At 56.7% G+C, this 60,948-nt stretch overlaps 5 protein-coding genes and 1 long non-coding RNA gene across 16 annotated transcripts; 2 read left to right on the top strand and 4 right to left on the bottom strand.

Annotated features, from left to right (window-relative positions):
• Positions 1 to 1,836: 1,836 nt before the first annotated feature.
• Positions 1,837 to 4,534, bottom strand: LOC132528105 (uncharacterized). Its single transcript, XR_009543126.1, has 4 exons — positions 4,398 to 4,534; positions 3,812 to 3,961; positions 3,014 to 3,102; positions 1,837 to 2,833 (listed from the first exon to the last, which is right to left on the bottom strand). It is a non-coding gene; the product is annotated as an uncharacterized LOC132528105 (long non-coding RNA).
• An 872-nt stretch (positions 4,535 to 5,406) lies between these two features.
• RING1 (ring finger protein 1) lies at positions 5,407 to 9,494 on the bottom strand. The gene is made up of 7 exons (XM_060162561.1): positions 9,333 to 9,494; positions 9,077 to 9,211; positions 8,009 to 8,169; positions 7,692 to 7,907; positions 6,562 to 6,951; positions 6,106 to 6,379; positions 5,407 to 5,825 (listed from the first exon to the last, which is right to left on the bottom strand). Exons 2-7 carry the CDS (start codon positions 9,152 to 9,154, stop codon positions 5,724 to 5,726), a joined length of 1,221 nt encoding a protein of 406 aa, XP_060018544.1. The 5' UTR covers positions 9,155 to 9,211; positions 9,333 to 9,494; the 3' UTR covers positions 5,407 to 5,723.
• A 1,714-nt stretch (positions 9,495 to 11,208) lies between these two features.
• On the bottom strand, positions 11,209 to 13,322 carry HSD17B8 (hydroxysteroid 17-beta dehydrogenase 8). Of its 5 annotated transcripts, XM_060164129.1 has the most exons (9): positions 13,265 to 13,322; positions 12,864 to 13,081; positions 12,645 to 12,761; positions 12,440 to 12,532; positions 12,252 to 12,337; positions 12,080 to 12,164; positions 11,838 to 11,880; positions 11,595 to 11,669; positions 11,209 to 11,411 (listed from the first exon to the last, which is right to left on the bottom strand). In XM_060164129.1, exons 1-9 carry the CDS (start codon positions 13,308 to 13,310, stop codon positions 11,395 to 11,397), a joined length of 780 nt encoding a protein of 259 aa, XP_060020112.1. In that variant the 5' UTR covers positions 13,311 to 13,322; the 3' UTR covers positions 11,209 to 11,394. The 5 variants fall into 5 exon arrangements, with proteins under 5 accessions (XP_060020112.1, XP_060020110.1, XP_060020111.1 ...); XM_060164127.1 differs by having other exon boundaries at positions 12,080 to 12,337; XM_060164128.1 differs by lacking the exon at positions 12,645 to 12,761 and having other exon boundaries at positions 12,080 to 12,337; positions 12,786 to 13,081.
• A 219-nt stretch (positions 13,323 to 13,541) lies between these two features.
• Positions 13,542 to 17,794, bottom strand: SLC39A7 (solute carrier family 39 member 7). The gene is made up of 8 exons (XM_060162559.1): positions 17,695 to 17,794; positions 16,975 to 17,383; positions 16,717 to 16,885; positions 16,502 to 16,555; positions 16,223 to 16,366; positions 15,934 to 16,074; positions 15,544 to 15,740; positions 13,542 to 14,427 (listed from the first exon to the last, which is right to left on the bottom strand). Exons 2-8 carry the CDS (start codon positions 17,377 to 17,379, stop codon positions 14,155 to 14,157), a joined length of 1,383 nt encoding a protein of 460 aa, XP_060018542.1. The 5' UTR covers positions 17,380 to 17,383; positions 17,695 to 17,794; the 3' UTR covers positions 13,542 to 14,154.
• An 83-nt stretch (positions 17,795 to 17,877) lies between these two features.
• Positions 17,878 to 24,683, top strand: RXRB (retinoid X receptor beta). Of its 7 annotated transcripts, none has more exons than XM_060162556.1 (10): positions 17,897 to 18,394; positions 19,065 to 19,312; positions 19,807 to 19,963; positions 20,328 to 20,507; positions 21,645 to 21,817; positions 22,210 to 22,339; positions 22,543 to 22,675; positions 22,779 to 22,882; positions 23,201 to 23,306; positions 23,418 to 24,683. In XM_060162556.1, the coding sequence occupies exons 1-10, from the start codon at positions 18,157 to 18,159 to the stop codon at positions 23,563 to 23,565; spliced, it is 1,617 nt and encodes a 538-aa protein (XP_060018539.1). In that variant the 5' UTR covers positions 17,897 to 18,156; the 3' UTR covers positions 23,566 to 24,683. The 7 variants fall into 7 exon arrangements, 3 of the variants coding, with proteins under 3 accessions (XP_060018541.1, XP_060018539.1, XP_060018540.1); XM_060162557.1 differs by having other exon boundaries at positions 17,898 to 18,394; positions 22,791 to 22,882; XR_009542911.1 differs by having other exon boundaries at positions 17,879 to 18,394; positions 22,779 to 23,306; positions 23,418 to 23,461.
• Positions 24,684 to 26,024: 1,341 nt separating this feature from the next.
• On the top strand, positions 26,025 to 54,120 carry COL11A2 (collagen type XI alpha 2 chain). The gene is made up of 66 exons (XM_060162560.1): positions 26,025 to 26,149; positions 28,823 to 28,972; positions 29,107 to 29,317; positions 29,794 to 29,956; positions 31,430 to 31,621; positions 32,405 to 32,482; positions 33,103 to 33,165; positions 33,847 to 34,026; positions 36,172 to 36,231; positions 36,332 to 36,373; positions 36,605 to 36,667; positions 36,952 to 37,026; positions 37,495 to 37,581; positions 37,843 to 37,899; positions 38,067 to 38,120; positions 38,205 to 38,258; positions 38,366 to 38,419; positions 38,577 to 38,630; positions 38,816 to 38,869; positions 38,962 to 39,006; positions 39,130 to 39,183; positions 39,606 to 39,650; positions 39,837 to 39,890; positions 40,083 to 40,127; positions 40,230 to 40,283; positions 40,526 to 40,570; positions 40,803 to 40,856; positions 40,986 to 41,030; positions 41,153 to 41,206; positions 41,568 to 41,675; positions 42,701 to 42,754; positions 43,030 to 43,083; positions 43,185 to 43,229; positions 43,314 to 43,367; positions 43,490 to 43,534; positions 43,673 to 43,726; positions 43,826 to 43,879; positions 44,106 to 44,159; positions 44,552 to 44,659; positions 44,804 to 44,893; positions 45,063 to 45,116; positions 45,321 to 45,428; positions 45,560 to 45,667; positions 45,810 to 45,863; positions 45,964 to 46,017; positions 46,199 to 46,306; positions 46,531 to 46,584; positions 46,836 to 46,889; positions 47,115 to 47,168; positions 47,310 to 47,363; positions 47,707 to 47,814; positions 48,200 to 48,253; positions 48,415 to 48,468; positions 48,585 to 48,638; positions 49,197 to 49,250; positions 49,522 to 49,629; positions 49,724 to 49,777; positions 49,917 to 49,970; positions 50,201 to 50,308; positions 50,462 to 50,515; positions 50,823 to 50,858; positions 51,060 to 51,113; positions 51,226 to 51,493; positions 52,056 to 52,168; positions 52,531 to 52,737; positions 53,447 to 54,120. The coding sequence occupies exons 1-66, from the start codon at positions 26,068 to 26,070 to the stop codon at positions 53,585 to 53,587; spliced, it is 5,211 nt and encodes a 1,736-aa protein (XP_060018543.1). The 5' UTR covers positions 26,025 to 26,067; the 3' UTR covers positions 53,588 to 54,120.
• Positions 54,121 to 60,948: the final 6,828 nt, after the last annotated feature.

Raw genomic sequence — 60,948 nt, 5'->3', positions numbered from 1 at the left:
CTGGTTCTGAATCCTCCGCTGTTGCCATATTATTCCATGCTGCCTTCTGAAGCCAAAGGGGCAAAACCAGGAAGGGGCATTAGGAAGTCAAAGGGAGAAGGGGTCTCATGGACAAGGTGGAGGAGTCTGGGACGGAGGCTCAACCGTGGACGGACAATGCCAGGAAGCATGGAGGAAGGAATGGTGTTAAGGAAATGACATATGGGACTCCTGGGCTGCAGCTTTTGGAGGGAGAATCACGGCCTCAATCCATCCTGAGATCCTGAAATATGCGTCCCCTGCCCCAGATCCAGGCATGCATGCATCCTTTCAACCAATATTTCAACTCCATAGAGTGTCCAGTTCCAGGTCCAGGGAATGACAAGAGTGAGCATCTGCAGTCCTGGCTCCTGCCCTCAGGGAGCTTACGTTCCATGGGGAGCCAGACACCAATCGAGTAATCCCCAAAAAACACAGATCTGCGACCACACACAGTACCTCGGAGAAAGAGTGCGCCTTGGTGTGGGAGCTCAGAGGAGGGGAATTTGACCCGAAAGGAAGGTCTGAGTACCTTCCCTGAGGATGTGGTAAAGGAGCTGAGATCTGAAGAATGCACAGGAGCTAACTTAAAAGAGAAATGGAAGAAGCCTTTCGGGTGGAGGGCCCAGCCTGCGGGAGGAAGCACGCCACGGTGGAGTAGAGCGCTAGGGAGTGACAGGGGTGAGTAGTGGGAGGTGAGGCTGGAGAGGCCGGTGGGGCCACACCCCAAGGGGCCTTACAGGCCAGGTTAAGGACTTGGGTCTTTAACTTAAGGTCGGTGGGAAACCATTGACTGTGTTTCAGCAGGGTGCCTGAAACCATCAGATTTGCATTTCAGAAAGGTCTCTCTTACTCAGGCATGCCTCTTGTTTCAGAGAAGGTCTTTCCGGCCTCTCCAGTGATCTCAGTGATTCAGAGAAGAGCCAGACAGTCCAAGTGGTCGCTGGCCCAGGGAGGTGGAGGGATGGAGAAGAGTGGACAGACTTGAGAGATATTATAGTGGATACACTCGTTAGGACTAGATTCAATATTGAGATGCTCACCAGGAACACCTGAGATCACATGCTTCAAAGGCGGGGCCACATCACACACCTGTTTGTGGTACCCAGGTCCTAGAACAGTCCTGACACATGGTGGACTCAATACATAGTTTCTGAAAGGGTGAAACTGACCAGCGGTCTCCCAAGTGATCCTTTTACCTTAGAGGTTCTTTCATCCCTTCCTGCATGTGGCAATAATCAGCCTCTCTGATACATCATCGGGAGAAATCTGCCAAGTTCTAAAGAGTTTTCTTTGGGGGAAGTTAATACAAGAACTAAGGTCTACCTTATCCTTGAACATGAACAATAACAATAAATTTACTGAAGGTGCCGCCCAAGGCGGAAACTCCCCTAGCAGAACCTCCTACAAGAGTGAATGATGACGTGCCATCCTCGGGGCCACGCTGGGCCCCAGGGTGCCAATCTGGAGGGGATGCTCCGTGGGACTCCCTGCTGACTCTTGTTCAAAACCAGTTTCCCAGCACATGAAGAAGACAGTAAGTGAGGAATCCTGCGGAAGAAGTGCAAATGCAAGGAAGTGCTTGTACTGGCCAGGTGTTTCTTGTCTTCTCCCACACAGCCCTGTTCTACTTTTTCCACACCCAGAACCTCCCACTTTCTCCCCCAACCTCCCTTGGCTTCTTCCACTGGTCTCCATCTCCTCCATTTCCCTTCCTTCTCCTTGGATACATGCCTCTGCCTATTTTCACCTTTTAATAAGAGGCCCATGGTGCTGCTGGAAAAAGCAGCCTCCGTCTGGGCTTTATTCTTAGTGTGAAATGCAGTGAAGGTCACAGAAAGCCCTGAAACAGGGCCCGTGGGTCCAGGAGTGGGCACAGGGAGATGGCCTCATCCGATGGGGTGCTGGGTGTAGCTTTAGCACCGGAGGCAATAAGCAGCCAGCGGCCTCTGGGGGAAGTGATGGGGTTGGGTGGGATTTGTGGGCAACTAGAATTTGATGGTGGGGGTTGTCATGGAGATCTCTGGGGATTCAGTTATCTCTTTAAAAAATCCCTTCAAGAAAATCCCGGGAAATCTGATCCGTCCGTGATGGCAGTAGGTCTCAGGCAGCCTGGTTAAACTTCTCAGATGGAGGACAGGAGATTGGAAGTACAGATTCTTTTCTAAGAAACAGGAAAAGCTCTTTCCCTGGGGGATTAGATTGTGGACTAGAAGTGAGGTGGACCTGGCCATTCCAGCCCTGAGTAGGTTCCGGTGAGACACTCTGATCACCTAATGTGGTGGCTCTGGCGGGGATGGGGTGGGTCAGGGAGCCGTGCCCCATTATGCCTCCCACAGAAGAGGCAAGTCACTCCGACTGTGGAAGGAGTCTGTCCCCAGGGCTGCCCTCCTGGAGTGCTGCGGGGTTGGCGGCCCGCTCTGTTCATCCCTGTCCTTCCCACTGGGTGTGGACGGTTGTCAAAGCAGAAGGGGGCTCTGAGTGAAGCCACAGCCATGGAGGCCAGAGCCATAGGGCCTGTCACCTGTGTGGGAGTGCAGGGGCAGGGTCAGGTGGCCCCGTGGCTGCAGCACTTCCCACACTGGGGGCAGGGAAAGGGCCTCTCACTCAAATGGACCAGGCGGTGCTGGGAGGGGTGGGAGCATGACAAAAGGAGGCTCCACAGTCCAGGCCAGAAAAGGGCTTTGGGGTGGGGGCAGGGGCTGCTGGGAGGGACGTGGGACAGGGTCAGCTGTGACAGCAGAGGGGTCAAGGGGTAGATGGGGAGCTGGTGGTCTGTCCTGCCTTCTCCTTCTCCTCTGCCTTGGCTCCCAGCCTGTAGGGGAGGGGGATGAAGGTGAGAGCAGCCAGGAGGAGGGGGAGGCAGAGAGACCAAGGTGGCGCAGGCAGGCTGAGCCCCGCCCTGAGGAACCCAGGGCACAACTTTCCCGTTAGCAGTTTGCCAGGGTTTTGAGGGCAGCTGGGTGACAACCAAGCCCTCAGGGTTAGGCCTCACCTGGGCAGGGGTCTCCTTTGGTCCTGGGCTCTGGGGCTCAGCTTCTGCACTTAGACACATAATCTACTACGGTTTGGGGACCAAGAAGCCTGAAAGAGATAAAATGAGGGGGAGACTAACAGAGAGAGAGGCTCCCCTCCCCCACAGGCCCCCCACCTACTTCCTTCTTCCCTCCCGTCCATCCAGCCTGGTGGCACCTCCTCTGAGAAGCTCTTCCTGACCACCCTGCGGCTTCCAGTGATGCCCCTGCCCTGAGGCCTGGCATCCCTCCAAGGGGACACTTGTCATTCACTGTAAGGACCAGAGCATCTACTGCAGGGGTTCTGGGCCCCGAGCACATCAGATTCACATGGAGGGCTTGTTAATACACAACTGCGGGCCCCACCCCGCAAGTCCCTTTCCTATGCGAGGTCGTGTGGTTTCTAAGTGGCGAGGTGGAGATTTGGACCCCGATCAGTCTGAATCGAATGTCTTTCTTTCTCCACCTTGCTCCTCTGGGTAGTTGCTCTCCTTTTATCCTCTGTATCTTGTCTCTCAACAAAATAATCAGGTTCCCTTTTGTATACTTTGTGTCTCTCACTTTGCCTCACCCATAGGTGCAGGCTTCACTGACAGAGGCTGAAAGACTTGGGGAGCTATCTCAGGGAGTGGGGGTGGAACAGAATTGGAGCAACCCCCGCCCCCTTCTGCCAGCACTGGGGAAGGGGAACGCCTGGTCAGGTCAGGTCAGGCAGTCATTTTTTCTTTGTTGTGGGCAGAGGAGATGGACCTGGAGCAACAGTTCTGTATGTCACTCACATGGTGCCATCTAAAGAAACAGGCAGCCTGCGAAGTTCAGCGTCTCGGGGGCAGAGGAGGGTGACAGAGCACTGGCAGCAGAGAGGGGTCCGAGGAGGAGCGTGAGAAGCGGAACGGCGGAGAGGGTGGGCCGTGGTGTGGACTGGGGCCCTAGGAGAGGAGAGACGGGGGACCAAGGCTCGCAGGCGGCTCCAGAGTGAAGCCAGAGGGCGGGGGAAGAGGCAGAAGGGCCACCGGGTCTGGTAGGGCTGGCGAGAACGAGGAGAGTGAGGAAGTGTCGCTCCGGGCAGCCGCTGGAACCAGAAGAGAAGCCGGGTTCATTCCAGACTCTTCGGCTTCCACCTCGGTACCTCCCGCGACTCCTCGCCATCGTTTTCTCTCCCTTGAAACTCCGGGAGCGACACCCACCTTCCTCCCGCCCTCACATCCCGGGAGCGTCGCCCCCCTGGATGCCTGGGGTGGGAGAAAAGGGGAGCCAGGATCGGGGATCCAGGGAGGCGGGGGTAGAAAGGGGCTTATACGAGGGTGAAGTGGGTGTTGTCTATTTCTACAGGGCGAGAGGTCTCGGGGGTGGGCGCCCGGTCACCTGGGCTGGAGGGTACCCCCTGCGTCCGTCGTACTGAGGGTGAAAGGGACGACGGGCAGCAAACGAGAAACGCCAAGCGTGGAGTGAGGTGCCCTCGGGCCGGCGAGTCTGACGCCGAGGCTGACTCCTTAGCCGGGAGGGCCGAGACTAGACTGAGCGAGCCACGGGAATTTGGGGCGGAGTGGGGTGGGGGCGCGAAGGGCAACGGAAACAGGAAGTGAGGGGCAGAGAGGCCAAAGCGGGTGGCGGGAGGCAGCGTCAGTCCCTCCTGGGGAGGCGATCCTCTCCACCTCGCCGGGGCGTGGCGCGCTACGTGGGCCCCGGACCCCGCCCGCGGAACTCGAGGCGTGGGGGATGCGGAGCAGCGAGCGCTTTACTGGATGCCCCCACCTGGGCTCTCCGCTGCCGCCGGGACCGGCACAGAACTACAACTCCCGGGCAGCCCTCCCTCCGCTCAGCCCCGCGGCTCGGCGGGCACCGACCGGCTCGCTCGCTCCTGGGAACTGTAGTCCCTGGCCCTGCCCGTCTTCTTCGGGAGGCTACCCGGGGGCGGGATATGTGCAGGGAGGTTCTCGCAGCCCTCCCCCCATCCGCGCCTTTTCTCTCCAGCTTTAGAAACCAGCTTCTCGCAGGGACGAGGAATTGTACCCCTTCCAAACATCTCGGGCCTGCCGCGTCACCCTCTTGAGCCACTTTCCTTCTTTCCCTGTGGTATTGAAACCCGGAATCTCAGCCTGGGCATTCAGGTCATAGGGGGAAAGCTTGGGATCTGACTTCACACCTCTCGGCTCTCCACCCTGTCTCTTACAGCTTCACAGGTCCTTCCAATTTTCGTTCACATTTGCTGATCTGAAGGTTCAGGAAAATGGGATCTACACACCATGAATACCCTTTGACATTTCCTCCCCATTTCCAAGGCTGATTCTACATGATTTCTAGGGTTCCCTCCCCGATCTTTGTTTTCCTCTCCTTCTACTAACCCCCTGATAAAGAGACACAAAACCACAGGTTTCAAAGCGGAATAAAAGCAAATTTGTTGTTGTTGGTAGAAGGGCATGATGGGAAGGGCTCTTCACCCTTCCCAACATCTTGCATGGATGGGAGGTTGGGGGCAATAGAAAAGGCAGTAGATGGGGGCGCAGGCCCCACTCTGTACAATATAGAAGAATCTGATATAGATACTTTGTATAAAAGCCACTTGTCCTCATTTGTGTCCTCTTGCTGGCTGGCCGGGCTGGGGGGCTCTGGGGGACAAAGAAGCTGGGTGGTGGGCCAGGACTCAGGGACACCCCATGGTCCCCATCCCCTGGCTGTCCCCTTGAAGGGTCACTTTGGATCCTTGGTGGGGGCATAGCAGAGCTCCAGTGGTCGGGACACTTTCCAGAACTTCTCATTCACCAGCTCCAGGGTTAGCGAGCCATTCAGTGTCTACAGAGGGGGTGGATGGGGGAGGAGAGGGAAGAGGAAGGTAAGTTGGGAAAGATAGTAAAGGAAATGAATGAGAGGAGAAAAAAAAAGGAAGAAGGAATAATAAATGGGGCAAATCACGGACACGGATGATGGGGAAGAAGGATGGACAGAGAAGGGAGAGATGGGAGATGCAGAGGGAGAAGAGGGCTGGTCAGTTAGGAGGTCAGGATCTCGGTTCTGCGTCCCCAGGCCACTCTCCCTCCTCTACTCTCACACCGCTGCCCTCAGAGGCTCTCACCGTGAAAGCTCCGCCCCCGGGGGCGATGTAGATGGTATACTGCTTTTCGCTGACACCCTCCAGACTGGGCAAGGCAGGCTCTTCAGGGCCGTCACCTCCTCCGGCGCCCCCACCCTCCCCACCTCCCCCATCAGGTCCTCCGGCGTCAGAGGCGCCCCCTCCAGGCCCTCCTGGCTCCCCCGCCTCTTGCTGCTGCCTCCGTTCGAGGGCAATGCGCAGGGCCAAGTACTTGGAGAGATGGTCCACTGTGGCATTCCCAGTTGTCTTCACATACCTGGAGTGGGAGAGAGGGCAGGTTGAGGGCACAGGAAGCCTCAAATGGAGAAGGAAAGTTGGGGATTTCCCAAAGGGCCTCTGGGTTAGGGATTCTTTCTGGGTTTGGGCGAAGCCCAATTCTGATGGAAGATCACGAGACCTTTGGTTTCTCAGTGGTCTGGGGAAGGACGAAGCTCTCACCTAGTCTGGCAGTATTCTCCCTTCTCCACGAGCAGGGGGTGGGGCCGGAACACGAGCTCAATTTCTCCACCTGGCTCTGGGGGACTGGGAGCCCCGGGAGGGCTTGGGGGGCCCAGGGTTCCCCCTCCCAGGGTCCCTCCCCGGTCACCAGAGTCTTCAGAACCGGCACCCCCACCCACCCCACCAGCGCCACCTCCCCCTGTCCCTACGCTGCTCCCCCCTGCGCCCCCTCCACGGGGTCGCTTGGGAGCAGGGCCTGGGGCAGAGTCAGGGGCGGAGTCTGAGCTCACATCCTCTCCATCCCCCTCTCCCTCCCCAGGCTCTCCTTCCCCCCCACTCATCGTTGTGGTCTGATCTGACCCAGGCATCGGCCGCCTCACACGCTGGGCCCTGTGGAAACAAGTGGTTGAGATTAGAAAGCACCAAGGATAAGGGGTTTAGATTTTAAACTTCAGAGAATTAAGAGATCAGGGAAATCTTAATGATGATACCTAATATTTATTACATACTGACTACATGCTAAACACATTGTTAAGTATTTTGCACTGACTGCCTCAAATTATACAAATCCTATGGACACAGGTAATTATATCATCTCTATTTTATGGTTGAGGAAACTGAGGCTTAGAGAGATTAAATAACTAGTTTGAGACCATAGTCTCTTTGCCTCTCAAAGCGTGGTCCAAGAACCAGTAGCACAGCCTTGTAGAGATGCAGAATCTCAGGCCCAACTTGTGACCTACTGAATCAGAATCTGCATTTTTAACAAGACTCTCAGGTAATTTAGATGCACATTAACTGAGTGATGCTGGACTAGGAGGTGCTAGACTGAGTGATGCTAGACTGAGTGATGCTGGACTAGGAGGTGATTTAATTCCCAGCAGTGTGAACTCAGAGCTCATGCTCAAAAAGCACTCTACTGTTCTAACTTCCAGAAAGTTAGAAGATGAGCTATTTCCTTAAGAACAGTAGTACAAGCTACAGTTTACATCCATGATCTCCAGGCGTGACAGTTAAGACTGTGATCAGCACTCAGGATGCTGAGGCTTAGAAGCAAAGACAGCCCCAGGAGTCTGACCCACGGATCTGTCCCATCAGCACCGCTGCCACCTTCTTCGTGGCCCCCGAACCTGTGCATGGCCTGCATTCGCAGCCCCTCCTCAATGCTGGAGCTCAGCGCCTGCTGGTTGTGCAGGCGGCTGAGGCGGATGAGCACCCTGTCTTGGTGGGCCTCATATTCCTCCCGGCTGGGGTAGATCTTAGAGATCAGAGCATCGAAGTTGGGGTCTGGCCGCAGAGACCGCTTGGATACCAGCTTCTTTCGGCAGGTAGGGCACTCCTTGTTCCTGGTGTGGGAGAAAGGAGGCCCTGAGGAGTCAGTCACCAGGGCATGGAGGGTCCAACTCTTGTCCCCCTCCCCCCATCTCAAACCTGTCCCTCCTGTTACCCGCTGCGCAGGGCCGTGACAATGCAATCAGAGCAGAATCGGTGGAGGCACTCCTTGGTTGTCATCGTATTCTTCAGCATGTCCAGGCAGATGGGGCACATGAGCTCTGAATGCAGTGACCGAGGGGAAACTGCAATTTCTGTGCCATCCATGATGGCTTCCTGGAGGCGTCGATGAGTGGAAAGGTGGTGGGTGGGTTGGGGGGAAAGGGGTTTTAGAAACAAGTGGTCCATGAAATTGGAGTCTTGAGAAATACAGTGAGATGTCAGAATCTGGGTACCTCACGTTGGCCACATGAGGAAATTGGGAATTCTAAGAGTAGGAGCTTTGGAATAGGAGGATCTGAGGTTTGGTGATAGGCCTGCGGATGGGCGTGGCACAGATTTTCCATCTGTGGAAGACTTACTTGGTCAACAGAATTTCTTACAGTGCAGTCCTGGTACTACCTATATCAGAATCCCCTAGGATGCAGGTTAAAAATGCAGATTCTGGGGCTTCCCTGGTGGCGCAGTGGTTGAGAGTCAGCCTGCGGATGCAGGGGACACGGGTTCGTGCCCCGGTCCGGGAGGATCCCACATGCCGCGGAGTGGCTGGGCCCATGAGCCATGGCCGCTGGACCTGCGCGTCCGGAGCCTGTGCTCCGCAGTGGGAGAGGCCACAACAGTGGGAGGCCCGCGTACCGCAAAAAAAAAAAAAAAAGCAGATTCTGGGGTTCCATCCCTTTACTGTATCACAATGTTACAGGTAGGGCCAGCGGGAATTCCATTTTTAATAAACTCCCAAGGTGAGTCTTAAATGCACTGACCTATGATGCGGACCTGAGGAACGGGGAAGGTAATTTCAGCCTGTTTACTATCTTTCAAATGAAGATAGTAATACTTGCTCTACCTCTCTGGCACGTCTGTTTTTAGGATTAAATGAGATAAATGTGAAAACGCTTTGAAAGATTAAGGTAATTCAAAGGGCCGGGGAGTGTGAAATCGGGCAGAATGGGGCAAAAAATGGAAGAGGCTGTGAGATGGGGGTCTGGGGAAAAGGAGTAAGTTGTAAAGGGAGAATCCCTGTCACCTGAGGGGTCCGGTGGAGCTCATACAGACTCAGTTCCCACGTTTTGCTGGCATTCTGGGCATTCGCCGGCGTCGTCATGGTGACCGGGCACAGACCCCCACGAGGGCTCCACCGCCGGGGAGGAGGAGAGGTAGGCTGGGGAGTGGGGGAAGGGGGAAGGGGAGGAAGGGTGTTAGGGGGGCCGCCCCTCGCGGAGACCCCGCCCTCCCTAGGCTCCCTCCTCCGCCCCCCACTCCGCGCCGGCGCGGCCCCTCACCAGCTTCCAGCTGTCCGCGCTCCCGCCGCCACAGCGCCTCTTCCGGGGCCCGGGCTCCCCGGCCGAGTTCGCTCGGTCCGCAGCCGCTGCTCAGACAGCAGCTCCCGCTGCCGCCGCCGCCGCCGCCATGGCCCGGGCGCTGGGGCCCTACGTCACTTCCGCCTGCCCCTCCACTCCACTCCACCCCCCGCCGGCAGAGACGTCACCCGCCAGTCGCGGCGCGGGTGGGACGCGACGTGGACGCCCAGGTTCCCCACGGCCCCCGCGAGCAGCCGGCGTCCCCGGAGTCCCGCGCTACGTGGGGATCGCAGTCTCCGTCCCCTGGCCAGCACCGTCGCGCGGCCGACCTCAGCCACTGTCCCCTTCCAAGGCCCCCACTCGGGGCCTCCGCTCTGGAGGGCGGGGCCTGGGATCTCTCGGACCCCGGGAGGGGACAGAGGGAATTGGAAAAGGGGCCACCTCCCCCATTCCGCGTCCCCTGGCGGCTCTGGGGAAGGGCGCCCCTCCTCCCCACACGCAACTTCTCCATAACCCCAGCCCGGGATTCCGGGGAAAAAAGAGTTGCAGAGGAGCCTCTGCCGCTACAGTCCTTCAGTCCTGTGAACGCAACTAAGTTCCGACGTGCCCGGGATTCCCTTACCACCTTGGTGACCTGCTCCACCCTCCGCTTTGGCTCTCCCTAGACCCTCCGACCCGCTCTCCCTTCGAGGTTTGGGGGCGACGGCTCGGGACGTCCAGACTCAACTCTCGGCCAGAGCTAGAGACTCGAGAATTGCGTTTGGACAATCAAGAGCCGCGGCCCGGGGCGGGGGAGGGAGGCACACGGGAGGTATGGGGGAATGGAGACACCACGCGGAAGCAGGGACACACACACACACACACACACACACACACACACACACACACACACACACACACACACACACACACACACACACACACACACACACACACACACACGATGGGGCCCCTATCGGGGAGGGGTTGTGCGCGTGTAGGTGGGGGGCACAAGGGGCCGAATGTCTGGAGTGGGAAGCGGGCAGAAGTCTCCTTCAGGACTTCCCAGTAAAGGAAGGGGACCGGGAGGGAAGAGAAGAGGAAGGGGCAGAGCGATCCCCATTGAGGGCAGGGGATGAGAGGGATACGGGGGAAAAGAGACCGTGATGGGCGTCTGTCTCCTCCAGCTTGAACTGGGGCTCCCGGACTTGGGCTGCAACTGCCAGGGGGTGGCCTCTTTCTGGGACAAGGCAGCAGTGGGTCCCCTCGCCCCCTCCCCCAGTTCCCCCCTACTTCCCTGTCCTCGCCTTCAGTCCGTGGCCAGTCCTTATGTGGGCTCCAGAGTCGATTAGCGCGGACCCCCTCCCCTTCCTCCTCCTCCTCCCAGCCCCCTCCCTCCCTTCTGCTCTCCTCCAGCCCCTTTCATCGGCTGGCCCATTCCCCTAATCCTGGCCCCCTCCCCTAATCCCCCCCATCCGACCCCCGGCCGGCTGCAGCTATTGTAAGGTGGAGAGAAAGGGGAGGGGGGGACTCAGAGAAAGGAGAGGGGTGGGGGAGGGCCACCTGTTCCAAGACCCCCTCCCAAGGATAGACTGGATACTACGATGGGGCCATGAACAAATCACCCTTGGGGACCATAAGGACCCAGGGAATTGGGGGAGGGGACTGGGGCTGCAGGATCAGTGGAAGGGGGTGGGGCAGAGAGCCCCTCCCTCCAAAAGACCCAGAGTGTCACGCACACACAGTGACACACACTCTCTCCTCTCATACCCGGCGGCGGGGGTTGCCCTGGGAGACCAGGCAGTGAAAGGGAACAATCCTTCGCGAAAGGGAAAGGAGGGGGAGGTGGCGAAGGGTCTGAGGACTTGGACACAAGAAGAACCGGAGGTGGCAGGGAAGAGGATTTGGAATTTATTAGGGTCACAAGCACCCCTGCCTCCCATATTCAGCATTCCTGAGCCATACACTGCCACCCCTTTTGTAGCCTGGGAACTCTGAGTCCTCATCAGCAGGAGGCCCGGCAGAGTGGTGGGATAGTGAGCAGAGTCCGGGGTCCTTGAGGCAGTTACATGAAAAGACCTCCTGGGAGGGGCAGAAACATTTGGACAGATGTATAGGTGGAGACAAATGGGCTGGGGGGGAGGCATCCACTACTGTCCTTGGCCTATGGGAACTTCTGCCCTTCCCTCAGTGGCTCCAGACTCCCCTCATTTGCTTTCTGGGTTCCACTTCTCTGCCCTCTTCCTCCCCCTGATGGCCTCATACCAGTGACTTCCACTGACGCCCCTGTGATGTATCCACTGTCTTCAGATGCCAAGAACGCGACCACATCTGCCACATCTATGGGAATGGTGGGGAGAGGGCAGAATCCTACTCACTCTCACAGACCCAAAGTAGCCACCTACCCGAATCATCCCTCCCCCAACCACCAATCCTGGTGAGACTCTCTCAGATACCACAGACCTCGGGATCTCTTCATTCAGGCCCCCCTCTGCACTCAGTGCTCACCCTCAGGGTCCCCCATATGTCCCAGTGGGATCATTCCAGTCACCTGTAAGGAAACACTCGTGTGAGTGAAGGTTTTTTTCATGGTTTTTTTTTTTTTTTGTAGACCGAGTCTGTGACTTTTTTTGGTCTTCATTCCTTATACGCTTGCTGAATATGCCCCTCACTGGGCCCAGCATCCTCTCTCTGAAGCCCAGAGAGTTTGGCTCTCTGAATGATTCTGCCCTCCACCCACAGTCTCCTACCTTGTCCAGTACCTTCTGTGGCACTTTCTGTGTCATGGGTGTTTTAATGAACCCTGGGAGGACAGAGTTACAGCGGATCCCATGTCTGTGGAAAGGAGAGTGGCTGCTGACTCCAGAGAGGACTGAACACTGACCCTCCCTCAGACCTTCCACATGGCCCCAGGTGTCTGACCGTCCAAGCTCCCGGGCTGCAGTCTGGGTCAGCCCAACCACTCCAGCCTTGGATGCTGCGTAGTTTGTCTGTCCCACGTTCCCCACCTTTGGGTGAGCCAGAGATTGGGGTTAAGTTGGGAGTCCTAAGGAGGGGCTCTCCTCTCTGTGCCCACTTGGCTGGCTGACCTCGTCCCAACTCAACCTGACCTTCCCTACGATGCTACTGATGTTGATGATGGAGCCAGGACAGCCACTGGACACCAGGGCTTGGGCTGCAGCCTGAGTGACTAGAAAGATGCCCTGGGGGTGGGGAGAGAAAGTAACAAGGCAGAAAGGATCAGCAGGGGTGACACTCCTCCAACTCCCTCCCCAGGCTAGAGGGCCCAGAAGTCATGGGTTCAGAGATCACCACCTTGAGGTTGACAGCTATGACTTTGTCCCAGTCATCCTCAGACATGTGGAGCAGAAACTCATCCCTGGTGATGCCCGCACAGGACACAACGACAGATGGCGGGCGAGAAAAGCAGGCCTATGTAAGGGGTAGGTTACACACCAAAAAACCTTGTAGAGCCGAGGGCACTGGAGGCAACGTTAGGGCTTTAAAGGGGGCGACGTCGTCTCGCTTTTTCACCTGCACTTGATCCAGCAGGCGCCTGACGGCCCCGGCCTCGGACACGTCAGCCTGGAAGGCTGCGTGGGCCCCGCGGGGTGCCCCCTCGTGGCTTCCCGGCCCTCCCAGCAGCCGCACCGTCTCCCGTGCCGCTGCCCCGTCCAGGTCGCAAGCAGCCACAGTGGCCCCCTCAGCGGCCAGGCGCACACCCACTGCTCGGCCGATGCCACTACCAGCACCTGAGATGGGAGAGAACACGCGGGAAGGGGGGGAAGGAGAAGTGGGCAGGGGTCAGAGGTCAACAGGGCGCAAAGTTAGTAAAATTCGGACCACAGGCCACAGCGGTTGTAGAGTCCGAGGGCGCGCCCCGACGTCACTCTAGCACACCAATCCCCCCGGGGAGAGGACACCCGCCCCCCAACCTGTGACCAGAGCCAGCGCGAAGGGAAGCCGGAGCTGAGACGCCATGGCGGGTGGCGAGTGGGCGGGCCCCCAGCACTGAGCCAATCCGAGCGCAGAGGGGGCGCGGCGAGAGCAAAGCCGGACCAATCGAAGACCCGCCAGCGTTAGGCCACTGGCGGCCACCCGCGCAGGCAGACCTCCAACCGCGGGGGCGTGGCCAGACACCAAGGCTTGGGGGACAGTGGAGCCGGGAGAAGAGGGGCCCCCATTCCCCCCAAAAAGGACAAAGACTGCGCGTGGAGCGGAAGATCCAAGGATTTTATTTCCGGTCACCACCCCTCCTTCCCCATTCAAACAGTGATATAAAAGAATACAAACAAAAGAAAAATCAGGCCATGAGAGTAGCAACTAGCCCCCCTCCCCCCGCAGTAACTCCCAAATCAGGACACACGATTGATGTTTATCCCCGACTTCTGCTACCCACTTCAGGGCTCTGGTCTTCCCTGGAGTTTCCACCAACCGGTGGGAGAGAGGGAGGTGGACCCTGGCGAAGCCAGTGTGTGGCAGCTTGGTCCTCTGTGAATAGGTGGGGTGGGGGATATGGGGTAGGTTGCCGTGACTCCTCTCTCTTCCAGCCTTCTTCATGGCCCCACTTAGTCCCCAAACCCAACAACATGGTCAGCACATGCCCAACACTATGGTCCCCCGGGCTGTCATTCTCACCTCTGCAGCCCCTGTAAGACTGCCAAATCTTGATAGCTTTCAAGACAAAGTTGCCACCTCCCTAGGACACAACTCCCTCCTTTGGCAGATGTCCCAGGCCAGGGTCCCCAACTTCCACAGACCCCTGACCTGGAGGGTTTAGAGGCTAGAGGTTTGGGGCTGGGGTGGGGCTGGTTTACCCCACCTCTCACTCAAGGTGGGCAATCAGCACCATCATGAAAACTCCCCCCAGCAACCCCAGCACCTCCAGAAGTGATTGCAATGGTGATGCCTCCCTCAACAGCTCAGGCAACACTGACACCGTTGCTACATAGATAAAGCCACCTGCAGTGAATGGCAGAACCCAGCCAGGACCTGTGCCACCTGCAACTTCACTGCCCACTGCCCCTCCTTCAGTTAGGAGGGCACAGGCTGTGCCTGCCAGTGCCCCTATTGCCGTCAGTAGTTGCAGACGCATCGCCTGGTGGGCAGAAAAGAGAGAGAGAGGCACTCACCAACATCTAAAGGTTATCAGTGGTTTAGATGTGGCTGGAGGGGTATAAGTGTACATGGATAAGATGCATGTCTTTAGAAACTAAATAGTAAGGCAAAAAGAAGGGGATCTAGAATAGACACTTTCTGAAAAATCTTAGATCAAAGAGGTCCTTTCCACAGACCTTCTGACTCAATAGGTCAGGGTCAGGGGCATGGTGTGAAAGACCCCCATAAAACATTCAGATGGCTATGGACCACAGTTCAAGAACTACTGAGCTACAAGACAAAGAAACAGAACTTCTTCCCCCTCGTTTCTAGAGAATCTGTTGTTAACAATACAGGCATACCTCGGAGATATTGTGAGTTCAGTCCCAGGGCATCACAATAAAGCAAGTCACATGAATTTTTTTGGTTTCCCAATGCATATATTTACACTATCCTGTAAGTGTGCAGTAGCATTATGCCTACAATGTACGTAGCTTAGTTAAAAAATGTCTACCGAGGGCTTCCCTGGTGGCGCAGTGGTTGAGAGTCCGCCTGCTGATGCAGGGGACGCAGGTTCATGCCCCAGTCTGGGAAGATCCCACATGCCTCGGAGCGGCTGGGCCCGTGGGCCATGTCCGCTGGGCCTGCGCGTCTGGAGCCTGTGCTCCACAACGGGAGGGGCCGCGGCGGTGAGAGGCCCGCGTACCACACACAAAAAAAATACTCTACTGATAAAAAATGCTAACCATCACATAAGCCTTCAACAAGTTGCAATCTTTTTGCTATAGTAACATCAGAGATCACTGATCACAGATCAACGTAACAAGTATGATAATAACGAAGTTTGAAATGTTTCAAGAATTACTCAAACTGTGACACAGACATGAAGTAAACTAGTGTTGTTGGAAAAATTGTATCCATAGACTTGCTGAAGCAGGGTTGCTATAAATTTGTAAAAAATGCAGTATCTGCTAAGTGTAATAAAGGAGTGCAATAAAACGAGGTATACCTGTAGTACAACTTGTTCGGAACTAACGGGTGGCAGTCTGGGTTTGGGGTGGGTTAGCGGGGGATAAAAGGCTTGAGGCAACCATGTTTGGTGCACACCTTCACCAACCTGCTTTTTGCTGCAGCCAGACTGGACCAAGATGGCAAAGTCCCCGACTTCATGGGGCACTTCATGTAGCAGAACAGTCATTGTGGTCAGGATCCCCAGTCCCCGACCCCCTCGAAACGAAGCACCAATGGCCAGACCATCCGTGAAGTTGTGTGCCAGGTCAGCAGCCAGATTCAGGTACCCCGATACACGTAGGTCTTTTACAGGAGAAAAGGAAGATTAAACGATTAGAGGTATTCATCACCCCTAGTCTCAGCCCTGATCAGCCTCCTAGAGACCACTTCACATCCAGCCTCAGTATTTTCCAGACACCTGTGATCACCCATAGTGCTGTTCCATGTGATTCATGATGATGCCCCTTGCCCAAGCGTATGCAACGCTGGCCCTCACCTGAACCTGCTTTTTCCTCTTCAGAGTTCTGAGGTTTCACTGGCCTGTCTTTGGGCCTTGTGCTCCCTCCTCTGCTTTTCCTCGACCCCCCTGCTTCCTTTTCTTCTTCCTCTGAGCTCTGTTTCTCCTTTGAAGGACGCCCTGAGGGAAGAAAGGAGTTGGTAAGAGTGGAGAACAGAGATTTGCCAATATGTCCTCATAAGGGTAGTCTTCTCCCACCTAAGAACCATAAAATGAGGAGATTCAGAGATGGCAAGGTGGCTTTCAGGAAAGTTGTTCCTGGGCTCACCCTGTCTTCCATGTGTGTGACCGTGAGCGTGTCCATGTCCGTGTCCATGTCCTCCTTTCACATGTCTCACAAATTTCTCCACCACGAGAAAGGCGACAATTCCACTGAGGACCCACAGTCCCACAGACAGAATGGGGCCCTGTCCTAAGAATGGATACATTGAGACATTAAGGGAGATTTTGATTTCAGACTCTTCCTCCCCAAGCACAAGAGAAGAATAGGGAGGCACAGACCTTCCCCTGCACCCCAACCCCACGTCTTCACCTGCCCCTTCCTCACCACTGTGGGAATGTCCATGTCCAGGCTGCTCCAGAGGGTGGTGAGAATGAGGTTCTGGAGGAAGGGAGAGACAAAGCCAGATGAGGAAATACCCCAACCAAGGGGTATGTATTTGGGAGAATATTGGAAGGTCAGGGATCACAAAGGGGAAAGAACCCTCTTGTCCAAAGCATGAAATACATTAAGATTTAAGGTAGAAGCTAGAGATCACTTACCCAGAGCATGAGGGATGAGGTGCAGGAAGGCATCTCCCAAGAGCCCACCCGAAGCAAAACTCAGCAAGATCTGGAGCAGAGAGCGGTGCCGAGGGGAGTTTGACTCCACGGGGATAAGGAAGAGGACGAAAAATGGAGCTGCAGAGATGAGCACTGTGGCCCCCAGTGCCTGGCGAGGGAGAGTCAGGGGTCAAGTGGTGTGGGGTTTCCCAACAATCCCGAACCAGTCCCCCTCTGCCCCATCCCCGGGGGACTCACATAGGCCCAGAGAGTGACAGTGTCCAGGTTCTGTTTGATGCCTGGAGCCCCAGACTCCTCATAGATTGCATGGCTGTGCTCATGATCATGTCCATGTCCTCGGTGGTAGACGCTCTCATGAGAGTGGCCATGACTATGGCCATGGTGCAAATCCTCATGCGAATGTCCATGGTCGTGACCGTGGGTATGCCCATGCCAGATGCTCTCATGAGTGTGGCCAGGGGCATGGCTGTGTCCATGGTGGAAATCCTCATGTGAGTGCCTGTGGCTGTGGCCCTGGAAGTCCTCGTGCAGGTCTTCGTACAGGTCGCCATGACCCCCGTGTCCGGCCACTAGCAGCCCCAAGGCCGCCCAGGTCAGCAGTCCCACGGCCACCCAGTGGGGGGCCCCCAGGCCTCTGGCCATCACGCTGACCAGAGGGACAGAGATAGTGACTCCACTTGACCCTCAACTCTATACCTATGCGGGGTCCGCTCTACTCCGTTCGCGCCCTCCGTCCACTTCTATGGGCTGCTTCCCCATTCCATCCTGTCCCCACCCACATTGTTCCCAAGACTCGTTTTCTTTATCCGGAACCCCATCCCTGATGCAGGGCCCCCAGGACACCGCTCTAGGCTTTGATCCTCCACTATATGGACTCTCTGCGCCCTCGTCTCTATGACCCACTAAATGAAGAAAAAGGCCTGAAAAGGACGGTAGGGAAAAACAGGGAATTCTCACCGGCTCCGGGATCCTCTCCTTTCCCGGTTTGCTCGGACGTGGCAGTCCCGCCTCTAGCTCCCGCGAGAACAGGGAGTTCCGTTCTACCTTGGTCCCAGTACCTTTACCAATATGGCGGCACTCCGGTAGTGGTGAAGCCGTCTAGCCCTGGCGCGCATGCGCGGGTGTGGAGGTTATTCGAGGGGACGCTGGGCTAGGCGGGTTAACAGGCGGGAGGAGACCGCCTCCTCCGTTTCCAACCAGACGAGGAGGCGGGAACTAGCGCGGAGACTTCCCGTCTATACCAAGATGGCTGCCACATCGGCGCTGTCATTTTGCTACAGAGCAGAGCGAAGCGCTTAATTCGACCCGGTTAAGGCCAGAGACTTTTTCTCTGGGGCTTCCTCGTGCTCAGCTAGTCCAACGATCAATCCTTGGGAATCCCTGGTACCTCTTCGGTATTCCTACACTCAGCCAGGAATCATGTCTTGGGCTGCTCGCCCGCCCTTCCTCCCCCAGCGGCATGCCGCAGGGCAGTGTGGGCCGGTGGGGGTGCGAAAAGAAATGCATTGTGGGGTCGCGTCCCGGTGGCGGCGGCGACGGCCCTGGCTGGATCCCGCAGCAGCAGCGGCGGCGGCGGCGGTGGCAGCCGGAGAACAACAAACCCCGGAGCCGGAGCCGGGGGAGGCTGGACGGGACGGGATGGGCGACAGCGGGCGGGGTGAGTGACCTAGCGGACAGACCGGCAAGCCAGTGACCGCGTTATCAGCAACCCCTTCCCCCCCCTCCCCTGGTGTTCTTTCCCAGGCGCTCCCGCCCCCTTGTTTGTAAACACGCGTCCCCTCCCTCCCGAGGGCCTTAGTGCCCTCCCCCCGGGGCGGGGCGGGGAGGGGGAGCTTCCGCTCTCCTTGCGGTGGCCGCTCGAGGCCCTGCACTACGGAGGTCCAAGGCGTGGGGCACTAGTCCTCGAGATTGAGGACTCTGGACGTTTGAAGGCAAATTCTGTGTCCTAGGAGGGGTCTCTTCTGCCTATCTCTTTTCCCTGCACGTTCTGGCTACGAGCTGGGAGTGGAGGGGCTGACTGGTCCACCCCACGTGCTGCCCCACCCACACGAGATGCGTCTGGCTTGGGGTGACCAAATGCATTGTTTGGAATTTGCCTCACCCGAACGATCCTCCTCTGTCAGCCCCCTTCTCTCACCACGATTAGGAGTTAAGCCGTTGTTTGACAGTAGGGTGCCTCTGGACTTGGGAAGGGGTGGGGTGAGGTGGGGGCGCGGTGGGGGGATCAGAGAGAGAATTAAAGGCTCCGGTTGGATGATCGAAGACTCATTTTCTCTTTTTGTCTCTTCTGTCTGTGTGTGTCTGTGCCTGTGTGTACCCCTCACCAGACTCCCGAAGCCCAGACAGTTCCTCTCCAAATCCCCTTCCCCAGGGGGCCGCTCCCCCTTCTCCTCCGGGGCCCCCCTTACCCCCTTCAGCAGCTGCATCCCTTGGAGGCTCTGGGGCTCCACCCCCACCCCCGATGCCACCCCCGCCACTGGGCTCCCCCTTCCCGGTCATCAGCTCTTCCATGGGGTCCCCTGGTCTGCCCCCTCCAGCTCCCCCAGGATTCTCCGGGCCTGTCAGCAGTCCCCAGGTGAGAGGTTGTGACCCACTTACTGCCTCTCCATTTTCATTTCCTTGTTTTCCTGGTGACCTAGATCCTTGTGTGAACTTCCCCATGGCCCACTGACCTTCCAGGCCTGTGGTCCTTGTGTGACCCCTGGCATTTCTTGAGGTGACTGAGCTTTCAGTGCACGCCTCCTCCCCAACCCTGTAAAAGAACCCAGCTATTCTTGATGTCCCTTTCATATATCAGTGATTTTTTGCCCTTTTGGTTCCATCTACTCTTCTGAAATACAAGCCCTTCAGGGCCACTGTGTTGCACAATTTCAGGGGGACCTTTATGTCTCATCTCTTCGGGGTTGTACTCCAGGGGTGGCCCTTCCCGGGCACTGCAGTGTAAATAATGTCCTTTGTAACGTGCAATGCAGGGCCCTGCCTAGGTGGTAGGGAATGATGTCCCTCCCCTCTGAGAGATTATCCTTCCCAATGAGTCTCCCTGTGACTTCCCTATTTCCCCCAACCCAGATTAACTCAACAGTGTCGCTCCCTGGGGGTGGGTCTGGCCCCCCTGAAGATGTGAAGCCACCAGTCTTAGGGGTCCGGGGCCTGCACTGTCCACCCCCTCCAGGTGGCCCTGGGGCTGGCAAACGGCTATGTGCAATCTGCGGGGACCGAAGCTCAGGTATGGGGCTCAGAGGACCAGCAGAGAGGAAGAGAGCGTGTACCATTTACCATCACCTGTGGGATTCCCAGGGGCTCTTGAGGTTTGGTTAGAGCAAGTGAGCTGGGGGAGGTCTGATGAGAGTTAAGGACCCTGCAGCTCAGATTTGGTGTGGGGGGGTGGTCAGAGGGAAGAGGGGGCTGGCATAGGGTTTTCGAACTGTGAGAAGAGTGGGATTGGATCATGCCTCATGTCCTGGTTCCCCATCTCTCTCTTTGGCAAACACAGAGCAGACTTCAACTAAATTTGCTGGGGGGAGGTGGGCAAGAGTCCTAGTGGCACAGGGTCTACGTGCAGTCTTACTGCTCTTCCTGTCCCCTCGCAGGCAAACACTACGGGGTTTACAGCTGTGAGGGCTGCAAAGGCTTCTTCAAGCGCACCATCCGTAAGGACCTGACCTACTCGTGCCGGGACAACAAGGACTGCACGGTGGACAAGCGCCAGCGGAACCGCTGTCAGTACTGCCGCTATCAGAAGTGCCTGGCCACCGGCATGAAGAGGGAGGGTAAGAGCCTGCCCTACCCAGGCCTCCCAGTCTACCCTGTTGGGAGGAGAGGGAGGAGGGGGAGGGAAGACTGCAGGGACTATACCTCTTAGGAAGGCTGGACTCCTCTCTCTCCTCCAGAGGGCGATATTTGATTCCCTCTCCCCTGCTCATCAGCCCTCCTCTCTGGTACCTTGACCTGGTGCCTTGAGTTTCCTTCTTAATGGTTCTGCTTCTGTGGCCTCTGCCCCTCTGACCCCTCCCTGGTCTGGTGCTAGGGTAGGATAAGTTTTCCTTCCCCATGATGGGTTTCTCTAGCTCCCCTTCTCTAACCTGAGTAATTCTTCCTCATTTTGACCAAGTGCTTCCACTCTGGTCTCCATCTCCCTATTATCTGTGTTCTCTCTTCCAAACTCTGGGACTCTACCCTCTTAAGCTGCAGCCTTTACTGAAGACCTCAGGGCTTCTTCTTCTTCTTTTTTTTTTTTTAATCTCTATCTTTTCTTCTTAAGCTTGATTCTGGAATTCTGAGAGAGATACTTTAGGGAGTATATGTTGGTCACATCCCTCATTTTAGAGAAGATGAGCCTGAAGCCTGGCTTTCCCAAGGTCATGCAACAAAAGAGTGGCAGGTCTTGGATCAGAAGCCACACCTCTGAAGACCCAGGCCAGTGCTCCTTTTCCTGCTTTTTTGTTGAGTCAGAAGAGCACCAGATTTGCCATCAGGCACGCTTAGATTTGGACATACGACTTGCTATGTATTGTGTGAACTTGGGCAAGCTGTTTAATGAACTGCCCCCAAATCGTTATTTTTAAAAATGGGGTCAAGAGCTCACAGGGTCGTTATGATACTTGAGTGAACGTGAAAGTGTGCTTGGCACGTTTCCTAGTATATAGTAGGCTCTCAGTTTAAATGCTAGCTTTCTCTGTAATTGCTTTACCCACCCTTTTACTTCTTCTGGGTTTATTTATCTGTTCTTTTATAAGTCCTGCTTCTGGACTGCCACAAATCTGCCATGGTTTCCAGTGACTTCCCCAATTTCTATAAATATCTCCTAAGGGCCATGAGACCCTGATAAGACCCTAAGGACATTTTGGAATCTCCTCATGGCTGGCTGCTGACTTTCTACTTTTTTCTCCTTCCTCCTTCTCCCTCAGCGGTTCAGGAGGAGCGTCAGCGGGGGAAGGACAAGGATGGGGATGGGGAGGGGGCTGGGGGAGCCCCCGAGGAGATGCCCGTGGACAGGATCCTGGAGGCAGAGCTTGCTGTGGAGCAGAAGAGTGACCAGGGCGTTGAGGGTCCTGGGGGAACGGCGGGTAGCGGCAGCAGCGTGAGTGCTGGGGTCAATCTACGCTTCTTCCTGATGGGGGTGGGGAGGCGGGAGTCTAGGTCTGTTCTACCTCCCCCTCCCCTCCCTTCCCCTCACAACCCATCTAACACTGCCGGGGACCGGAAGTGCCGCCAAACAAGGTCTCTTAGACATCTGAGGTAGGCGTGATAGCATCCTCCGTCCCCACTCCCAAAACAATCCACTCACAGAACCACAGGCAAGTCCCAAATTAATAACTTTTCCTGAATGCTAGAAGAGGAGGAATTGGTTCAGATGGGGCTTGAAGAGAGACTACAAATAAGGAGGGGGTGTCAAAAGCCTCTTATGGGGTTGGGGGGGGCTCCCAGTGTACTTCCAAACCTTCTATAACTCTCACCCCTCCTCCCCTGCAGCCAAACGATCCTGTGACTAACATCTGCCAGGCAGCTGACAAACAGCTCTTCACACTTGTTGAGTGGGCAAAGAGGATCCCACACTTTTCCTCCTTGCCTCTGGATGACCAGGTCATACTGCTACGGGCAGGTCAGTGACCTTGGACTCCTTGAATCTCTTGTCATTTGACCCCTCTTGGACCTCCTGACCTTCAGGGACCCCAGCGGCCTTACCTTGCATACTCAGAGAGCCAGTCTCATTGACCTCGCCACCCCTTCTTCTCTTCCCCTGATGTGCTTTCAATCCCATGGCCTGATCCCTGGCTCGTCACCCTTGCCGCCCCCCACCCCCAGGCTGGAATGAGCTCCTCATTGCCTCCTTCTCTCACCGATCCATCGATGTCCGAGACGGCATCCTCCTCGCCACAGGTCTTCACGTGCACCGCAACTCAGCCCATTCCGCAGGCGTGGGAGCCATCTTTGATCGGTCAGTGGCCCTTGGCTGGGCTGGCCTGTCGGTCGAGGGGGTGGGGCTATAGGCTGGTCCGTGTCCAAGGCTGGCTGAGCTGTGACCTTTGAGTGACCTGCAGGTCCCTCTCCAGGGTGCTGACAGAGCTAGTGTCCAAAATGCGTGACATGAGGATGGACAAGACAGAACTTGGCTGCCTGAGGGCAATCATTCTGTTCAATCCAGGTAAGAGGAGGATTACCCCCGTCTCTCAAGACCAAGGCAGCCTTGGAGCCTCCTCTTCTTCGGAGACTCCTAAGTTACCCAGCTATCCCCCTCAACCTAGAAATCTCACAGCTGACAAAGAAGAACCCACATCTGCTGATAACATTCCCTTTGCAACCCCATCTCTCAAACCCATTGTGCCCTGCTTCCCTTGCCAGGCATCTGGTGAAGGGCGTGTAGGTGGGGCCCAAAAGGGACATCGTGTGGGCCACACCTCCACATTTGTCCTGATTTGATTTGCCCTCCTTCCTCTTCCTCCTCTCTTCCCTGCCATCCCAGATGCCAAGGGCCTCTCCAACCCCAGTGAGGTAGAGGTCCTGCGGGAGAAAGTGTACGCATCCCTGGAGACCTATTGCAAACAGAAGTACCCTGAGCAGCAGGGCCGGTGAGAAGGCGCTGTGGGGCTGAGGGGCTGTGGGAACCGAGGCTCCTGCTGGGGTTGGGGTAGTGCCATGTGGCTCTAGCTCTCACTCCATGTCTCCCATTCCCTCCTCAGGTTTGCCAAGCTGCTCTTGCGTCTTCCTGCTCTCAGGTCCATAGGCCTTAAGTGTCTAGAGCATCTGTTTTTCTTCAAGCTCATTGGCGACACCCCCATCGACACCTTCCTCATGGAGATGCTTGAGGCTCCCCACCAGCTGGCCTGAGCCCACACCAGACGTGGTGTTCCTCACGCTTGAGGAGGGCACATGGGCAAGGGACTCTGAGCCTTGGGGCAGGGTGGGGAGGGACCATGTTCCTAGAATCTTGGTGGGGTGAGGAGCATAGGGCAGAACCGAGACCTCCAACGGGGGGTCCCTAAACCCTGCAAGGGTTTGCTTGGCATCCCAAGTCAGAGGGGACCCCAGACCACTTTGAGGGCTGGACCTCTCCCTTCAGTGGCCTTGAGTCTCTGAATTTGTCTGGCTCCGCCATGATCTGGGGGTGCTTTCTTACCCCTGGCCTGGAACGGCCTCTCCTTCCCCCAGCACAGAGCACTGGCCTTGCTCCCAGGACCTGGCTTCCTTCTCGTCTTGCTTCACTTAGCCCCCCATCTGAAGAATGGAAATGGGAACTCCCGCAGAGATGGATATTGGGGGGCAGGCCCCCCAAACGGATGGACATGGGAGTAAGGCTCTGACAGGCCTTCCTCCAACCAAGCCTGGCAGATGGGGGCTTCTCTGGAATAAGGAGGGGCCCTGTCGCTGTCCCATGTCCAGAGCCCCCTCTCACGCTTCACCTTCTGACGTCAGACTGAAAAAGAAAAAGGTGGTGGTGGCTAAGGGGCGGGTGGAGATGTAGGAACCCATGTGCTATTTTTAATTTTCTCTGAGGATAGAGACTTGCAGTTAGACTCAAAGAAGTACTGTACTTTCCCAGATTGACTAAGAAATGCCAGTGGTGGAGGTGGTGTTCGGGAAAGGCAGGGCCCTGAGGTGGTCTGCGGGGCTGGCTCTTCAGCACTGGCCTTCCCAGCCCCCTCCTCCACTCTTTCCGTCTGGCTTGGGGAAGGGGCCTGGGCTGTGAGGGCGGGGTGGGGGGAAGTGGCTTGGTGAGTAGTCCTCAGACCCTTCCCCTCCCAGCTCTCCCCCCAGCCCGGGGCACACACCTTGTAGGCTAGGGACACAGGCTCCTGGCCTCAGAACTGAGGGGAGATGGCCCGCCTGCAGAGATGGGGTGATGGGGCTGCATGATTTTTGCCCTGCTGCTCTTCTCTCCGGGGTTCCCTTACCCTCTCTTTCACTCACATAAAATCGCTTTCAAATTAAAATCGCTGTTTTCTGGACTGAGGTGACTGTATGAAGGGTGGGAGCAGCGCCGCACCGGGCCGCGTGTGGGAGGGTATCCGGTCGGGAGCTCCGGACCGGCTCCCTGGACGCCGCCGCCGCCGCCTAAGTTCCCTGGGGCCTCGGAGGCGGGCGCAGGGTGGGGGACACAAGGCGCGCTTTGTCGCGGAGGTGGGGGGAGAGGGTGTGCCAGCCTGGGGGCGGGGCCGGCCGGAGGGATGGGGGCGGCTGACTCTCAAAGGCGCCTTGTTCGCGGGCGCCCTCCCCAGCGCCAGCGGGCGGCGGCGCCTCGGCTCGCTCCGGGCTTCCCTCCGGCCGCGCCGCGGGCTCCGGGCAGACCCGGCGCCGTGCCCGCTCGTGGGGGCGCACTGGGCGCCGAGCGCCGCGGCTTACTCCTGTGTTGCCCGCCTGGAGGCGGCCTCGTCCCCGAGTGACCCCGTTTCCCGTACTCTGCCAACCAGTGTCGGCGGCCCCCCGCGCCCCCGCCTCTCCACTGGGTGCCTTTCCACCTGGGCTCCCGGGCGCCGTTACGTCGTCCCCCTACTTCCATCCCTTGGGACCTGATTAGCGTGTGTGTGGGTCTGTCCAGTCTCTGGCCTCCCCCCTAACGGCCCTCCCGCCTCGCCCCCCACCCCCGCTCCCCGCGGCCGTCGGTTGCAGGTCCCCAGTCGCTATCTATAGCCGTGTCTATAAATACCGTGCCCCGGGCCAGGCTCTGTAATTACAGCGGGCGGGCCGGGCCGAGGGGAAATAATTATGGAGACCCGACGGGGTGAGGGGAGGTAGCGACCCCCAGGCCCGCCTCTCCCCTCCCACTGTGCTGTAAATCCCGCCCCAGACTCTGCTGAAAGGGGGCTCTGGGCCCCCAAGGGGGAGTAACGAGAAGGGGTGTTGTGACTGGACATCTGGGCCCCCCCAAAGAAAGAGACTGGGGAAGAGATATTGGGGTTCCCGAAAAGAGAATCCTAAGGTACAGGCCACTGAGTCTCTGCGAGAAGCAGAGGAGAGCAGTCCGAGGGTCAGCGAGGGAGGGTTCCCACTCGCACCCCCACACCAGGTGGAGATCGGGGGTGGGGTTTCCCTCGGTGGCTGTGGGCGGGCGGCTGGAGGCAGGGGCTGGGCCGGGGGCGGGAGCGGGGTGGGGGCTCTGGGCTGCCGGGGTGGCCGGGGACACACAGGAGCGGCGGCCACCGAGGAGGGAGCAGCGCCGGAGCCCCGACGGCGCCTCGCTGCATGGAGTTGGGTCACTGAGAGCTGTCGCCACCCGGCAGCCTCCGACTTCCCCAGGACCCCGGCGTGCGAGCCTGCTCGCTGTCTCCTGCAAGCGTCGGGGTGTCCGGCGCCTCCGGCGGTCCCTGGGACCTGGCGTTCCGGGCGCCAGCTATGGAGCGGTGCAGCCGCTGCCATCGCCTCCTCCTGCTGGTACCGCTGTTGCTGGGCCTGAGCGCGGCCCCCGCCTGGGCAGGTAAGGGGAGTCCCAGCGCCTGGGTCATCGGAATCTCCGCACACCTCGGGACAGGGGACAGCTTATGCCTGGGGAGCAGGGGGGAGCTTCTGGGTCCAAGAATGGGATTTGGGGGGGTCAGGGGTCCAGACTGGAGGGCAGGACACCTAGGATCCTTGGAGCCGGGGTGGGGATCTCTTTCCCTCCTTGAAGTGACTGGTGGAGGGCGGGTAAGGTTGAATGGCGGAGCATCACCTGAGGGCGGTGAGTGGGGCTGGATGGTGGGGTCCTCCAGCAGGGCCACTGTGGTCCAGCTGGTGCTGGAGTCAGGGCTAGATGCCAGTGTTGATGAGTGAGAGGCGCATGTCTTCTTCTGTCTGTCTGTCTGTATCTCTGGGGTGAGGGGGGGAGCATCCTTGGTCAGAGCAGAGCCTCGAAAGTAGAGAAAGAAGGGATACCTGGACTATTTGTCCCATCAGCTTCCCCGACAGGATCCCCTTCCCCCTCCCCGTGCCCTCGATGCTGCCACGCGGCTGGCTCTGGGGAGCATTGGGGCTGGCTGCCAACAGGACGGCCGCTGGACAGGCCAGGATCAGGTGTCTGAGGCAGGAGCCAACTCTTTGCATTCCTGCCCCGCCCCTCCCCCTCTGGCCAGCCGGGCTCCCCTGGGACCCTGGCATCCACAATCCCAATCTTTTCCTTCTTTTTCCCAGGATCCAGAAGTCCTGGTTCCTAGGAGAGGGGGTTTGATGTTGGAGGGGAGGAGGCTGGGAGTACCTGGGTACTAGGCAGGCTGGAGCAAGCCCCCTCCCCCCGTGGAAACACTGGAGGCTGATTTGCATATAACTTGACTATTCATTTCTTCTCTGCTTTGGAGACAAGATGGTCAGAAAAGCAGCATAAAGGATTAGATTAGATTACAGAAGGAAGAACTTTCAAGATAGGAGGAGCATGCGGCTCAGGGACAGAAAATTGAAGTGTGGGATGTCTGTAGACTCTAGGAGTCTTTTTTAGGGAGAAAAGGGGACCTTTAACATGGAGGCAGGGGGATGGCTGAGATGACTGTCTCTTATTTGGGGGTTGAGTGGGTAGAGGTGGGACTCTAGCGGGAAATAGGTTAGTGTAGAATTCATCAGAGTAAAGAAAGGGGTGTTTGGGGGGCCAGAGGTAGAGTGGTGGGGGTGATGGGGCCACCAGTGGGGAGACTGGGGCAGATTGAGGCCAGAGACAGTGGGGCACATATGTAGCTTGAAGTGGGAAGATGGGTGGGCAGACCTGTGGGTAGGTTGTCTATAGGATGGAACTGTACTCTTCTGGGGTTTGGTGGAGGGTGGGGCCCTCTGAGGTCTCCTTGGCCTGGGGTCTCTGTGAGTCTCTGTGTCTCTGTCTCACTTACCCTTCGTCTCTCAAAGCGGCCCTTGTGTGTTGGTGTTTGCGGAGCTGCCACACGTGGGGGCCAGGCTAGGGCAGGGGGGTGGGAGGGGGCAAGGCCGTGGTTTCCCGGCTCCTGGACTCAAAGGGCCTTTTCTCTGCCTGCCCACCCCACCTCACCCGCCCCACCCAGCTCTGCTCTCCTGATCACTCTGGCCCCTGCCCTGCCCCACACTTCTATGAGGGTTTTGCTGGAACTTTCTTTGGGATTTTTCCAATGGAGCTGATGGAGTGAGAAGTATGTGTATTGGGGAGCAAGTGAGGAAGAGGCGACCTCTGTCTTCTCAGGAGTTTGAACCCTCAGAAGCCGAGTTCTAGGGGGATAGGGCTGGTGGCCCGGGCCTTGAATCTTTGGACCGTGGCGGGGGTGGGGGGGGCGGGGCGGGGCGGGCACGGTCGAAGTTCCAGGTGTGGGGAGCTTGCCCGGGTTTTGGGCAAAGGACCCTGATGGGATCCACAGATGTGTGGCTCCAGGCCCTGGACCTGCTCCGGCTCTGCGTGGCAGCTTCAGGCTCCCCACCCGCCCCTGCACCCCAGCCCATCTCCCAAGCCAGGGGCACCAGCTCCTGGGTTGGCCCTTTCTTGTATCTCCTTCCTCTGCATGGTCAGAGGTGTCCCCACCTCCCCAAACACGGGAACCCCAGCAGCTTGCAGTCCCCTCCCCACAGAGCTGCCTCTCTGTTCCCTCCCTCGTGGCCCCCCTGCACCTCCCGTGCCCAGGATGATCGTTTGCCCAGATGTTGTTTATGCTGGAGACATGGGACTGAGGCCAGAAACCCAGAGACCAAGAACACGGAAAGGGAGGAAGAGAGGGAGAAAGGAAAAGTTAGGTAGAGTGTGAGGGAAACGGAGGAAGACAGAAGAGCCGGGGAGAGAGAAAGACCCACAGATACAGAGACAGAGAGAGTAAGCATGACAGAGCTAGAGTAAAGGGAAGGCAGAGTTGGGACGGAGAGGTTAAGAGAGAATAGAGAGAGATTCATAGGCTGAAAGACGGAGATAGGGAGGGAGTGACAGAGACAGAGGCTGGGAGGCGGGGACAGTGGAGGGCAGGGAGCTGAATACCGGCTCAGCGCTGCCCTTTTCCAGGTGACTTTCGTTTTCCATCCATTCAGGCCCCGTTCAGGAGCAAGTAAGGGAGAGGTGACTTTTATCTTCCAAGGAGTTTGAGCCCCAGGAAGCTGAGCTCTAGACCCCAAATGTCCCCTGTGTGGGCCCTCCTGAGAGTGTGTCCCTTCCCCTGACCCTCGTGGACTCTCCCAGGTGCAGCCCCTGTGGACGTGCTGTGGGCCCTGAGGTTCCCCTCCCTCCCTGACGGTGTCCGGAGGGCGAGAGGCATTTGTCCAGCTGATGTGGCTTACCGAGTGTCCCGACCCGCCCAGCTCAGTGCACCCACCCGCCAGCTCTTCCCAGGTATGGGTGACACGCTGGAGGAGGGAAAGTTGGCTGAGGTCACAGGGCAGGGTCTGGGATCAGACACGAGAAGGGAAGGGGTTAATGTCTCGCTTTGCCTCTCACTCCACCTGTGTATGTCTCTCTGGTACCAGGAGGCTTTCCCAAAGACTTCTCTCTACTGACTGCTGTCCGGACCCGCCCTGGCCTCCAGGCTCCCCTCCTGACTGTCTATAGTGCCCAGGGTGTCCGACAACTGGGCCTGGAGCTCGGCCAACCTGTCCGCTTCCTGTACGAGGACCAGACTGGACGGCCTCAACCTCCTGCTCAGCCCGTCTTCCGAGGCCTCAGCCTAGCAGATGGCAAGTAAGTCAGTTTGCTCCTCTGGCCTGTCTGGCCTACCCTTTCAGGAGCTCCCCTCTGGCCCCTGCCCGCAGAGCCCCCATGCCCTAATCTAGGAAACCCTGCCGACCCTGTGGGCCACCACTCACTTACCCACTGCCCAAACTTCTGCCTAGTCACTTCTAGCCCAGAGTTTGGGCTTTAGAGTTTAAATCCTTGCAAGTAGGACTAGCTTGTACCTTGGGCAAGTTCCTTGACTTTTTTGAGCCTTGGTTTCTATGTCTGAAAAATAGGGACAATAGAACTGTGAGAATCAAATGAGAAAGTGATGGGATGGTGCCTGGTGTATTGTAAGCCCTCGGTACATGGTAGTTAACTGTGATTACTACTATTGTTATCATTGACTTGTCAACCCTTCCATCAAGGGCTGCTCAGCCCTCTTGACTTTCCCCCCTTCAGTCAGTTGCTTGAACCTCCCGCCTCCCTGTCCCTATGACCAGATGGCACCGTGTGGCTGTGGCTGTGAAGGGCCAGTCGGTCACCCTCATAATTGATTGCAAGAAGCGAGTCACCCGGCCCCTCCCCCGAAGTGCTCATCCAGTATTGGACACCCGAGGCGTGATCATCTTTGGTGCTCAGATCCTGGATGAAGAAGTCTTTGAGGTAACCAGAGCAGCCAGAGAGAGGAGTGACTTCTGGTCCTATGCCTTGTATCCACTCCCCTTCTGACCTCAGTACTCTGTCTTCCTATGTCCTACCCTTCACTTTTCCTTTCATAAATTTATATTTCCATTTCCTATCTTCAGGGCTAATTTTTTTTTTTCTGTAGGAGAATTAGGTGCCCGCTTATGTGGCAGGATTGTCCACAGTCACTTATTCTGTCACTCAGTTTTCATTAGTCCACCCATCCATCCATCCCTTCAACTGATCCATCGGCAGATCTATTCACATCTATTCACCCACGCATCCATTCACACACTCACCCACCCACTCAAGCATTCAGTCTTGTATTCTCCCACCTGCCCATTCTTCCCCTGCTCAGTCACTCCCTCCTGTAAACCACCCATCTATTCAGCTATCCTTCTGTCCATCCATCCTCTTTAACCCATCCATCCACCTATTCACTCATCCATCCACTCACCCACCCCGTCTACCCATGCATAGGATACATGCATGCAGCTAGCAACTCATTTACCCACCGCACTCTCCACCCTACCATTTCTTCACTTCCATCCATCTACCGACACACTGTTGGTATCTACCCTGCACCTCCCATTTATTGACCCACCAGTCCACCCACACAGACATTCACCATCCATCAACGCTCCCATTCAGTCAAGTGCTCGAGCCCTCATTCACCCACCCACCCACCCACCCATCTGTCCATCCAGCCATCCATCTGTCCATTCACCCACCCAGCCAGTCAACATTTTCTGAACACCTGCTGGCCCAACACTAAGGGAGAACACAGAAGAATAATATCAGATCTCTATCATCCCAAGGAACTACCAGTTCCACTGTGGAGATGAGACAGTATCCCCAAACTAGAATACAATGCAGGGTGTGCTTATCACCACATGTGGGCACAAATAAATGCCACTGGAAATCAGAACTGTCTTCCCCCCATTTCCAGAGATCCTGAGGCTTCTCATCGTCGCTGTCATTGGAAGGTCAAAGCAACTAAGGTTGGGCCACTGTCTCCAGAAGCCCTTGTGAACAGGCTCATGCATGGCCACATGGGCAGGGTGTAGGCCAAGAGCTGAACTTACACTTGGAAGGCTTGAATTCTAGTCCTGATTCTACCACTTTGAGTGACCTTGGGCCAGTCATTGTCTCTTTGAAATTTTATGAATGGAATGTGCTTGGAAAATAGGCATAAAGATCCTTGTCCTACTGACTTCAATCCTTGTCCAACTGTCCAGTTGTTGTGAAGGTTCAATGGGATTATGAATGAGAAGGTCCTTTGAAAACTGAAAAGCACTGTGCATATGGGAGGGCTGGTAATGACCTTCTCCATTATATAGTCTTATCTCGGATTGGCCTCCGACCCCCCCCCGTGTCCCAGACTCTACCCTGTGTCTCTTGGAAGCCCACTCTGCCTCCCTCCATTGGTGTCCCTTCCTCTTGTCTTTGTAGGGTGATGTTCAGGAGCTTGCCATCGTTCCGGGGGTGCAAGCTGCCTATGAATCCTGTGAACAGAAGGAGCTGGAGTGTGAGGGGGGTTGGAGGGAGAGACCTCAGAGACAACAGTCTCACAGAGCCCAGAGATCTCCGAAGCAGCAACCACCAAGACTTCATAGGTCACAAAACCAGGAACCCCAGCGACAGGTGAGGGAGCTGGTGAACCCCAAACTGCAGCACGTCCCAGGGAGGGAAGACACCCTCACATCTCCCCAGGGGAATTGCCCCAATGTCCCAGAGCTCCCCATCCTATTTTGGGCTCCTGTTCTCCCCTCCCTTGTGCCCCTCCCCAGCTGTACCCTCTATTCTCATCACACCCCCCCACCCCCAGTCCTCATTCATCAACCTTTTTATTTTCATTTAAAAATAAAAAGTCGTCATGAAGAATTCGTGGCTGGGAGCCGTGTCCCCTCCTTGTGTCTCCTCCTCTGCTAGTCTTCCTGGGACTGTGCCCTTGGGCTTTCCATCCCCCTTCCTTGAATTAAGAGATTGCGAGACCATGGAGGGTGGGGGTGAGAGCTGGGGACAGAGGATGGGAGAGCAGAGGAGGGGAGAGACAGAAACAGGGAGAAAGTTGAAATGGTAAGACCAGGAGGGGAAGAGGGGAAGGAGTAGGAGGTAGAGTAGGTCTGTGCAAGTGTGGATACGGGGGGCCCTCTCTCGGGCCCCCTGCACGAGGAGGTGCTGGATAAGGGACTGGGGGGGTGGAAGGGAAGGGAGGGTACGAATTGGGTGGAGTCTTGACAGTGACAGGGGTCAGTGGCCTGAAGATTGGAGGGTCAATCTCTTAATCACGTCTGCTTCTGTCCCACGTGTGGGACCCACCCCCCTTTCCCACCACCCCTCCTTTCATCCCCAACTCCCACGCCACCTCCTCACCTGCCTGCCCCCCTTTCCCACCTATTCCCACCGCCCCTTCCCTAACCCCAGTCCATTGAGTCTCTCTACTATGACTACGAGCCCCCCTATTACGACGTGATGACTACGGTGACCACCCCTGATTATCAGGTAAACTTGAGGGACTTCTCCCGTTCCCCCCCACCACCCCTTGCAAACATCTATGACACCTTCCTCCCCTCCCCACATGCGGGGAGAGCCACCTTGTATTTAGACTGTGGGCGTGTCCTCACTGCCCCCTCCCGTGTCTCTCTGCTGCAGTGGCCTCCAAGCCCCAACCACAGGGCTCCCCCTCCCCCCAGGGGGCGTCGGACCCCTCCCCGAAAGCCTACCCCACCTGCCAAGAGATCAGCGGCTGGGCAGGCGTTCCCCTCTCGAAGTGGAGGTTCTGGCCCAGCTCGGGGCCAACCTCCCCTCTCCCGGCGCCCAGCTCGGATGGCAGCTCCCCTCACTGCCCGGGCCCCCCCCAGGACCAGAGGCAGCGGTTACCGGCAGGTAGAGCCGGGGCATCCAGATCTCTGCCCCCAAACCTCTGTGACTTCGGAGATTCACTCTCCCCAAAGCGTCCCCCCCTCCTAATGGGCTGCAAGATCTGAGATTGCCCCCACCCCCCAGCACAGACAGACACTGCCCCCCGGGGGATGAACTGCTGCTTGGCCTCCCTTTCCGCTAACCTCTCTCCTTTCCTCCCGCCCTGTGCTCCTCTCCCCACACCTTCCCCCTGGGGTTAGGACCCCACCCCAGGTGAAGAGGAAGGAAACCTGGAGTCACGCCCCTTGCCACCCACTGAGGAGGTAACTCCATCCCCCACCCTCGCCCTAGCTGGGTCGGTGGGCGTCTGTTACCCACTCTCCTTGCCCCATGTCATCTTGATGAACCAGCCCCTCCTCTGGCCGGAGGGCTCTTTGTCATCTCCATTCGTGTCCTTCTGTCTCCTGGTCACTCCGGACCTATCGGTCTGCTTTCCTCTTTCAGAACCTTCATTTTTCTCCAGTGTCCATGTCTCCTGCCATTATTCTTTGATTCTGGAGTAACTTCCTCTCCCTGTTGGTGTCAAATGGTTTTACTTTCTGTCATATTTCTGTTCCCAGGAGCCATTTTCTGTCCAATGCTGTCACTTTTCCTCTTCTGCCCCTCTTTCCATCCATTTCTTTGGTCATTCCTTGGATTCTTTCATCGATTATTATGTCCATGGACTGTCCACTCTGTGTCCAGCCCTCTGGCCACCCTTCTTGTTACCCATCATTTCTTCCAACCGGGCCCATTTTCTGGACCTCCCTCCACATTGGGGGGCTCTGATGGCCATACCCCTTCTCTACAACGGCTCCCCTTGCTCTTCTTGGGAGGAAAACTCCAGTCCCTGTTACCCTTCAGAATCCTTTGGGCTGGAAGTTGTCATACCCTGGGGTCCAGGGAGAACCTCCTCTCAGCCCTAATGCCCCCGTCTACCCCTCTCCCTCCCCATCCCCGGGAAGGAGCAGACAGATCTCCAGGTCCCCTCCACAGCTGACAGGTTCCTGACAGAGGAGTATGGGGAGGGTGGCACAGACCCCACAGCAGGGCCCTACGATTACACCTATGGCTATGGGGACGATTTTCGTGAGGAGACGGAGCTTGGCCCTGCACTCTCTGCGGAGACAGCCCACTTGGGAGCCGTAAGTGAAAGGAGCTCCTCTTCCATCCTTGACTTCCAGTGAGAGCTACAAGAATCGCTTCCTGTTGTTTTTGATTGTTGTCTCTTGTCTGTGAGCTACTTCCCATTAGTGGTTTTCCATTTTCTGTTCACATAAGATGTATCTGTTGCTTGAAAACGTTACTTCCTGCCTTCCCTTGCCAAAAGTCTTAATCTATGGATCATTCTGTCCAGGGCAATTGGTTGTTGCTGTTGGGTTTTTTTTTTTTTTTCCAATCCTATGGCCACTTTCTGTCTTTCTTGGTCACTTCCTGTCTCCATCAAGCTGGATTTTATAAAACTTTTGGTCAATAAGCCCCTACCTTGTGTCCATTTTCAGTCTGTCTCAATCATTTCTTCTTGGTCGAAACAATTTCTTGTCCATGTTGCTGCCAAATGATCTAACTTCCTCTATCACATTTTCTAACCTACAGGCCACTTCCTGTCTGTCCCCTCCTGTCTTCTCTCCTTCTCTACAATGGCTCCCCTCCTGTCTTCTCCAGTCATGGCATCCGTTCTGGTGACTGTGTCAGATTGAACTGGAAGGGACTTATTCTTTGTGTTTTGGCTCTAGTTTTTCATGCTCTCTTATACTTTGATAATAAGCCGCTTCCTATGTGTCTCAGGTCATCCAAATCATAAAGTTTCCATGTGGGCCTAGATATTTATCACAGCCACTTCCTGTGTGTACTAGCCTTGATGTTTGTGTTTGTTGGAAGAATTGCCTTTCATTGTCATAATCCATTTCCCGGAGTTACTTTCTGTCTGTTTTGTGAATTTCTTTTCTCTCTTGGTTGTGGTAGCCATGTTGTTATTGAAGGTCCACTTCCTGGATCCTCTTTCCTTGGCTGCTTCCTGTCTGTCCCACCACTTCCTGTTTATCTGGTTCATTTGCTAGCCGTCTTGGCCATGTTTAATTTTTCTTGGCCCTGGCATCATTCTTGCTTCCAAGTGTTTGTCCCTTTTTTCTGTCTCCCTTAATTGCGTCCCATGTTTTCAACCACTCCCTGTCAGTGGGGTATTTCCTGTCTACTCACTTCATCTTTTGCCTCTACCCCGCTGCCTCATCCCACCCTCCCTGCTCTAATAATTCCACCCTTGACCCTCTGCTGCCTTTCCCTTATGCTGCTTTCTGGAAATTTAGGGTTGATCTGGGATATGGGAGAGTTTGGAAATTGATCACTGTTGTTTGATCAGGATGGAGGTAGAAAGGGGCATTTTGAAGATCTTTGTTGGGAGAGTTGGGGGGTGGTGGTGAATATCCTCCATTCTCCTTGTCCTTATCTTGGTTCTGGCCCCAGGGTTGGGAGCGGGCATCTGAGTGGACGTGTGGAAGAGAGGCGACGGGTGGGCTTGAAGTATAAATGAGGGTCAGAGGACGGGTGTAGCATCCTTGCTGGGAGAGGAACTGGGAAGACTCGAGGGGCTTGGCTCGGGGCTTGAGCAACTGAGCCCAGGAGCTGTATTTTTCCAAAGTCCAGTTATGTGGTCTAAGTTTGAGATATCGGTGGGGACTGCTCTCCAGATCTACTTACAGTATGAATGTCTAATCTCCAGGGAGTTTTGAACTTGTGAACCCCTTGAAACTCTAAGTAACATTCTGTGCCTAAGGGCATACACTTTTTCTTTTCTGGAGAAGGGCTCCATAGATTACATCACATCCTCCTATGGGTGCATGATCTTCCCCTAAACCCAAGTAAAAATCTATCCACAATCTTAGAGATATTCTTATTTGGTGAGATGGGGTAAAGGTGAGGAAGTCGATGGTTTCTTAAGGTTCTCAGGGAGTTTGGGGAATAAGGTGCAGTCCTCCAGAAGAGGGTTTGGGAAGGTTGGGGGTTTGGAATCCCATGAAGTGTCTGGGGACCTTCCTGAGAGAGGTTCTCAGGGAGATGAGGAGACTGTGTTTGTTGAGGTGGAGCTGGGAATTGTGGGGAGGGGAGCCCTGAGGTCTACCTTAGTAGACCTGGGAGGTCTGTGAAGAGGGAGTCTTAGAGGAGGAAGGGGGGACTTGGGGATAGGGTCAGGAGGTCTCCAGAGGACCTGAGACTGCCACCGGGATGGGGGCAGTCCTGGTGTCTTGGATGCTTACGGGCCCCCCTGGGGGTTACATATGTGTCTCTCTCAGGCTGCCCGTGGTCCCCGGGGGCTGAAAGGAGAGAAGGGGGAGCCTGCGGTGCTGGAACCTGTAAGTCACCGTGGTCACCGAGCTGAGGGCAGTGGGATGAAGGGAAGCAGGTGGGGGTGCTAGCCCTATAGCCTCTGACTTTTAACCTTTGACTCCACAGGGTATGCTAGTGGAGGGGCCCCCTGGTCCAGAAGGCCCTGCGGTGAGTTCTAGCTGTGACCCACTAGCCTCCATTCTTTTCACAGAGATGCTTCCTATGTGCTCACCTGTGCCTTCCCCCCATAGGCCCAGGCCTCCTTCTTAGAACTCAGAGCATCCTTCCAATCAAAGCTTCCCAGATCCTCAGATCTCTTCTGTAGAGACCCCCCCTTAGCCACATACCCCTCTTCTATCTGAACGCCCACACCTTACCCCCTCTTCTTGTGTTCTTCAGGGATTTCCTGGTCCCCCTGGCATCCAAGGCAATCCAGGTCCAGTTGGAGACCCAGGCGAGAGGGTATGAGGACTTCCTGTGGGGGTGAGGGGACGGCTGCAGAGGAGCCACTGGTACCCAGTAGGGGTACCATGCTCAGTAATTTCTCATTAGAAAAGAAGGTAGACTCTGGTTGGGGAGGGGAGTAGTGTGGTGTCTCACCGTCATTTTTCTCCATGGGGTGTGGGGAGAGCTTGGGAAGGATGTAGGGAAGTCTATATTTATTCTGTTGAGGAGGGTTTCAAAATGATGCCAGGACCCTAACAACCCCCTGTGGCCGTATCCTTCTCATTCTTCCCCCACTCTAGGGCCCCCCTGGCCGAGCAGGGCTCCCTGGATCAGATGGGGCCCCTGGCCCTCCCGGCACATCCCTCATGCTCCCAGTGAGTTGTCTTCTGGTCTTTGGAACGAGCTGAGGGGGGAGGGAGGGAGAATTGTGTTGTGTCACCAAGAACCAGAGGAGCAGGAACGCCAAGGAGGAGTCTCTGAAGACCATCCACCCAAAGAGATTGATCTTAGGGGTGGAGGGTTTAGGGCCTCATTAGATGACCTGGAGCCAAACATGGAGCATCTAGAATTGGGCAGAAAATCCTAAATTTCAGGGGGTCTAGAACCAAAGGAGAGTCTTTGGGGAGGAAGAGGCTCAAGAGTGGAGGAGGAGGACAGGAGTTGAGTTTCTGAAAACCTCTAAGTGACTACCTGGAACCCATGGGAGACACTGGAGGGGGGTATGGGGGGAAGTGGGGTCCTGGACCCTGGGGGATGGGGCAGACATGCTGGATGATGCCTCTGGCTGGGAGGGTCATGTGGATTTCCTGGAAGACCCTAGACCTTCTCTCCTTGGCCCGCAGTTCCGGTTTGGCAGTGGTGGGGGTGACAAGGGCCCCGTGGTGGCGGCACAGGAGGCCCAGGCCCAGGCAATTCTGCAGCAGGCACGGGTGAGGAAGGCTGGGGGATCTTGGTGGGGGCAGGGGTGTGGTGGGAAGGGGAAGACTCTAGGAAGAGTTGGAAGGGTAGGTTGGAGTGAATGTAGGGCAGGCGGAGATCTGGGTTGGTTTGGGGTTGAGAGGGAGGTTGGGGAAGATACAGGGCAGTGGAATGAAGATCAGGGGTACAAGGGTGACTTTGGGAAGTGACCTGGGGTCCGGAATTCTCCAGCTGCCTCTTGCTTAGCTCTTCCGTCTCCCCTGCTCCCCCAGCTGGCGCTCCGAGGACCTCCTGGTCCCATGGGATACACGGGCCGCCCTGGACCCTTGGTGAGTGAGTGGGGTGCTGGGATAGGGGATTCTTTATTTGTGTGTGGGGGGTATGGATAGTTCTGGAAAAGGACCAAGTTGCAAGTCTTTTGCTTCTTTGGGGGAGGGCTCTGAGGCCACCGATGGGTGTGTCCTTCAGCACAGCCACCCTCTCTTCTCTCTCACAGGGACAACCTGGGAGTCCTGGACTGAAAGGAGAATCTGGAGACCTAGGACCTCAGGTGACAGCCCCCACCCACCTGATCCCCAAACCAGTGCCCCTGCCGTCTATACCCACTAACCCTGCCCCTGCCTCTCCCTCCCAGGGCCCCAGAGGACCTCAGGGCCTCATGGGCCCCCCTGGCAAGGCTGGGCGAAGGGTGAGTGACCTGAGGGTAGGATGGGTGTGGGTGGGGGATGGGAGGCAGAGCACAGGGTGTGGAGGACTGTGCCCCCTCTTGCTCTGACACCTCCCCTTCACCCCCAGGGCCGAGCGGGTGCTGATGGAGCCCGAGGGATGCCTGGGGAACCTGGAGTGAAGGTAATAGGCTTGGGCCCCTCTCTGGCACCCACAACTCCCAGCCCCACCTGAGCTCGTTTGTTTTTAGGGATAACCCCTCCCCACTCAGGGCACAGTAGAGAGGGGTGGGGTGGGAACGGGACTGGGACCTCACCTACGCTGCCCCTCTTCTCCCCAGGGTGACCGAGGATTTGATGGCCTCCCAGGGCTACCTGGGGAGAAAGGACACAGGGTGAGTATAGGGGCATGGTGTGTTGTGATGAGGGGGTAGATCTTCTGTGGAGGGGAGGGGAGGTAGGAGGCTGAGGGTCCCAGCAGGAGCTCAGTGAAGGAAATTGGTTGGTTAACTGAAGACAGTCAGTGTCTGCCTGTATTGGGGGCTCTGCACCCCCTCTTACCTGTTCAACCATTTTCCAGGGTGATACTGGTGCCCAGGGCCTTCCTGGGCCCCCCGGCGAGGATGGAGATCGGGTAAGTGTTGTGGACGGCGGGGGCAGGGGTGGGGGCTGGGTATGGGAGAGGTCTGGACGCTGAGCCTGCTTCACCACATCCTCCTCCTCCAGGGAGACGATGGGGAGATTGGGCCTCGGGGGCTGCCTGGAGAGTCGGTGAGTGTCACGGGGTTTGGGGATGGGGGTGGCTCTGGGGATGCCAGAGGAGGGACGCGGGCATGAAAGGGACACGTTTTCTCTCACCCATGCGGGTCCTATCTTCCCCTCGCCTGAATGCAGGGAACTCGAGGTCTCCTTGGCCCCAAAGGTCCACCTGGGATTCCTGGGCCCCCGGTAAGTGACTGTCCCTGGCTTCTGACCCTGCCCTCTCCCTCTCTCCACCTTCCCTGACTGCCTCCCTCCTCCCTCCCCTCCAGCTCCTCCTACCTGGCCCCCACCTAGCCCTGCTTCAGCCTTCACCCCCTGGTGCCCTTGCGGGACCATGTCTTGTAGTGCACCAAAGGCTCTCATCATAGCCAAAAAAAAAAAAAAAAAATCCTCAAGAAAACAAAACAAACCCCCACAAACCCACAGTCCCAGAGCCCCAGAGCCCCACGCCCTGTGGATCCGGACCGGCTGTGTTTGCTTAGGTTTGGGATGAACTGCTGTGCGCCTGACCCGTCCCACCCTCTGGGATGGCCTGGCCTCAGAAACCACAGGTCCCTCCAGGGCCCAGGGCCGCCTTCCAGCCTGCTCATGCCCCTCTCGTGTTTCAGGGAGTCCGAGGCATGGATGGCCCCCATGGTCCCAAAGGAAGCTTGGTGAGTGCTGGGCATGGAGACCTCACCTGACCCTTAGCCCCTGGGGTCTCTGCCAAAGTCCTGTTCCCTTTGCCACCATTTCGACCCTCTGCCTGCCGTCTCGGCTGTCCCTGCCGGGACTCGGCTCTCTACCCTGTTTGTTCTGTCACCATCTCCTTCTGACCCCTGCCCGGTTGCCTGTTCTAGGGACCCCAGGGAGAGCCAGGACCTCCTGGACAACAGGGCACTCCTGGGACCCAGGTGAGTGGTCCTGTCCATCCCCTCCCCAACTTCAGTGATTTCCCCTGGGCTTCCACAGTGGGCCAGATCCCGGGTGGGGACAGGAAATGAAGGGTCTTAAGCCTTCGCTGCTCACGCTCTGAATGGGGGCTGCTGCAGAGAGAGCGGCCCACCCCTAAGGGGCCCCCTGTGACTTCTCCCTCCTGTGTCTAGGGTCTCCCTGGGCCCCAGGGTGCCATCGGCCCTCATGGAGAGAAGGTAAGTGACTAAGTGATCAGGGGAAAGGTGGATGGGCCAAGGCGGGGTGTAGGGTGGGCCCCAAATATCTGGCTGGGCCTGAGCCTCCTCATCCCCCTGCAGGGTCCTCGAGGGAAACCAGGACTTCCTGGCATGCCTGGCTCAGATGGACCCCCGGTGAGTGGCCTCCACCTCTTAATACAAGTCCCCCTTGACCTTCCACCCCAGGAAATGACTTTCTAGCACCTTCAGTGAGTGTCCGTACTGTGTGTCCCTTGCACTGGGAGGTCACTGGTGGTGCTGCCAATGGTGGGTCAGCTTCATTAGGTCCCAGGGGGGCATTTGGGTGGAAGAAGTGTAGGGAGGGGTGCAGGAGGTGACAGGGGCCAGTGGTCACGCTCTCCTTCCCCTACCCCCAGGGTCACCCGGGCAAAGAAGGTCCCCCTGGAACCAAAGGAAACCAGGTGAGATCTTCCACGCCTCCTCTCATCCCCTGGAGGGGTCTCTACCCAGACCCTGGGCCTCCAAGTCCTTGGGATTTCCTCACCTCGTCACGCGGCTCTGACAGTCCTTTGTCCCGTACCCCTCAACCCTCTCCAGACTCCGATGTTGTAACTTCCATTTCCCCCACCCCTAGGGGGCCCCCGTGGTGACACCCTGAGACCCCTTTATTGATGCCTCTCTGTTTTCTTCCAGGGTCCATCTGGACCTCAGGGTCCTCTGGGATACCCAGGACCTCGAGGCGTCAAGGTAACGAACCACCGGGCTGGGAGATAAAGGCTGGGGTCAGGGGAGCCAGCTGGGGCCCCAGGAGCTTGGTCCTGCCAGCCCAGCCTCCTCCCCTGATCTCTCAGTCTCTGTCCCCCACTCTAATTCCAGGGTGTGGATGGAATTCGGGGTCTGAAGGGTCACAAGGGTGAAAAGGTGAGCAATGTGCCCCTAACTTCCCAGCCCCTCCACCTGCCCCACACCAGCCTTTCTGTCCATCTCTGCCTCACCCCCTCCCTCCATCATCTGTGGTGTCCTTTCACCCCAATCTTTCTCAGGGCGAGGATGGCTTTCCTGGGTTCAAAGGTGACATGGGTGTGAAGGGTGACAGGGTGAGTAGAAATCCCCACAGTGGCCCCCCAACTCTAAGTGCTGATGATCCTCCCCTTTGGAGCCCCCAGTTACCAGCCTTCCCCCCACCCCCCAATACCCCAGACTCCTCATCTCCAGGCTCCCTTTAGAAGATCTGATCACCCTCTAGAGCCTGATCTGAGCAGGAACCCAACCCCGTGCTCCGTGACCCACCGGCTCACCAATCACAGCACACTCCCTGCCCCTGTGGGGCTCCCTGTTCTGCAGTAGCTTCGGGGACCCCCACCGACCCCACTCAGCCTCACTGGGGCCTGCCTCTCCTCTCGGGGCTCAGCCCCTCCCCTAGTCCCTATCACTAACCTCTCCAACCCCCTCACCCAGGGCGAGATTGGAGTCCCTGGTTCCAGGGGAGAGGATGGTCCCGAGGGGCCGAAGGGACGCACTGGACCCACTGGAGACCCTGGCCCCCCTGGGCTCATGGGCGAGAAGGTGATGGGGAGGGTGTGAGGGGTCTGGTCTACATGCTGTAGGGCATGGAGGGGGTGAGGCCCGGGGCGCTGGGATCAAGGTTGGGGTGGGGTGCCGACAGCTGAAGTCTGCAAGTCAATCAAAGGTGACCATGCATTATGCTCCTCTATGTGTACATGGCACCTCCTAGACACTGATGCGTTGAAGCGGGGGGAATACATAAGAAGTTAAGGAAAAGTCTCTGTCGTGAAGACTTTACAACAGATTGATGGGGACAGGGCAGAGAGGCCGTCATAGGATACCTGAAGGTGCCGGGCAGAGTGAAAATGTGTCCAGACTCCAAGCAGTAGGCATTCCGAGAAGGAAGAGAGTCAGAGAGGAGGTGAGCTCTGACATCTTCAGAGCTAACTCTCACCAAGCCCTCACCGTGCACCAGCACCGTGACATCTTGTCCTGTCAGTCCTGGGGGGTGGGCGCTACTACAGTCCTGAAGCATCAGGAGGTTTAGAAACTTGTTCATCACACAGCCAGTGAGGGCCAGAGCCAGGGTTTGAGCCCCAAAAGTCAGGCTGCAGAGCCCCTGCTCCCCACTTCCGCTCCACAGCTGCCTTGGCAAGATAGGTCCTGAAGCCCCAGGGGGCAGGCGTGGATGGTTGGGGGGCGGGGGGGGCCCCGGGGTAGTGCAGAGTGGAGCCAGGGAGTGAGGCTGGGGGGGTGCTGCCTGCAAGGGGGCCGGTCTTGGTGGAGCAGGACTGTGTGCTGGGAAGATGGAGCTGAGGTTGACAGGTAGGCAGGGGCCGGATCACAGCGCCTGCAGGACTTGAGCTGCAGATTTTAAGACACAGGGGAGGGGAGATTCCAGCACTAGAGTTCGGCGAAAATCCACTCTCAGCAAGGAGAGGTTACAAAAGCCAGGCATCCTGGGAGGTGGGAAATGAGGGGCCAGGGGCTGGGGCTTTTCTGGGTGGGGGGAGGGTTGGGATCTCCACGGATGGAGCGGCATCTGTGGTTCCTCTCGCTCCTGATCGCTCCCTGTCCATCCACAGGGCAAGCTGGGTGTTCCTGGTCTGCCTGGCTACCCCGGACGCCAGGGTCCCAAGGTGATTCGTTGCCCCGCATGTGCCCCTCCTCCTTTTCCCTTCCCTGACCCCTAATTACAGGAAGCACAGACTGACAGAGCAGTGGGGGACCCTAGAGAGAATTTAGCCCACCCCCATTCTACAGATGAGGGAACAGAGGCCAGAAGCACTAGTTATTGGCAGAGCCCGGGTCTCCCACCCTGCTGCCTCCACCACCTCTCCTGACCCCCCTTGGCCCTTCCTTGGTCCTCCCCTTTTGTGACGTGTCAATTTTTCCCCTTCTCCATCCTCACCAGGGGTCTCTGGGATTTCCTGGTTTTCCTGGAGCCAGTGGAGAGAAGGGAGCCCGTGTAAGCTGGGGAAGGGTGGGGGGGGGCAGAGGGAGGGGCAGGTCTGGGAGCAGGGGCCTCACGCCCTGGGTGATGTGTTGTTTCTGCTTCGTTCCCACCAGGGCGTGTCGGGCAAATCAGGGCCTCGGGGAGAACGTGGCCCTACGGTGAGTGCAGGGGAGAGACGTGTGGCTCAAGATCCGAAGAGGTGCTTTGGGGCTTTTCTGACAACGCCCCTGTCCTCTCTCTAGGGTCCACGGGGTCAGAGGGGACCCCGAGGTGCCACTGGGAAGTCTGGAGCTAAGGTTGGTGGTCTTGGCAGGGCTTATCCCCCCCTCTGCCCTGTAGCCCAGCTGCTCTCAACTCCTCTGGCCTCAGGGTTGACTAGAAAGCATCTCCTCTCACTCTCTGACTGTTTCCCCCACAGGGAACATCGGGTGGTGATGGCCCCCACGGGCCCCCCGGAGAGAGGGTGAGTGTGGCCTGAGCCCCCTGTTCCCCAGCGCTCCCCAGGGAGCCGGAGTGGGGCCGGCTCCCTCTCACCGCAGGGAGAGGCCCCTTGCCCAGCACCCCTCCCCATTCTCCTGACTCAACCTAGCTTTGTCTCTAGGGTCTCCCTGGACCTCAGGGCCCCAACGGATTCCCTGGCCCCAAAGGACCTCCAGTAAGCTGACCTCTGACCTCTGACCCGCCTTGGTACTGTGAATCCTTCCCCATCCCCCTTCCCAGCCTAGAGCTCACCTGACATCTGAACCTCTTCCAGGGCCCCCCTGGGAAGGATGGGCTGCCGGGACACCCAGGCCAGAGAGGAGAAGTGGTAAGTGGTGCCCCGGCCTCCTCAGACCCTCACTCCCGAGCTGTCCTGTCCCGAAGGCCCTCTGGGAAGGTTCTCCTGGCTGAGTGGAGCGCATCTCGGCGCTGCTCAGACCACAGCCAAGGACTTGGTGGTGACCCTGCCCTCCCTCTGGGAGCCTGGGGTCCAGGCCACAATGTCCACGCCTGACTGTGTGTTCTGACTGCCCTCTCCTCTATTCCTCTCTCAGGGTTTCCAAGGGAAGACCGGCCCCCCTGGCCCCCCAGGAGTGGTGGGACCCCAGGTATGCCTGCTCCCTGGAGAGAAAGGACCCCAGACCCTGGAGTTAGTCTATCTGCCTCTCTTCTCCCTTTTCCCGGTCACGGGCCCCTGCCCCTCCTTTGACTGAGCTGGGCCCCTGGGACTGGGATTTGGAGCAGGGGTCCCAAATTTCAGTGTGTTTCCTGGACCAGTTCTCATCTTCTCGCATCTTGGAGAAGAGGAAGGTCCCCTCAGGGACACCAGGTGGTATGGTTACTCCACACCGGGGAATGAAAACCAGAGCGGAGGCCTAGGAGAGCTCCGGGAATTTCCCAGGAGCTTTGGGGCAGACATGAAGGGGTTCTAAGGGAAAATTTAAGGTGGACAGAGTGAGGTGAAGGCTCTGAGATTGGAGTCTCTCTGTCTCTTTCCCAGGGAGCCGCAGGAGAAACCGGGCCCATGGGGGAGCGAGGTCACCCAGGCCCCCCGGGACCCCCTGGAGAGCAGGGACTCACTGGAACAGCTGGAAAAGAAGGGACAAAGGTCAGTAAGGGGCCCGGCAGGGGGGAACTTGGGGGTCTAGGGTTGGGGTGCCTAAGGGAACAGGCAAATGGGGATTTGAGGGAACAGAGATCTCTGCCCAATTTGGGAGTGTGGAAGTGGCTCATCACCTCTGTTTCCTTTTAGGGTGACCCTGGGCCCCCTGGGGCCCCAGGGAAGGATGGTCCCGCTGGTCTGAGGGGCTTCCCGGGAGAGAGAGGCCTCCCTGGCACTGCTGTGAGTGTGACTCCAACCTGGCTGCCTGTAATGAGTCACCAGGCTTCCCGGCACCCCTCAGCGTCACCCTACTCCCGTCTCCCCACCCCCATCCTTCCCCGCTTGTCTCCTGGACCCCATGTCCCCCCTTCCTGTCTCATGTCTGTTGCTTCTGATTTCTGGTTCATAGGGCGGACTTGGTTTGAAGGGAAATGAAGGTCCGGCTGGTCCCCCTGGCCCTGCAGTAAGTCTGGGGTCCCTGGGGGGCAGAGGGGAGGAAGGATGCGGTGTGGCATCTGGATTTTGGGGTGGCTGCGGGACCGGGAAGGGTCAGCCATAAGGCATCTGATGTTGGGCTCTTCTCCTGGGAACCATGGTCCGTGGTCCTCTGGTGTAGGTGGGCTGTGGTCTCTTCCTTTGGGGTGTCTCACTCTATCTCCTGTCTCAGGGCTCCCCTGGGGAGCGAGGTGCAGCAGGATCTGGGGGACCCATTGGCCCCCCAGGGCGCCCAGGGCCGCAAGGTCCCCCTGGAGCAGCAGGAGAGAAAGGTGTTCCAGTGAGTGTGGGGTCCCTGGGGAGATGCTGGGGAGGGGTCTGTGAGCTGATGGGTTACGGGGGATTTCCTGTAGGGGTGTTTGAGAGGGACAGCCATCTCTGGGTCATGACTCCTTCCTTCATTTCTCACAGGGTGAGAAGGGCCCCATCGGTCCGACTGGCCGCGATGGGGTGCAGGGTCCCGTGGGGCTTCCTGGCCCTGCTGGCCCCCCGGGCATGGCAGGAGAGGATGGAGACAAGGTGAGGGAGCCCACAGACCCTGGACTCAGTCTTCTTTCCCGATGAGATTGCTGGTCTGGGCATGGCCTGCAATCCCTGTCTGCTTATTCTCCCCGCCCCACCCATTCCTTCCTCTAACGTCCCACTTGCTTTCTACCCCCAGGGTGAGGTGGGAGACCCTGGACAGAAGGGCACTAAAGGGAACAAGGGGGAACATGTAAGTGTCCATTCCTTTGACTTTTCACCTCTGGCCTTTAACCTCATTCCCACCTGGTCTCTCCCCGTCTTGGCATCTCTGACTCTTCTTTCTCCCCCAGGGCCCTCCTGGACCCCCTGGACCCATTGGTCCCGTGGGGCAGCCTGGAGCTGCGGTGAGTGACGATGTCCTGTGTGCAGCCTTGATTCTGCCCTCAGTTTCCCTCTGCCCATGGGGTTGGGGGTGGGAGTGGGGGGCTCCAGGCCTGGTGCCTGGCTCTGTGTGGGGCTTGTGGCTAGAACACACCTGACCCACGACCATCTTTGTGTCCTTGTCCTGCCCTCCTCCCACCTCAGGGGGCAGATGGGGAGCCTGGAGCTCGGGGTCCCCAGGGACACTTTGGAGCCAAAGGTGATGAGGGAACAAGAGGGTTCAATGGGCCCCCAGGACCCATTGGTCTACAGGTGAGTTGGGGGGTGGAGACAGGGGCTGAGAGGTGGGTTCACGCTGGAGCTGATGTCCGCCCCAGACCCCCCAGCCCCCTGCTGACAAAGGAGGTCTGGGGAGGTGGGGGCAGAGGACTGGGTGGTGGGGGGTATGTGGGATCTGTATGGGGGGGACCCCTCTACCGAGGGCTGTGCTCCAGGTGGTTTGGTCACCTGGGTCTGTGCTGTGTACACCTGCGCAGGGTTTGCCAGGCCCCTCGGGGGAGAAGGGAGAAACAGGAGACGTGGGCCCTATGGTGAGTGGGACCGCATTGATAGGGTGTGATCCCGACTGATTCCAGCCCTACCCGCTAGGCACACCCCTGCTCATCCAGCCCCCACCCCAGCAGCCCACTGCCTCCAACTCCCAGCTCCCTGCATGCCATTCCCTGGCCTGGCTGCCTCCCTCCCCGCCAGGACCTCTGCCTCCCTCACCTTCCATCACTCACGTGCATCCACGGCTGGCTTTCTCTCACTTCCCTTCCCATCACGTGTATCTTTTCTCCAGGGACCCCCCGGGCCCCCAGGACCTCGAGGCCCAGCTGGACCCAATGGAGCTGATGTGAGTCCTCTTGGCCCCTTGTCCCTCCAGATCAGTGTGGCCAGTCCTCTGCCTCCCTTTCCCCAGACTGTAAACTCTATTCTCATCTCAGATGCCAAGAGAAGCTGGTGGACCCTGGGAAGGTCTCACACTGTCTCACTGCTCTGACCTTAGGCCCTCCTCCAGGCTCTGCCTCCCCATGCCCCCCCCCATAAGCAATGATCCCTATTTCTATTCCTATTCCAGGGTCCACAAGGTCCCCCTGGAGGTGTTGGGAACCTGGGTCCCCCTGGAGAAAAGGTACTGGGAAGGGGTACATAGATGGTCTGGAGGGATGAGGGTTGGACTTTTGCCAATTTTGGGGGGGTCAAAAGAGAGTGAGGGGGAATATCAGGATTCTTTTTGGGGGAGTGGAGGTTTTTGACCCCAATCTCCTTGCAGGGGGAGCCAGGAGAGCCAGGATCTCCGGGAGTCCAGGGCGAGCCAGGGGTCAAGGTGAGTGGTAGTTCTGAGGCCCTGCTCTGCACTCCCCTTCACCCCCTCAATCCCATCCCCACCTTTCCTCTGACCTCCTGGAGCTGGAACTCCTGCACAGCCCATGAGTCTGTGCTCCCGGTCATTCTCCGTGAGGCCTGGTCCCTGGATCCGGGTGGGCTCTGTCCCCCTTTCCTTGAAGGGAAGAGGGGCCAGGGGCTCCCACGATGGACTTGCCTTTCTGTGTGCACCCCGATGTCAGCGATGCACGAGGGGGAAGCTGAAGGTTTTTTAGAAGCAGGGGCTGGATCTTTGATCTCTGGGACCCCTTTGGGACCATCTGTAACCTCCGCTCATCCTCTAGGGTCCACGTGGGGAACGTGGGGAGAAAGGAGAGTCGGGGCAGCCAGGAGAGGCGGGACCACCAGGGCCTAAGGGCCCCACCGGTGATGATGGCCCCAAAGGGAACCCTGTGAGTTTGTGGGGAGGGGCTGCGAGGAGGCCCCTGTGAATGGAGATCTGGGGATATGGGTGTGAGGATCTTGGAGTTTGGGGAGCCCAAGAGTGTGGGGGATGCCTGGGAGGAAGGCTTTGCGAATGGGGTCTCCTGGGAGGGATGTACGGGGTCTGGGATCCAGAGAGAAAGTGAGAGAAACCCTAGTTAATAACCTGAAAGCCTTAGAGTGCAGGCAGTGCAGGAGGTGGGGAAAAGGGGGTGCTGGAGACCCTTTTCCTAAATGGTGCAGGTGGGCACTGCCTGTAGAGAGGGAGAGTGTGGCATGTGGCCATGGGGGTCTGTTGGCCCTGCGTGGGCTTAGGGAGCTGTGACCCTGACCCTTGGTCTCCCTCTGGATCAGGGTCCTGTTGGCTTTCCTGGTGACCCTGGCCCTCCTGGAGAAAGTGGCCCTCGGGTGAGTCTTACCTGGGGAGGGGAGGGGCGAAGAGGTGGTCTGCTCTGGAGGGGCTCTGTGTGGCCGATGGGCGTGGGCATGGGAACCGGGGTTGTGGTAGGGCAGGTGGAGGGATGGGAGGATTGGCAGTTTGACCCTCTGACCTTGTTTCATCCCTGCAGGGCCAGGATGGTGCTAAGGGTGACCGCGGAGAAGATGGAGAGCCAGGACAGCCTGTGAGTGCCCGGGGACCCCTACCCCACCACTGAGACCAGGCCCTCAGCCCTGTTTCTCCTCTACTATGCCCTATGCCTGAGGGGTCCCTCACCCACCACTCTTCCTCCCTCCATAGGGATCCCCTGGTCCCACTGGGGAGAATGGACCTCCTGGACCACTTGGAAAGCGGGTAAGTGAGGTCGTCACCTGGGACCTTGTGGGGCAGGCTGGATGGCAGTTGGGGCAATGGCAGGTGGGATGTGGAGGGAGATGCCTGGTGTGCCGGTTGTCCTTGGGTGAGGTGTGTATGTGTGTGACCATGTGTGTTTGTAAGCGTGCTGTGTATATTTGTTCCCGTATATTCCATCTGTTCTTGCCAGGGGTGGTGTTGTGTACCAACCAATCAGAATGGACACGGAGGGAAGGGGCTGGCTTTCCTGGGGAGGTCCCTGCTGGGTCAGGATTAACCCTCTTTTTGCTGGTGGTGTGTGGGCAAGAGGCTCTTCACCAAATGCACAGAACGACTCAGTATTTTAACAGCTGATACAGCTGTACCGGCTCTCCCATCCATGAGTCGGCCTCTGCGATCGTGCCTGTGCATGCGCAGGTCTGTGTGTGTGTACACGTGTGTGTGTGTACACGTGTGTGTGTGTACACGTGTGTGTGTGTACACGTGTGTGTGTGCACCAGGAGGACAGCGAGGGGGAAGGAGGTGAGCCTGGCTATTCACTGCCGCCTCCACCTACAGGGACCTGCTGGTGCGCCTGGTCCTGAGGGGCGACAAGGAGAGAAGGGAGCCAAGGTGAGGGAGAGGCCGCCCTGGATGCTGGAACATCCCTTCCATCTTCCCACCCCTTTGGTCCTCACACTGCAGCCTCCAAACGCCTCCCCCACATCCACCATCTCCACGCCAAGCCCCCTGTGGGGACAGGGTTCCCTATACTTGTCCCTACCCCAGGGGTCCCTGGGGTTTGACCCCTCCTGCCTGCCTCACCCCCATCCACCTTGGGCCCCCTGCCTCCAGCCACACCCCCTCCTCTGCCCTTCAGGACACTTTTTTGGGTGTGTTTCAGGGGGATCCTGGTGCTGTGGGCGCCCCGGGAAAGACAGGCCCTGTGGGTCCTGCAGGCCCAGCAGGAAAACCTGGCCCTGATGGTCTGCGGGGGCTCCTGGGTGCAGTGGTGAGTCATGGGGCAGAGAGGCTTGGCTGGAGAGGGGGAGGCGCACGGTGTGGGGACACTCTTCCTCATCCCCGTGGTCCCCTCGAATCTGCAGGGTCAGCAAGGCCGTCCCGGGGCCACAGGCCAGGCTGGGCCTCCAGGCCCTGTGGTGAGTGACTGTGGATAGGGTGGGTGGGTGGGGGGGCCCTGGGGCAGTGGGCATCCAGCCTTGGAGGAAGTGGGAAGTGGTGGGGGGAGAGTGTGGTCCCGCCTCCCCCAGGAGAGAGTGACTTCCTGTCTCCCCACAGGGACCCCCAGGGCTTCCTGGCCTCCGGGGCGATGCTGGGGCCAAGGGAGAGAAGGTGAGTGACCGCACATTGCCAGGTGTCTCAGCCCCATCCCTGAAACTTCCGGGGGGCCTCGTGCTCTTGGGGAGCCCTTCCTCAGTCAGGGCCGTGGCAGCCCCCGTTCTTTCCTCAGACCCGGCCCAAGTCCCTCTCTTGTCTTCTGGGCTCTGACCCCTGTGGTTCTCCTTCTCCCCGTCCATGTGTCTCCTCTCTGCATCCCCCTGACCACCTGGCCCCTTTTCCAGGGTCACCCAGGTCTCATTGGACTGATTGGCCCCCCGGGGGAGCAGGGAGAGAAGGGTGATCGAGGTCTTCCTGGTCCTCAGGGATCCACAGGGCCAAAGGGGGAGACGGTGAGTAGAGGTCATGGTCCTGGGAGGTCTAAGGGTGGGGTGAGGGTGAGGATTCATGGGGGTGTGGGAAGGTGGGGGGTGGAGACTCAGCTGTGGGGTGAGGGAGGGGGAGGGGAGGAGGACCCAGTTGAACCAAGCCCCTCCCTTTCCTAGGGCATCCCAGGAGCATCTGGCCCTATTGGTCCTGGAGGGCCCCCCGGCTTCCCTGTGAGTACCCCATCTGTTCCTCAACTCAGTCCTCTAAACCCCACTGCCCCCCTCCATAATCCCCCACTGGCTTCCATGACAATGCCAGCATAACACTCATAGGTTCCCGGGTCCCCCATATGTTCCTACACCTTCAGTGTTTCCACTCCTGTCCTTCCAGGGCCTCCCGAATGTCCCCATGTCTCCCATGCCTGCCCCTCTTGTGATGGCTCCCGGGTCCTGTGAACTCGTGACCTTGCCTCTCCAGTTCTCCTTGTCCTGACCTTCCCCTGTGCTGACCATCTCTTTCTTGTTCCTCGTTTCACAGGGACCTGCTGGCCCCAAAGGAGCCAAAGGAGCCACAGTGAGTGACCCCCAGCCAGCTCTGACCTTCCCTTCCCCCAGCCCTCCATAGGTGGACTTGACACTGTCTCTTCAAGACAAACATACTCCCTGCCGGTGGAGCCCCTCATTCCCAGCCCAGGGACTGATTTGACCCTTCTGTGACCTTGATCGCATTCTTGACCTCCTGACCCCTCCATGACTTCATTGACTCCCTTGGCAGGGCCCAGCCGGACCTAAGGGAGAGAAGGGCATCCAGGGCCCTCCGGGACACCCGGTGAGTCAGCGTCAGGTCCTGCTCTTCTGATGGTCCCCCTCTGTCTGGGTGTTTCTCCACATCACCCTCACCCTGACCTGTCTCTTGCCCTCTCTGCCCTTCCCTCCACCAGGGCCCCCCTGGCGAGGTGATCCAGCCCCTGCCCATCCAGATGCCCAAGAAGACTCGGCGCTCAGTGGATGGGAGCCAGCTGATGCAGGAAGATGAGGCCGTGCCAACTGGGGGGGCCCCGGGCAGTCCTGGGGGGCTGGAGGAGATCTTTGGCTCCCTGGACTCCCTGCGGGAGGAGATTGAGCAGATGAGGCGGCCGACGGGGACCCAGGACAGCCCCGCTCGCACTTGCCAGGACCTGAAGCTCTGCCACCCAGAGCTGCCCGACGGTCAGTGCCAGGGACACGACATGTGAACAACTGCGTGGGCATGAACAAGCAGGATGGATGTCGGGGGAGGCTTGGGGAAGCTGTGGGGTGGGGGTGAGGGTGGAGGGGCTTGGGGCAGCAGCTCTTTACCAACTGGGTCAGAGGTATTTCAGTATTTAGCAACTGACATGGTCCTACCAGGCTCTTCAGCTCATTATCTGCTCAGGGTCTACAGAAATAGATAAACATAGACTCGTGGACACACATGCTGGCATTTACACACACAGACACGTGTGCAAGCCTACAGCCACACGCTGGACCAGCGTGAGGGTGTCAGTGCTCCTACCCCCTCCATTTGCGAGCCTGCGGGTGTTGCTGGGGGGAGGGGCGGCAGAGCGGGACGGGGCATATGGTGATGAGGGAAACCAGAGCTGTGTTCTGGGGGTCTGGCGGGGGAACGGAGGACTGGGTGTCTGAGGGCATATGTGGGGGCGGCTGGTTGGAGCAGTGGGAGGGAAGTGGGGCAAAGAGCACCTTGGGTCCAAGACCTTGGGGGCCCTGACCCTCCCCCCCCACTCGACAGGAGAGTACTGGGTCGACCCCAACCAGGGCTGTGCTCGGGATGCCTTCCGGGTTTTCTGCAACTTTACGGCAGGAGGGGAAACCTGTGTGACACCCAGGGATGATGTCACGCGGGTGAGATGTGGCCTCTGACTGCCCTGTCCCTTGCACCACAGTGGAGCCCCCCTCTGGGCCTAGTGGTTTCTGGGTTTGTGTGACAAGTTCCCTGACCCTTGACCCTGCAGAGCCTGCTGACTCTTCTCTTATTCCGTTTCTTCTCACCAGTCTTCTGGTGCTCACTTCATCTCCTTCCCTTGACAACCTAAGACAAAAGTCTGCCTTTTATTTATCCCCTGGTTCCCGCCCCGGCCCCTTATTTCTCCCCCAGCCCTCTCCTCCCACCCATTCCCCACCCATGACCCTGGCTCAGCCGCCCTGCTTCTGTAGCTGCCCTGCAGGCCCGTGTCCTCCTTGACTACAGCCCTCTCTCCTGCCAGTTCTCTTACGTGGACTCTGAAGGCTCCCCAGTCGGCGTGGTCCAGCTCACCTTCCTGCGGTTGCTCAGCGTCTCAGCCCACCAGAACATCTCGTACCCCTGCTCTGGGGAGATCCGGGATGGCCCCCTGAAGCTCCGAGGGGCCAATGAGGATGAGCTGAGCCCGGAGACCAGCCCCTACGTCAAGGAATTCAGAGACGGCTGTCAGGTGGGAACCAGGGAGAGCTGGGTGGGGGCGGGTCCCAGACTCAGGCTGGAGGAGGCGGTGGGAAGACCCTTCGGGCAGAGGCACTCGGGGAGAGCATGAGGAGGCCAGCTTCCTGGTGTCAGGAAGGGCAGGAAGGATGGAAGGATGGAAGGTGGGTGTCACCTTTGTGCACATGGCAGTGTAACCCAGAGTGAGTCATGCAGGCTTGTAAGCACATTTACACAGGTTGCCCTCTGCACACACGGGGTATAAACAATGCCCCCTCCCCACGGAGGGGCACACGGACACCCCCAATCCGTATATACATCCCCAGAGTCGCCTGGAGAGGGTCACACAGGTACACACACGTGGAATCGTGTTGGCTGTCATCACATACTTACACCCACAAACACATATACACACATCCCCGTGGAGTCACACAGGCTCACACCACCACGACAGACAAATAATCTCAAACCCAAAGCTGCTCAGACTGGCTCAAGACTGCGTGCGTGTGCAAGCACACACACACGCGCAACCCTCCCAGCTTCCCCAATCCTGACTCTCTGGAAGAAACTTTAACAAAGTCTGAACATGGGACACGGATGAGAGGAACAGCATCTCAGGGCACCTGAAGGCGCGGAGAGCCTGGGCCTGAGGTTGGGGTGTCTGCGGGCCCTGTGTGCCTCCCCTATGCTCACTCCTCTCACTCCGGTGTCTCCCCCTCAAGACCCAGCAAGGCCGGACGGTGCTGGAGGTTCGAACACCTGTACTGGAGCAGCTGCCAGTGCTGGACGCCTCCTTCTCAGACCTGGGGGCTCCCCCGAGGCGGGGAGGGGTGCTGCTGGGGCCTGTCTGCTTCATGGGCTAAGACCTTCTCCTCTGTCTGACCCTGTCCATCGACACCAGGCCCACCTGGAATCCCACAGCATCGGCTCTGTGCCACCTCGCAGAAGGGCTCCTCGCCATCTAGGGGGCCTTGGGCCAGGGCACCGAGAGCCCCCAGTCAGGGGCAGTGCAGGGGAGGGGTGCACCTGGGGCTTGCGGCCCTCCCACTTGGAGCCTGTGCCCTGTTCGACAGCTGAGACCCTTATTTAAAATTTACCTCCCAATCACCCCAAACACGTGGAAGAGAAAGGACACTGTGTATTTTGTATTTAAAAGTAATTATATTAATTATTTAAAGAGTGGAAAACAAAATGACAAAAAAGGTAAAGAGAGAAATGCCAACAAAAATCAGCGGACTTTGGAGACAGGGCTCTCCAGGGGTGAGCCTGGCACCCTCATCTTTGCCTCAGGGCTCTCCTCAGAGACTGTGGGGGTTGGGGGCCGAACCCCGCCTCCCTCACACCCCACCTGCAGCACCCACTGTGAACGTTGTAATACATGGTCTCCTTTGTCTCAGGGCTCTGCCTCTCTCTGCCCAGTGTGGGCCTTGCTCATCTCTACCTACCGGGTGTTTGGCTCTGTGGCCCGCATGCCTGCTGTCTTTCACTTGGTCTGGGGCTCGCAGGAATGCCTGCTACTTGGGGACCAGGCCAGTCCCTCAGGGGAGAAATGGAATAGTGAGGGGTGTGTGCATGGCCTGCGGTCAGCAGACTGTTGAACTATTGAAATTCTTCCACGTTAGCTGGGAAATCGCCGTGGCCCTGAGCCACGTGGCCCTGAGCCGGTACACCATTGCCATCCTGGCCACCCCCATCCCTCCCCTGGGTGCCCCCTCACCTTCTCTGATCCTGCAATTAAAGGGTTAATGTGTGGCATCTGGATGGGACTCCCAGGGCCTTGTCTAGCACTATGACCTGCGCCCATTCTGACTGATGGTTAAAAAATGTGATTGTCTCCTGCTGGGGTGCATGTGTGTGGTGCTTGTGTTGTTATTTCAATCCCCACCCCCACTCTCATCCAAAGGCACCCCTTCTGGCTGAGCTGTTACCAGAAATGAATGGCTTAATCCCCATTTCCTGGAGGGCCTGTCCAGCTGGGGTGTTAGGGTGCAGAGAGAGTTCATGAAGCCTGGCGTAAGAGTTCAGAATCTCAAACAGATCCCCCAGTGACAGCAGGTGGGGGTCCAGGGTTCTGCCTGACGCTGGCGCTGGATTGGTTCGGTGTGAGGGTGTGCCTGCCCTCCCTGGTTTCACCTCAAACACCCCATTGCCTCCCAGCTTTAGGGACCTCAGGGCTGGAAGGAGCCTCAGATGTCTAGTCTGAACTGTTTGCAAATGAGACCGAGGCTCACTTTCACGACAGCGTTTACCGCCCCAGTCCCTTTGGTACAGGCTCGAATGTCCTGCCATAAAAAGCCAGGGCTGCGGCTGGGGCCCCTCATGCTTGTGTGTATTAGCGTCTACATTACTCCAGGCTTTGTGCCGTGTCGAGATGCATAATCCTCGCCCAGTGTCTCCTCCGACTCCGTGCCGCCCGCTGGCGGCCCCTCTCGGGGTTTATTCAGCAGCTCCGAGCCCTCTGGGTCAGGTGTCTCCTCTGTTCAGGGCTGGCTGCACAGCCGGGCATTCTTGGCAGCTCCTGGGCTTCCCATCCTCACACAGCACATCCTGCCTCCCGCCCGTCCTGGCAGGAGATGAAGACTTCTTTCAGGGCCTCCTGATTACGACGCCCCTTTCCTCGGGCTGCTGGTGCGGGAGGGGGACGGTGTACGAGCGTGTGCACGTATGTGTGTCCCTGCTTCTCTTCCGCAAACCCCCGGTGCGGGTCGGGGAGGGGCTGCTTTGCACCCCAGACCCGGAGTCCCAGTAGGCAGCGTCCCCGCCCCTCGTCCCCGTACTTCTTCCTCACGGCGGATCCCCGACGGCAAGGACAAAGCCCCGATCTTTGAAACCCTGAAGTGTTGGAGCTAACTCAGTATCGATCCCAGGGAGCTCTCCTATGGGCATCTAGAAGTCCGGCCTCGCATCGGCGGCGGGTGGGCAGGAAAACCGAGCGCAGGTGAAAACCCGCTTCCGCGCGCCTGCTCTTCGGGCTCCGCGCATCTCTCTGCCTCTGCGGCCCCCTGGTGGCGGCGCGGAGACCTCGCCCGGCTAAAGCGCAAGCGCAGTGATTCCGCGCCCTAAGACATCCCTAAACCGCCGCCCCTCCTGCGTCACCAACTGAACCCTCATTCCCACTCCCCCAACCCAGGAGGAGGCTGAATGGAGCAGAAGCCCCTGGCCCTCGTCTATATGGAATCAGGCGATGGACGTGGTTTCTGGGATCAGCCACGCCCTCCCCTCCATCTCAATGGCTTCAGGCACCCTTCTCCCCCCAATCCCAGGCCTCAGCTGAACAGAAGATCAGACCTAAATAGATGCTCCTCACACCGCTCGCCCGCATCCACTCCCAGACAAGCCGGGCCAGAGCTGAGGTTTCTCCGGAGCTCTCTTTGCAGTTGGAGCCAAACCACAGAGGTCGCCCTTGGAGCACAGAGGGGAGTGTTCCCAAAGGTCACTTTTGGTCAGATGCTCTGAGCTCAGAGAGATTTTCTCCGTGGAAACAAAGCCATGCATTTACTCAACTAACATTTATACACGGCGGTTAGGTCCCCAGGCCCATCCACAAAAGCCTATTTAACTAGTATGCCAAGCAACCCCGTCAAACGGTTTTATGAGCAATTCTGTGCCAAGCTGCAGCCGAGGACGCCAGGACCACAGCCCTCTCCTTGCAGTGGGTCATCTCCTGCCTCCTCATCCAGCAAGCTGGGGCCTGGCTCTAAGGAAAGATGAGGGGAAGCAGCCAGAGGTGGAAGTTTTGGGGTGTGACTGGGCATAGGTAGTGCAAGCGTCCTGGAATCTGGACATGTGGGGGCTGGCAGGGGCTCCAGTGGCTTGTGGACAGTGGAGGCTTCTAGATGGGATGGGGAGGAGATAAAGGAGAGAGAAATAGAGACTTGTGGGAGTGACTTTGGGCCCCCCCAGGTTGGAGGAGGGTGTGAAGGTCCTAGACACATACACAGCCAACAACAGGTTGGGAGACTTAGGAGGGGAGAACTAGGAGTGGGGAGGACAATGAGATTATAGCGTGAAGGCTGGGGGGTTGGGTCCTCTAGCCTGTCACATCTTGGAGCTGCTTCTTAGCCTTGAGCTGTATTTGTGGCATCTGTGACTTATGGTCAAAAAGCAACTTGTAGGGCTTCCCTGGTGGCGCAGTGGTTGAGAGTCCGCCTGCCGATGCAGGGGACGTGGGTTCGTGCCCCGGTCCGGGAAGATCCCACATGCCGCGGAGCGGCTGGGCCCGTGAGCCATGGCCGCTGAGCCTGCGTGTCCGGAGCCTGTGCTCCGCAGCGGGAGAAGCCACAGCAGTGAGAGGCCCACGTACCGCAAAAAACCCAAAAAACAAAAAACTTGTAAAATTTGGACAAGCTTAGGTAACTGTACTTGGGAGCAGCACATATCCCAGAGGGCCATGGCCTACATATCTCTGTCTTCCCTTGGTCCTCAAGTCAGTGAAATATGGTACCACTGTGTGAATTCTTACACATTTTCTTTGCCTAAAGTACATGCACATGTTTTGGTTATAGCTGTTGTGGTTCTGTTTATGTCACTATCACACATGACATTCACCGACATTCATTCATTAGACATACCTGACACCACTTAGCGGTAGAAAAGCCCAGTTCCACTTTGCTATGTCTTTAAAGAGTGGTTTTATGGCTATTGCAAAAGCTTTGAAGATACTAAGTCTCCTACCTGGCAGCTCGGGATGCAACATGGGTATTGGAAAGTATATCAGCCACTGTATTGTCTTATTGATGTATTACCACAAGTAAATCTATACCAGCTCCTTTCTGAAATCCTTTGATATGGCACTAAACTCAACAGATGCCCATGGGCCCACACAACAGCATCTGGGATTCCTTCTCCATCCTGTCAGTCACAGTTTCGGGGCTCTTTACTGAGAAGCACCGTGGAGGGTGCCATGTTGGACAAGGCACAATGTAAGGTGTGATTACCGAGAAGATAAGCAGCTGTGAGAGAGCTGTTCGTGACAGTCCTGCACTGGGACTGAAGGAAACCATTCCATCATTTTACTGTATCTGATGCTTGAGGGTGATATGTACATTGAGAGCTCCATTTTACATTTCCATGAATCTACTCTTATTATAGCTTGGCTGCGAACAAGAGATGCTATATATATTGGTTCAGATTAGGTTGAGCTGTGAGACACAGATACCCTGAGAACAATTATGGTTTAACCAAGATAGACTTTTATTTCTCTCTCACGTTGAGCTCCAGGGCTGGTAGGGTGTTTAACAGTGTCAGAGATTCAGACTTTTTTTCCATCTTCTTGTTCCACCAACCTCAACATGGCTCTTCCTTCTCAGGTCCAATATGACTGCTTGAGTCATATGACAGCTTTCAGATTTGCATTCAAATCAGCAGGAAAGAGGAAAGGGAAAGAAGGACCCATCACCCTCTTTATAAGGCCACCTTCTGGAAGTTGCACACGGCAGTTCTCCTTACAGAGCATTGGACAAAACTTACGTGTGGCCACACATAACTGGAAAGAAGGATGGGAAACTAGGACTTATTCTGGAAGTTCATATGCCCAAATAAAACAGAAGGTTCTATTAGGAACTGTGGAATTATGGATATTAGGGAACAATTCTCTGCCTGCCATGTCTCTAAATCATTTCTTTAGATCCAGAAAGGGGGGATTCTCCTGTGGCTGCTTTTACCAATAAAGCAGTCCCACAATTTTCATAAAAATCAGTTGTTTAAGAACATATTTGCCCTGAGGGGAGGGGTTTCCAATATTATCTACCCCCGAGCACTAGGCAAAGTATTAAGCAGAAATTTAAAAACAAATAGACTATGTATTCTGTTTTGCAAACTTCCCTCTAGGGATTTCTTGAAGTTTCTGCAGGCTGTTACAGGCACCTAGAGCTTGTTCTTTTATTTTTATTTATTTATTTTTTTTGCGGTATGTGGGCCTCTCACTGTTGTGGCCTCTCCCGTTGCGGAGCACAGGCTCCGGATGCGCAGGCTCAACGGCCATGGCTCACGGGCCCAGCCGCCCCGCGGCACGTGGGATCGTCCCGGACCGGGGCACGAACCCGTGTCCCCTGCATCGGCAGGCAGACTCTCAACCACTGCCCCACCAGGGAAGCCCCTAGAGCTTGTTCTTGTTGTCACACGTTCCTCCCTGACTTCACCATGAGTTATCTCTATTGGTGTGCTTGCCTCTGAGTGAGAAGGTAATTGGCCTTGTTGGAGTATAAGTAGAATAGTTAGAATGTGTATCATCTCAAGATGATTTTAATTAAAAATGTCAGCCAGTTGAATTTTCAGAGACCCATGCCATACAGATATGTATTCAGTATCCCAGTCCTTAAACTCCAGTGGTCTATATATCTATTTGCCCTCTAGAGCAGTGCTGTCCACTAGAACATTCTGTGATGAAGGAAATATTCTGCATCTGTGCAATCCAATATGGCAGCCACTAGCCGCATGTGGCTATCAAGCACTTGAAAAGTGGTTAGTACACCTAAAGAATTTTATTTTTTTGTTTGTTTTTTGGCCACACGGCATGCGGGATCTTAGTTCCCCAACCAGGGACCGAACCCGTGTCCCCTGCATTGGAAGAGCAGAGTCTTAACCACTGGACCTCCAGGGAAGTCCCACAAGAATTGCAGTTTTAATTTTATTAAATTTTAATTAATCTAAATAGCCACGTGTAGCTAGTGGCTACCATATCAGACAGCACAGCCCATATGATTTGGATCCAGTTTTAGTAATATGATGAAGAGATCCAAGTTTAATACAGATGTGGGAGATGCATATTTCAGAATTCACACATGCCAATTAATTTCTGGTCTTCTTTTTTGGGGTAGGGTGTTTCAAGGGCAAGGGCTTTTCCCTGATCCTAGGCAGAATTTTTCTCCCCCAATTTACTGAAAATTTTATGGTTCGTTCCTTTTAATCATAAAATCAATAAGGGAAGACATAGTTTTGGGGTGCAGTTGCTTTTTAAAAAATCAGGTTTACTGAGATATATTTTACTTACAGTGAAATTCATCCTCCTTAGCTGTACTGTCCTATGAGTTTTAACAAGCATATTCATTGTGTAATCACCATCACTATCAAGATAAAGGCTATTTCTACCACCCCTATAACGTTCCTCACAGGCATAATTGTTTTCAGTTCACTCCTGGTTAATGTGTCATAAGTGTAACGAACAATTTTAATACTCGCATTGGGTTTAGGTCATCTCTTTAACTTCTGCTTTATTGGATTGCGCCTCAGGGTGAAAAAATCTACTGAGGTCATATAATAAATGAGACTTGTTGGGGCAGCCAAGGGAAAGCAAACTGGTGATGGACATAGTTTATTGACATTGAGGAGAATATATCAGCCAGATGAATGCATACACGCTAATCAAGGATTGACTTAGAAAGATCTTTTACTAAGGAAATAATATCAGGTACAGTGCTAACCACATTTTGTTTATTTTTATTTATTTACTCTTTTTAACTTTTTTTAAAAAATTATTTTATTTTAGTTTTGGCTGCATTGGGTCTTCGTTGCTGTGCGTGGGCTTTCTCTAGTTGTGGTGAGCCGAGGCTACTCTTCGTTGCAGTGCGCGGGCTTCTTACTGCGGGGGCTTCTCTTGTTGCAGAGCACGGGCTCTAGGGCAGGTGGGCTTCAGTAGTTGTGGCCCACGGGCTTAGTTGCTCTGCTGCATGTGGGATCTTCCCGGACCAGTGCTCGAACCCGTGTCGCCTGCATTGGCAGGTGGATTCTTAACCACTGCACCACCAGGGAAGCCCTATTTTTAAAAAATTAGATGAGTGAAATATATAAAAAGTACTTAGAACAATCCCTGGCATCTAGTAAGCACGATTTAAGAATTAGTTATTAAAAAACAAAGAATTAGCTATTATTCTTTTAAAAAACTTTATTGATAGTTGATTTACAACATTGTGTTTGTTTCAGGTGTACAGTAAAGTGATTCAGTTATGTATTTTTTTCAGATTAAATTCCACTCTAGGTTATTATAAGATATTGAGTATAATTCCATGTGCTATACAGTAAATCCTTGTTGCTTATCTATTTTAGGTATAGTGGCTTGTATCTGTTAATTCCTTACTCCTAATTTTTCTCTCCCTTCCTCTTCCCTTTGGTAACCATAAATTTGTTTTCTATGTCTCTGAGTATGTTTTGCATATAGATTCATTTGTATTAGGTTTTAGATTCCGTATATAAGTGATATCATATATTTGTCTTTCTCTGACTTCAC

This window comes from Lagenorhynchus albirostris, chromosome 10 (assembly GCF_949774975.1).
Source record: "Lagenorhynchus albirostris chromosome 10, mLagAlb1.1, whole genome shotgun sequence".
Taxonomy (NCBI): domain Eukaryota; kingdom Metazoa; phylum Chordata; class Mammalia; order Artiodactyla; family Delphinidae; genus Lagenorhynchus; species Lagenorhynchus albirostris.
The sequence above is the reverse complement of the archived record's forward strand: the minus strand, read 5'-3'. Positions and strand labels throughout refer to the sequence as shown.

Coding starts and splice junctions, on each gene's coding strand:
- RING1 (XM_060162561.1), bottom strand. CDS start 9,154: ATGACGACGCCGGCGAATGCCCAGAATGCCAGCAAAACGTGGGAACTG. Junction 7,908..8,008: donor GTCACGGCCCTGCGCAGCGG/GTAACAGGAGGG, acceptor CTCCCACACCAG/GAACAAGGAGTGCCCTACCT. Junction 6,952..7,691: donor CGAATGCAGGCCATGCACAG/GTTCGGGGGCCA, acceptor TTGTTTCCACAG/GGCCCAGCGTGTGAGGCGGC.
- HSD17B8 (XM_060164127.1), bottom strand. CDS start 13,310: ATGGCGTCTCAGCTCCGGCTTCCCTTCGCGCTGGCTCTGGTCACAG. Junction 13,082..13,264: donor CGCGCTGGCTCTGGTCACAG/GTTGGGGGGCGG, acceptor CTCCCATCTCAG/GTGCTGGTAGTGGCATCGGC. Junction 12,762..12,863: donor GCCTGCTGGATCAAGTGCAG/GTGAAAAAGCGA, acceptor CCCCTTACATAG/GCCTGCTTTTCTCGCCCGCC.
- SLC39A7 (XM_060162559.1), bottom strand. CDS start 17,379: ATGGCCAGAGGCCTGGGGGCCCCCCACTGGGTGGCCGTGGGACTGCTG. Junction 16,886..16,974: donor CTGTCACTCTCTGGGCCTAT/GTGAGTCCCCCG, acceptor CTCCCTCGCCAG/GCACTGGGGGCCACAGTGCT. Junction 16,075..16,222: donor TCACACACATGGAAGACAGG/GTGAGCCCAGGA, acceptor TTCTTCCCTCAG/GGCGTCCTTCAAAGGAGAAA.
- RXRB (XM_060162556.1), top strand. CDS start 18,157: ATGTCTTGGGCTGCTCGCCCGCCCTTCCTCCCCCAGCGGCATGCCGCA. Junction 19,964..20,327: donor CTGCGGGGACCGAAGCTCAG/GTATGGGGCTCA, acceptor GTCCCCTCGCAG/GCAAACACTACGGGGTTTAC. Junction 23,307..23,417: donor TACCCTGAGCAGCAGGGCCG/GTGAGAAGGCGC, acceptor TTCCCTCCTCAG/GTTTGCCAAGCTGCTCTTGC.
- COL11A2 (XM_060162560.1), top strand. CDS start 26,068: ATGGAGCGGTGCAGCCGCTGCCATCGCCTCCTCCTGCTGGTACCGCTG. Junction 26,150..28,822: donor CGCGGCCCCCGCCTGGGCAG/GTAAGGGGAGTC, acceptor GGACTCTCCCAG/GTGCAGCCCCTGTGGACGTG. Junction 49,778..49,916: donor CTGGGCCTCCAGGCCCTGTG/GTGAGTGACTGT, acceptor GTCTCCCCACAG/GGACCCCCAGGGCTTCCTGG.